The sequence below is a fragment of the Chenopodium quinoa genome, unplaced genomic scaffold (genome assembly GCF_001683475.1).
Source record: "Chenopodium quinoa cultivar QQ74 unplaced genomic scaffold, ASM168347v1, whole genome shotgun sequence".
Classification (NCBI taxonomy): domain Eukaryota; kingdom Viridiplantae; phylum Streptophyta; class Magnoliopsida; order Caryophyllales; family Amaranthaceae; genus Chenopodium; species Chenopodium quinoa.
In genome coordinates this window covers 3,394,998-3,448,469 of record NW_018745454.1, presented here as the reverse complement: position 1 = coordinate 3,448,469, position 53,472 = coordinate 3,394,998, and the positions used below count along the sequence as shown (strand labels likewise).

The following is a 53,472-nucleotide window of genomic DNA, read 5'->3' as shown; positions in this document are numbered from 1 at the left end:
TCATTCTTACGTAAGCCTTGTGTTGTAATTAGCATATGTCAAACCCAATTTGAGTTTGTATACATCCAATTATTATGAGATGAGAAACTTCACCTAAATTGCCAGACCGATATCAATGTACTTGGTAGGCCTTTACTCGTCTTTAGTGTGGAGGACGATGACTTATTAGATTGGAACCTCATGAAAATTATGATGATAAACTTTTAGATGATAAAGGTATGTGAGGAAAGAGGAAATTTCCACCCTAAAAAGACCCTAATAGTAAGATGAATTTAAACTTGAAACTCTCATCAAGGTTGATAAGATTGTTTCATGGTTGACCGGTTTATCTCAATCGAGGTATGCATGGTTGATATGTAATGTTATTAATAATTAAAAATAGGCTAGGATGTGATTGAGATATGAAGCAAGTAATTCAAATTAATGACTACGGGTCTGTTTTGATTTACTAATCTGAGTTGTGCTGAACTGGACTGAATTGAATCAAGCTGAATTGAACTGAATTGAGCTGATCTGAACTGAAGTGTTTACGAGAGAAGAAAATTAGGAACTGAAATGAAATGAACTAAACTGAACTGATATTAAGCTGAAAAGAACATGCCCTACCTATTCAATTCATATTTATAGTTTAGTTAGATAAGGGACACCCAATTTAATTCAATTTACTACGGTGTTCATTGGAATCATATTTTTTGATGTTGCAAATATATTGTTTTACCTTATTTTTTATTGACCAAGTTATAGCAAAAATAACCCAAATGAAAATAAATAATGTTATATAGAAATTTATTAAGATTATAAAATTGGACATTGTTTCTACTATACTCTCATACAAAGTATATATTCAAACTTTTATTTAGCATACTTTAATTTGCTTAGGGTCTGTTCTCATTGACTGAAATGAACTGAACTGAACTGAACTGAAATAAATATTTTATAAGAGAAGGAAATTAAGCTGAAATGAACTGAACTGAACTTATTAGAGCTGAACTAAACTGAACTTATAAGAGCTAAACTGAAGTGAAAATAATCGTAGGAGAATCGGCCCTAAGTGTTTCATATGAATTGTATGAAATTAAAATAGCTAAAGTATTAAGGGAACAATTATTTGATAGTCCATATGAGTTTTGGTTTCATCTTGGTATGTTGACAACAATAGACAAAAGTGAGTAGGTGACGTAATGATGATCCTTGAATGACGCAATACAACACTGATGTGAGGGATTCTAGAAGGTGTGGGGGAGTCTTTTGTAGTTTTGTGTACTTGACCGTATGTGTATGATGATCCTGGCTACCTGCATATATTCCATGTGTTGTTTTTCTCATATCATCCTCCTTTCCTCCCGCTAACTTCCCTCTTTACCATGCATAAAATTAAATATACTGGTACTACGTAAGTTAGGGTCTATTCTGATTCATTGAACTAAGGTGAACTAATTTTATTAGAGATGATGAATTAAACTGAATTGAGTTGAACTGAATTGAAATGAAATGAATTGTTTATGAGAGAAAGAAATTAGGAAATGAAATGAAATGATTGAAGCTGAAGAAAACATACCCTTATTTCTTACCAAGATAAATACCATCTTCGTTCATTTTTAGAAGTGGAGTATCAATTTTTAAATAGGGGGAGTTTTTTTTATTAAATGCATCAATTTTCATTTTAGTTAATAAATTATCTCCATCTCTTTCATCACACGACTCTCTTTTTTCTTTTTCTCTACTGCCCTCATTTGCAAAACTATATAGGAGTCTGTATTTTTACAAGTGTTTGATAATTGACTTTGCATTCAGCGAAAAAATGAAAACGCTGCTATGAGTAGTTTTATTTTTTGGCTTTTAGCTTGTTGGCCCACAAATTATCTAATGAACAGCTAACAACTAAATCAAACACTTTTATAAACAACCAATTTCAAAAGCCGTTATAAATAACCAAACATTTCAGCTGATCAAACAAGCCAAGTGAACCAGTCAACCGCCAACAACCATTTGCCGAACAAGGCCTTAATCATCACTCTCAAGAATGAGGTTTGTATAAAGACATAAGGAGTAATAATTTTGTAAAAACGTGATAAAGTCAATAGAAAAATTATATATTCTTACTTTGTAGGTTAGTGTGAGATCAAAATCTGTAAAGAAAAAAGTAGGATACAAAAACTTGTGAAAAAGTAATTAAAGCAAGTAATTTGAACCACAAAGTATACATTAGTAGCACTTGATCTCAAACTCTCCGACATATTAAGGTAATAAAATAAGTTTATATGTGAAGAATCGCATCACAAAAATAGATCTTACAGCATCAAATTCATATGTTGGAACATTCCTTGGCCTTTGCCAACATCCATTCAGAAGCAACATCGTTTAACGATTTTGTGGAATCTCCGGTTTCACTAATAGCTCTTTTAGCACAATCACTCAATTCTTTCATTAGATTACGAATCCTCCTCCCATTTGCACCTAACATCAACTCTTTGACAACTTTAGCAACACGATCCGCTTCAACTATACCATGCTTGTTGATCTCAGGCCTTAGTGCCACCTCTAGTCCTTCCTCGAGTATAGTTGCATTCATGTTTTGCTCCGCATAGAGGGGCCATGCAATTAAAGGCATAACATGAATTACACTCTCTAAAATCGAGTTCCACCCACAATGAGTCAAAAACCCACCCGTTGACTTGTGACTTAGCACCTCGATTTGTGGGGCCCATGACGAGATTAAAAGTCCACGGTCCTTGGTCCGATTGACAAACCCATTAGGCAAGAACCCAAAAGATTCATCTTGATCATGGCCATTGTAGTATGACCCAAAAGACGATTCTTCATTTGGGCCTTTAACAACCCACAAAAACCTCACCCCACTTTTCTCCAGCCCAATTGCTAATTCACTAAGTTGGTCATAAGACAAAGTCCCCCCACTCCCAAATGATACAAACAAAACTGACCTAGATGGTTGTTGATCCAACCATCTTAAACACTCCAACCCACCCACCTTACAACCCATATCCATACCCGATCTCACTATCGGTCCAATCGGATAAACCGGGGGTCTATTCGGATCCTCGGTTTGCAAACCCCGGATAGCCCCAGGCTCAAGATCCAAAAAAGTGTTGATCAAAATCCCCTCTACCAAACCATACCTCTTTAGATGGTAAAAAATCCAAGAATAAGCCTCACTCTTACGGTCTTGAAGCCCATCCTCAAAATCTTTACCATGGATCGGTACGCACCCGGGTAAAATAACCGGGTCAACCATATCACGAAACTCACACGACACCGTTTCATGCAACTTAGGTAAGTGAAAAAGAAATAGCAAATACATAGCATTAGTAAAAAAATACAAGTAAGGCGGAACTCCTAGCTCCCTAGCAACGTCATACACCGGGGTACCAAAAAGATCAGTAACAACCGCGACAAGGCGTGGGAGGGCGGACAAAGCATCCCGAATAAACGGAACTGAGTGGACGACAACGAGGGAGATAACGACATCGAGGTCGTCGGTCTCTACGTGGGAGAGGTCAATTGGAGGGAGGTAGACGTAGGAAATGGCATTTGGGAGGGAAGAAAGCAAGGAACTTTGTGCTTCACTAGGTTGATCATTGACCCTAGAAGGTAGTATAAGTGTAATGGTGAAGTTGAAACGTGAGATTAAGATTTTAGCTAACTCAACGAATGAAATCAGATGTCCTATCCCAGGACTTGAGATTATTGCAACATTTAGTTGTTTTTGTTCCATTGTTTTAAGTTAGTTTTGAACTAACAAAAAATGGAATGAGTATGTAATAATGTATAATGGGTTGAATAATGTTAGATTTTATGGTGATAATGTAGGCAACTATTTAGTGTTATTAAATTGTTCGGAAAAAAAAAAAAACACTAGTGTTAAATTGTCTTCTCATTTAATTATGCAATGCTATATGTATTCATAATACACGATTACACGATGTCTTCTTAGGGCAACTTGCAAATTTATTTTGTGTTAATAAGCTAAGTCAACTAAAATAAATTATTACTGATAGATTAATTAGTATTCTTAAATCAAGGATCATACATAGGACTATAGGAGTAAACAAAGAGGATTAATGACTTTGGGCTATTTTATTTTTATTTTGTGATATGTACAAAGTACCATCGTTCTATTGTTGTGTATAATTGATATAGTATTGAATATAGTTCTAAAATCTGTTATAAGTCCAGAATCATCAATAACTATATACTAAAAGTGAAACCAAGAATGACATTTCCTATTAACAATTTACCCGTCTATTTTATTTTTCGATTTTATGCAGATTCAGATTAACCAGACTCAACCCAAAATCAACCCGAATATTTACTAACCCAAAAGCGACCCGACTTGAAATGACCTGACCTGAACGACCCGTTGCCAGGCCTATGCCCTATTTCCAAAAAAAAAAAAAAAAAAAAAAAAGGAAAAATGTTTACGAAATAGATTTCTAAGTTTGGGTTTAAGCCAAGGCCTGGGTAAGTGGGTAATATCTAAACCAAAGCCCATAATTGTAAATTTGGAGTTGGAGTTGGAGTTTTCGTCAATGGGATTCGTTCCTAATCTCACTGTCTTCCATCATCAAATCTTCTCCAATTTTGAGTTTCCTTGAATTTCGATTAAAGTTTTCTATTTCCCCCAAATTTTTCGTTCATCTTCATATTCTGGTAATTTCTCTTCAATTTCTTTATTCCGTTCTATTTCCCCTACTAATTATTTTAGATTAAGCTATGTTCATTTGTATTGATTATATATTAGTGTAATTTAGGTTTTGGTTTACTTGATTTCAATTTCTGGCAATTTAGTTGAGCAATTTAGCGTTTGTTATCAAATTAATCAATTAATTTACCAAATTTAGATTTAAGTTGAATGTGCTGAGTTGAATAAGTATTTACTCCTATTTGAATCTTTTCTGGGAATTTCGGTAAGTATTTCCAGATTCTGGTGATCACATAATTAATGTTTTTTCTTCCTTTTTTTTGATGAATATAAAAGGAGAAAGAAGAAAGAGAATTTTCGGAAACAAGATGATATACAGAAAGTGGAGTCTGTTGACCAGCACTGCGGTGATCACCAGTGGCATTGTTGGCGCCGTTGTCATCGGCAATCTCCTCTTTGTTCGCGAGGTTCGACATTCTTCTACCTAATCCTTTTGCTTTCCCTTTCGGTTTTGATTTTGATTTTGATTATGGTTTGATTTTGATTCTGCTTGATGTTATATTATTTGTGGTTGGATGGTTAAGCTAGACATCATTTTAATTATAATAAACTGACTATGATGACTGATGAGTAGACTGAATAATTAAGGCGAATTCGAGATAAATACTTAAGCTGAGGGTTTTCGATGTCATCGTTTTTCCTATGTTGGCATTGGCCTCGGCATAAATCATTAATAAAGAGTTTCAAATTCACTTCAGTTTGCTCTCTATTGTTTGCCTTCTTTTCGTTCTTGCGAATCTTTTAAGCTAAAACTATCGCTTAACTGAGGCAAATAATGGTTTTGGGTAGTGTGGTATCCAATTCTGTAGGTTATGATGTTTCTAGGGTAGTTAAGTTTTACATTTTTCAATGGCAGCATTGTTTTAGGAATAGTCCTCCGGATGATTGGTTTCTAACATTGGTTTGACATCTTCTTAACTTTAAAGCCAGACGATTGTTTGGATATTTATCCATTCCCACGGCCTGGCCTAATCCGTCCCTCGCCAGGCCTTTTTTTTGTTTTAACGGATTCATAGGATCTAGACTAAAAAAAACTATTTTTCTAACATATGACACCTTATACTCTTGTGTCTCAAAAGAACTGGGGTTAAGTGTTTGTTGCTTCATGTGTAGGATTCTTTTGATTTTTATGGAAACCGCTAGGAAACAGATTCCTTTGTGAATACTCTAATCTAGTATGAGACAATGAGACATTACTCAAGAATAATGGTGACTTAATTTGTTAAGATCTTTAGATGACTAGAGATTCAGGTTCTCTTTGTGGGATCAGGGGAGAGTAGCTTGCTAGTTTTCTTGGATGCTTATTAAATATAGTGGATGAAATTCTTGGAATGTTTGAAGCATCCTTATTTCATAAACTGTTTATGATGATTGACCATTTCATGTTATTATTTTGCTTATCCATGGTTTTGTAAATTTAGGATCCTCTCATGAAGCCAGTGCCAAAGAAACAGAACGAGTCTTCATCACAGTAGATCTGTTTTGTAAGTTTTGTGCTAAGAATGTTCTGAGTTTTTTCCTCATGTTTTTCAGTTTATCTTGTGAGTTAGGACTGATGGTTAAATGCTTGGTCGTCTAAGAAGTGGTTTTATATTCGAATAAGATTTGCTTTGTGATTATTGAAATCATTTGACATGTCATCCCTTCAAAATTATAAATGAAAAGTGCCTTGTTGAATCATTTTGCCGTTTTACCCTTGCCTTTTCATCGCATCTCCTTTTTTTCGCTCATGTTTACGAAGTAATTATTTTTCACTGTGTGATTGTAAGATGTTTGCATGTTTATAGGCATAAAGTTTTGGGGTGCTTTGTTCTATTGTAGACACTTAGTCAAGCGTAGTTTCATTCTTATCTTGTGTGAGTTGTGTTGATATGTGAGTTTCTATTGAAACCTTTTTCTACTCCAAGCACTGGACCAAATAACATGAAATAAGAGGCCCTGGAAAATGGGAGGTTTTGAGGGCTGTCAATTAGTTATACACTATTTTAGATGTTCGAACAAACTTGTCATTGAATTTCTTAAGATGCTGTTACTTTGAATGATGCATAGAAACTGCTGATGATGAACTGATTATGAGGACTCCCTTTGGTGAAATCCTTGTTTAACTTAAAATAAGGGGTTAGAATAAGCTGTTTAGTACTATGAAATTTGTGAAAATTGGTAAATTTAATTCAAACTTCAAACAACTAATACATGTTGAGACATTGCCTGACAAGTCATTCTTTGTATCTCTCCTAAGCGGTAATACAATAAAAAAGAAAATAAATGGGCATGTTTGGATTAGGGTTGGAGGCAAATAAAGAGATGAGAGGCAGTGCGCTGTGGTAGTGGCCAATGGGGGAGGAAGTACGGAGTTGTGTAAAATGAGGGTACCACTATTACCTCATCTATTATCACCTCTTTTTTGGAATTTAGACTTTGTTACTATTTGATGAACTTTGCCTATCCAAAACACGCCAAGTGAGAGTGGTTTCACCAAGCAACTTCATGGAATCCCCATTTTCACTTGTAGCCTTTTTAGCTAAATCACTTATTTTCTTCATCCTGTTGTAAGCAATCTTTCCTTCTTCACCCTCCATTAAATCCTTAACAACTTTAACAATTTCTTCAGCCTCAACAAGACCATGTTTGTTTGTATTAGGCCTTAGAGCCACCTTAAGCCCTTCAGTCAACATAACCACATTCATCTTTTGCTCAGCATAGAGTGGCCATGCAATTAAGGGTACCCCATGAACTATGCTTTCAAGAATCGAGTTCCATCCACAATGAGTCAAGAATCCTCCTATTGCTTTATGGCTCAATATCTCAATTTGTGGCGCCCAAGATGGGACCAATAGACCGAGATCCTTAATTCTTTCAACAAATCCTTTGGGTAGGAACTCATATTGATTTTCTTGTTTTCTAGCGCTGATTGTTGACCCTAAAGAGCACTTCTTGTCGGGGTTTTTAACAACCCATAAGAACTTATGCCCACTTCCCTCAAGTCCAGTGGCCAGTTCATTAAATTGCTCACACGACAAAGTCCCCCCACTTCCAAACTACACAAATACAACTGATCGGGGTGGCTGCTGGTCCAACCACATCAAGCACTCTGCTCCATCCTCAACCAGACCTGAACTTGATTGAATTATTGGCCCGATCGGGTAAACTGGAGGCCAATCTGGGTCTTCAGTTTGGAAAGCATGTATAGCACCCGGCTCCAGATCTAGAAAAGAATTGACAAATATTCCCTCAGCCCTCATATATTGCTTCATATGATGAAGCACCACCCTGTAGCTATCATCTTTACGATTCTGAGTGGACTCCGCGAAGTCTTTTCCATGGAGTGGCACACACCCAGGCAAAATCAACGGTTCAGGCATATCCCTGTACTCACACTCTATCATTGTGTCTAACTTTGGCAAATGAAAGGCAAACAATAAAGTCATTGCCGATGAAGTGAAAAACAAATAGGGGGGAATATTAAGCTCCCTTGCAACATCAAAGAGATCAGTGCCAAATAAATCAGTTACAAGGGCAACAACCTGGGCTTGTTGGACCAGAGAACTTAATACAGACCGGATGGAGGAGAGAGAGTGGAAGTGGGTGAGGGAGATGGTGTAGTCTTGGGTCGCATCTTGAGGTATATGAGTTGGGTTTAGGGGAGGGAGGAAGGAGTAGGAGATGAGCTTAGGAAGGGAGTCAAGGAAGGAGAGTTTAGCTTCAGTGGGAGGAAGTAAGAGAGTGACAGAGAAGCTGAAATGGGAGACGAGGAGTTTGGCGAATTCAACAAGTGGGATAATATGGCCTATGCCTAAGCTTGGAAGTATAACTACTCTAGGTTGAGGGAGTTGCTGCTGTCCTTCCATTTCTATCTTTAATCTTTTTGTAAGTATTCTCTTCAGGAAGAGTTCTTATATACTTGATCAATTATTAAACTTAGCTATTCCATTTATTATAAAGTTAAAGAAGATAACTTAAAAATTTTCAGTTCTATTGTCAGATTTGTCACTAATTTTGTATTTAAAATATGTCAGATGTCACTAATTGTGTATTTAAAATTATGTCAGATGTCATCAATTTTGTATTTAAAATTCTTTAATCATTCCTGGTATGGTATTTTACAAATTCAATTTGCAAATCATGGGAGACAATTTGGATATGAGAATCCACTTAACTACTTCCTAGCAGTAGTAGCTAACTAATGTGCTCTTCAATATTTTGCAAGAGTTGAATTACGTGGCCTAACTGCGTGATGTTCCTTATAATTGTCTTGAATTCCGAAGGTGCATTCTCCCTCCCCGTGTAAGGTGTAACCCTCAGCGTCATGTATGTCTTTATCATGGTGGAGGTGGATCCTGGATTCATTGCAGGGTTGCCAAGGCTTTAGGTCTGGGCTAGGCTGGATGCAAAGATTCTTGCAGCAGCACCTTCCTTTAACACTACTACTGGTCTTTTAGTACTCTACCCTATGGCTGCCTTACAATGTCTATTATCCCCATTTTTTACTCTGGGTTTTTTGCTGAATTAATGGCTGTTGCCTTCTTGCCTATTGTGAGGGTGGTTTTGATTGGATGGTACGGAGTCTGTGCTTTCTGATATGGTAAGAGTCTAAGCTACTTCTTGTTCACAATTTATCGATAATTTGATATCTATAATTTCTTCTCATATATAAAAACAATTAAGATATGGATTATGTACTTTCCTAAGGGCTAATAATAAGCATTACTTATGATTTAAAAAAAATAAATTATATGTAGTATATTGATTTTATTATAGGAATTTATGATAAAATTATACGTTGATTGGTTGTTTTCAACTGTAACTTATTTGCCGAGTTCCGGCAAAAGTAGCAATCCTGTAGGGGTAGCTACGTTTCCCTTGAAAATTAGCATTTTTTTAGCCATTTTTATTGTTCCATGTGGGTGGGGTTGGTTCAATGTGAAATACGGAGTATATTCATTATTTCCAACTGTATCACTCGCCATATCACATGGCAAATATGAATAGGATGATTGTAATACAACAAACCAATATTTAATGCTTTTTTCAATTTCATCCAGACAAAGAAATCTCATTGCCCTAATAATAAAACTAGTTACAGATTACAGTACAAACCAACTTTATTCCTTATCAAATACAGTAAAAGGTAGTCGTCGCCCTCGAGTCGTCGGTAAACAACAAACAAAAGTTGCATATGTAAAATGTTCTCCAATAAGTTTTAGACTCTTACCTACTTTTGACTCCATTTCTGAGCTACTTGGCTAAGAATTCTTGTTGAATCACCATCTTCACTTCTAGTCTTTCTTGCTTATTCACTCAATTCCTTCATCTTCTCCCTTGCTTTCTTCCCTTCTCCACCTTCCATCAACTCCTTGACAACTCTAGCTATCTCGTCTGCTTCGACAACTCCACTTTCTTTTGCCTTAGGCCGTAATGCCACCTTGATCCCTTCATTAAGCAACACGGCGCTCATCCTTTGCTCTGCATAGAGTGGCCAAGCAATCATAGGCAGCCCATAGACGATACTCTCTAAAGTCGAGTTCCACCCACAATGACTCAGGAACCCACCCGTAGACTTGTGGCTCAAAACCTTTAGTTGGGGGGCCCAAGATGGGACTAAAAGGCCACGATTCTTGATCCTATCCAAGCATCCCTTTGGGAGGAAACCAAATGAATCATCTTTGTCACTACCTTGGGTAAAAAATGAATCTTGACTAGAGTTACTAGGAGCCCTAACCACCCACAAAAACCTTTGCCCACTATTTTCTAACCCAATAGCTAACTCATTAATCTGCTCATTAGATAAAGTCCCTCCACTCCCAAAACAAACAAACAAAACCGAACCTGGTGGTTGCTGGTCCAACCAACTCAAACACTCTAACCCCTCGTTGGCCTCCCCACCCAAATCAGACTTGATGATTGGTCCGACCGGGTAAATTTCAGGCCTGTTCGGATCCTCGGTTTTCAAGGCATGAATAGCACCCGGTTCAAGGTCTAAGAACGTGTTTTCAAAAATTCCCTCAGCTAAAACATACCTCTTGATCTGATAAAGAAACACTCGATATGCCTCATCTTGACGGTCTCGAGCAGGATCAACAAAATCCTTACCATAGAGCGGCACACACCCGGGTAAAACCAAGGGTTCGACCATATCCCTATACTCACACGACACCGTTTCATGCAACTTAGGCATGTGGAAAAACGACAGTAAGCAGAACGCATTAGTAGTGAAGTACATGTAAGGCGGGACGTTAAACTCTCGTGCAACATCAAAGTAGTCGGTACCAAAAAGATCAGTAACGAGAGCAACAACATTGGTGAGTGAAGAGAGGGCTGAACGAACGTGGGAAAGACAATGGAAATGAGTCAGATGAATGGTGACTTCATGGGCTACATTAGAAGGTATTAGAGAGGAGTCGACACGAGGGAGAAACGTAAGGGAGATGGCAGGAGGTAAGGCCGAGAGGAAGGTGGTTTGCGCGGTGGTGGGTGGAGATGAAGATGGGAGGAGAAGCGAGATTGAGAAGTGGTGGTGGTGGTGGAGGAGCTTGGCGAATTCGACGACGGGGATAAGGTGGCCCATCCCTGGACTTGGGATTACTACTACGTGGGGTTTTTGGTTTGTTTCTTGCATTTTTTGCTTCTTGTGAATAGGTTTGGATTATTGTGTATGTTGTGAGTTTGTAGAAGACAGTTGAGTGATGTGAGGATTTTGATTTTTATAGGTATCAATTTATAAAGGATGGGAATATCTTTACTCTTTAGTGATTAGGTTTGGCATAAGAGGGTCCCAATTGGCCAATTGACTCTCAGATTTGATTACTCTGTATCTCAGACCTTCCGAACAATTTCAATTGATAATATAATACAACAATAATTAATACAAGTATAATTATTGTAATTAATGTGTAAAAATAAATATTATTGTAATTAATAATAAGGAGTACAATAAAATAGTATTTTGTACTTATAATACAAAGTACTTGTAATTAGGGTAATGTTATATGTAGCCCTAAGGGCTATATATAAGCATTAAATATACTTTTGAAAAATGTATAAAATTAGGAATTCGTGACAAAAATACGCGTAAATAAGTGTTATTAGTGTTTATATTTTGATGATTTCTTAACTTTTTACGATTTTCAAGTGTAAATTTAATGCTTATATGTAGCCCTAAGGGGTATGTATAAACCTGGGCACCGTGCCGGGCCGGGCCGTCGCGGGTCACGGGCTGGTTCGTGTCGTGCCCGTCGTGCCGGCGGGCCCAAGATTTCGTGTCGTGCCGTGCCGACCATTTTCACAGGCCAGCCCACGGCACGGCACGACCCTCGTGCCTGGCGGGCTCGTGCCGTGCCGGCCACGTGCCGGACTGCGGGCTGGTGCAGTTTTCAAATAATTTTTTTTTTCTTTTTTTATTTTTTTATGACAACATTATAAATTAATAAGTTTATAATGTATATAAGTTATGAATTTTATAATTATAAGTTGAATATTTATGTTTTATAATTTGTATATTCAATATTTATATTTATATATTTACTTTATACTATTACTTTAAAATTTAATGTTTATGATTTATTAGTAATTGGTATAATTTTATTTTATTTTAATATGAATTTACAAATTGTAACAAAACGGGGAAAAAAGGCAAATTGGACTTTGGACGTGAATAATGCGTACTTTATATTATTATTATTTGAGTTGAGAAAATTGTACAATGATAACAATGATAAAAATCATACAATGATGGTATTAAACAAAAATTGGAAAATGATAAAATTGATATTTTTAAAATCGTACAATATACAATAATTGTCTATTCTTCTTCTCCTTCTTCTTGCTCGTCTTCGTCTTCGCCTTCGCCTTCAAGGTCATCGGCTAGTTGCATAGATTGGGAACTAGCCGAACCCGAACCGGAAGCGGAGGTTCCTTCTTCGTTGTCGTTGTGGTCGTAAGAACGGTCTTGTGAGCGATTTTCCGCATCCAACCAATCTTTGAAACACACGCACATTTCTAGTGTTTCGGGTTTTAGACTTGTTCTTCTATCGTCTAAAACCCTTCCGGATGCGCTGAAAGCTCGTTCGGAGGCGACGGAGGAAACTTGGATAGCAAGAATGTCTCGTGCCATTGCCGCCAAAGTTGGATGCTTCGAGCTTTGTTGTTTCCACCATGCAAGGAGGTCGAGGCTGTTTATCTCATCGTCGTCCATGCCTTTGGTGAAGTCGTAACTCAGGTACATCTGCAACTCCGAGACGTCGCTTTGCGTTCTCCTGATTGATGAATCACCTGAAAACCTTGAAATCAAGTTAGTAGCTTGTGAAAATAAATGTTTGGCCTTCTTACTTACGTTTTTGGATGGTTGGGAAGGCCCTGAGCGAGGAACGGTGCCATATTTGGCTTCATAGACTCTATATAAAGCAAAAAACTGATCCTTCACATTAGTCTTATAGTTTTCTACATCATCGTCAAGAAACATGCATTGAAAGTAAATGTCAACTAACATAAATGTGTTTTCATTATAATATTTACGCCACTTTTTTTCCATTGCTGGAAGATACTGATCATAATCACTTTGATGGCGATGATCAGCGAAAAGTTGGGCGAGTAAGCATGCATTAGAAAGAAAGTTTTGAGCACAAGGATTGTAAACAGTAGAAAAACAATACGTCATGTTATATAATAACTGTAAAAATTGCATATATCTTTCACAGTTATTCCAATCATCATCATACAAAGCATTTTGTGGAAATTTTTGGTTGTAAAATAATGTTAACGGGCCCTTGTACTCAATTGCCTTTGTTAACATGTCATAGGTGGAATTCCACCTAGTTGGGCAATCGGTTCTAATTTTTATTACCCTTATCTTTTGTTGTTTTAGAAAACTCTTCCATTCTTGGTATCTCATGTTAGAGCTATTAATAGACATAATAGCATCTCTGATTTTGCTGTAGTATGGGCCAATTGCCCGTACTCCATCCTGTACACATAAGTTAAGTACATGGCAAACACATCTAGTATGAAGAACTTCACCGTCTAATAGTACATCGGTTAAGTTTTGTTTGATAAGATTAGTTGTGTATGTCATAGAGGTTGCATTATCAAAAGTCATAGACATCATTTTATCTCGAAGGTTGTATTCGTCTATTGCTTGCATTAAATGGCGAGCAATGTTAATGCCGGTGTGTGGGTATTCCAGCATTTTGAAATGTATTATTCTTTTTTGTAACATCCATTGATCATCTACCCAATGGCAAGTAAATGGCTCATAGCCCGGGGGGAAGTAAATGGGGTCATTGGTTTGACTCGTAATTTGGGGGCTCGTTGTATTTGGTGGTTCCCTAGAACTACTACTACGGATAAGTCGGCCTTTCCCCCTAGACCTAGATGATGGGTTGTTCGATGCCATAATTAACAATTAATTTTTTAATAAAAAGTGGTTAACTATAATAATAATAATTAATAACAACAATTTTAACAATAAAAATATCAATAATATTAATAACAACAACTATAACAATAACAATAACAACAAAAATAAATAATAACAACAATTGTAACAATAATAATAATTAATAACAACAATTATAACAACAACAATAACAATTAACAACAATAGTAATTAAACAAGATTATTCTAATAATAACAATAAAACAATAATAAATTTAAGATTAGTTTAGATCTTACAACCGTGCTTCAACGCTCCACTAATTACGATTACGAACTTTTTAATTTTTTCCGATATTAGGAAAATAATTAGAGAATTTAAGAGAATAATTAGAGAATTTAAGAAAATAAGGATTATTAGAGATTTAGAGAATATAAGAGATAAGAAGAAGAGATTGTGATTTTGTGATTTGGGAATGAAATGGAGGTGAGTATTTATAGAATTTTTGGGGAGCAAATTGGCAAAAAACTAGCCGTTTTTAGCCGTTTTTTTGGCTTATTAAGGAGCTAGAATAAACGGTAACATTACCGTTGGCCCGCGGGCCGTGCCTGCGGGCCGGCACGACAGGCCAGCACGGCGGGCCATGCCCGTGCTCGTGCCGGGCCGTGCCTGGGAATTCTCAACCCTGTCCGTGGCACGGCCCGTGGCACGGGAGTTGAACTTCGTGTCGTGCCGTGCTTGAATTCGGGCTGTGCCGAACGGCGGGCCGTGCCGGGCGGCACGCGGGCCAACCCGGCCCGTGCCCAGGTTTAGGTATGTATAACATTTTCCAAAAATTTAAAAGGGATTATGTGATCATCAATTTCACTTTTTCCATATCATGATTGATTTTAAAGTGATAAGAGTTTTTTTTTTTTATAACATTCGTTTACGTCATCTGATTTTTATTAACGATTGCATTTGCTCCTACATTCATTTTGTATTAATTATTATGTGTTACTTCCTCCGTTTCTTTTTAGTTGACACGTTTCTTTAGTAACATTTGTCAATGCACTTATTCAATCATTAATATCTTAATTATCGATAAGCAAAAATTTTGAAAAGTTGATATTTTGAAAGTATATAACGTGACGAATCTAATAAGATCTCACATGACTATATTTTTCATTACATATGAAGCACAAAACACGGTCAAAGGGAGATGTGTGAATATTGCTAAAGTCAAAACGTGTAAACTAAATAAAAACAGAGGTAGTATTTACTATGGAGTACTCATAATTATTTACTACTCCGTCCGTAATTTCAATCCCTCCCGTCATCGCTCTATACTTTTCTCTCTCTCTCTCTCTCCTAGTTAATGGCCTCTGCATTTAGTGTGCCTTTTCCGTGTAGCAATTAACACGGTGGAAGTATATTTAATTTTGTGTACCCCCAATGTTATAATGTACTACCTTCAAATTTTTTTGTTGCAATTTTGGGTATTATTTGTGAAATATAAAATATTACAAAGTTGCGACAAAAAAAAAAAATCGGAGGCAGTATCATTTTAGGTGCCTTTATATGTTTGTCATATTTCACATCTTCATAATTATTAAGATATATAAAAAGGCTTTTATATCCTCTTTTTTTTTTTTTCTTTTTTTGTCCTTATTAAGTCATCTTCCTATTTTACTCTAACATCAATCAATAACTATATACTAAAAGACACACCAACAATGACACGTGTCATTTTCTGGTGTGTCCTTAGTTTTTTTTTTTATTAAAAAAATATTTTGGAAACAAATCTTATACAATACATAAATAAAAGATAACAAATTTATACACAATTAAAAGATTTGATGTATATTTCCATAATATATTATCAACTATATAAAAAAAATAGATTTTTTTTATAGAATTTGTGTCAAATATTACTAGAAGGATTCTATTTTTATTTTCATTTTAATTTAATTATATATTAAAAGCTCCAAGAAAGTAATTCGAATATCAAATATTAAAAAATTACTTAAAATAAAAGATTTGATTTATCCTTCCAAAAAAAAAATAACAACTTTAAATTTAAGCAAAAAAGAAAAGAAAAAAAAATTATTAACATAATTTTTAATGTCCTACGTTTTAATAAATTCATTTAGTGAAATCAAATATATACAAAAATATATGCATATTAACAAATGCATATTTTTAAAATCATGTCTTGCCAATGGGCAGTGGCTAATTATCACCTTTTACATACCCCCGGGAGCACATAGAGGTATGTGTAGGCAAAAGTAGTTTTAAAGAGAATATACTAGCTAATAGACTCTTTCATAAATTAAGCATAATATTTTAAACAAATTTTTATTTTATAACTAAATGTAGTATTAATATGAAACAATTATTAAAAATAACCGTGCATGGCACGTGACCTAACCTAGTTTGCCATAAAAATTGTGTCTAACTTTGGACTAATGTAATGTTTTACACTCTTAAATCTATCCATTAATTTTTCCCATATATTTTAATTATTTTATAATTGAAAATGTCTCTTTTCTATTCACTTTAGTAGTTTATTAATTGAAAATTTTACGTTTTCATATTCTTTCAATTACTTGACATTTTCATCCTTAATTCTCGTAATTTTCCTTTAAAAGTGACAAACTAAAAGGGAAGGAGGGAGTATAATATACTCGAGTATCTCATATGAACTTTTTTGTGTGTGTGTGTGTTTTTGAAAGAGGAGTTTTTCGTTTTTGACTTGAGGTAATGTTGAGAATTGAAAAGGAAATGACGGCAGAACATTCATTTTCCAAAATACAGTGTGCCAACTGCCTAAGACGTTTAAATAAGACGGCGTCGCTAATAAGATGAGGTTTAATACGTCAGTCTAGCTTCATCTTGCGTGTATATATGATACTCGCAATTTAATAAAACCAATCGAAGTTTAATTAGCAGCTTTCTTTAATTGTGTCTTGTACTGTTGTACAATTGATATATCACAAACTCTTAAAAAAATCGGGTGTACAATAATTATTGTACATCCATTATAAAAATAACCTAAAGTGATTAAAAGTTACCCCTAAAATGAATAAAAGTTACCCCAATATGCGTTAAAGTAGCTTAATTTAAATAAAAATTATCTACGCTTTATTAGTAAAGAATCACATTTTAAATGACTAAAAATCAATTATTAGTGATTGAATGTAATTAAATTACCTTTATAAAACTTTTCTTGTTGTTGATTTATATAAAAATTGTATTATGTTTAAAGTTACCCAAAAAAAAACAAAAAGTTACCCTAAAATTAGCTAAAAGTTACCCTTATACTACTCGATGTACACTAATATTAGTGTAAACCGGATATATACAAAAGTTTTTGTTGATATATACGTAAGCTCACGTTTCATTAGAAAAGATATTATAAATAGAATAGAAGTTTATGGTAAGCTAATCACTCAAACAAAATTTTAAATCCAAAATAGATCGATCCATTATTAGAATGGTGTCCCTCAAATATATGAAGCTATTTATATTTGGGTTACTACTTATATTCATGGCATCTAGTAATGATACTTAATCTCTTCCTTAATCAGTTACTCGTTATTGAATTGCTAACTAAAATTTAGTGCTCGTATTAATTAATTAATGTGTCAGTTAATTGTAAACTTTGCAGATTTGGCAATAGGGCAGGGGTGCACCTTCAAAGGTTATGGATGTGTAGTAACATAAGTTCATGTTGAAATTTGTATTGTAATTATTATTACTATATCTGTTAAATATTATGTGCAATTTTAAAATATTTAATATCTCATAAATAATACTTCAAAGTTACATATGCATTTAATGGAGGTTTTATTATTATTATTATTATTATTATTATTATTATTATTATTATATATGGGAGGATGGACGAATTAATAATTCTGAATTCTTGCTGGAGCAGTTAAACATTTCAGCAAAAATGTCAGAGATTTTTAGCAGAAAATTCAAGACTTGTAGAAAATTCAACGTTCAAATTAAAACATTAAATATAATCACAAATTTCAAACAGAGCAATCAACAATTTCAACAGAAAAATAAGAATTTTCAAGGAGGTGGTAAGCTTCTTTCGAAGAAAATTTAGAATTTTTGTAGTGCATCAGAATTTTCAGCGGGGCGATCAAAGCTTTCGGTCAGAAGAAGGAAGATTTTTCAGTAAGGCGATCGATATTTTCAGCCTGAAAAGTCAAGATTTTTTAAACTAGAACAACCAAGATATTTATCTTGGTAGCCAGATTTTTCATTCCGAAGCAATCTAACAAGAAGGAAAAGATGCATCATGCCAAAAATCAATGTCTCCTTAAAGTCTTAGAACCGCCATCTCTACAACGCTCCATCTCTTGGGGGTTAGTTATGTGGAATGACACCCTCCGAGTCATTTGACTAATAAACCTGGCTCTTAAAAAAATCGATCCCGCTTCACGGGGTTCCTCAAAACCACTCCCGGGGGCACTTTACATTCTCTCTCTTGCTGGTCCTCCAGTGGTGCAAACAGAGGCTCCAATTGTTCAGCCCGAGATCCCAGCATGCAGCCCGAGACTCCAACAGTGCATTTAGTGATTAGAATATTCTCATTGGAGTACACCCAAAACAATAACAATAATAACTACAATATCAATAACAACATCGGCATTCAACATCGGTATAATGTTGTTCGTGATGTCCTAAGTGATAGTTGTTTTCGGTTTGGGATTTTTGCAAGAAATGATATTAACGTTGGGTTGCCTGGGGGGAACGATAGGGCTCTTTGACCTGCAGATGTGTATTTTTATTCATGGAACACAATATACCGCTTTACAACTTGCACCGATTTCTTAACTCAAGCCTATTACGAACATTTATGACAACATATAATGATCATATATGGTTCCAAACGACATTATATGACCCCGAGATGTATCTCCTAAAATCTCAAGGCTTTTTGACACCGAACCCGGAAACCTTCAAACTATCTAAAAAAAAGTGGATATTAGCCTTAAATTTTGGAATTTTTAGATTTATTTTCGTCCGGAAAAAAAATCGCCGAAATGTTTACCATGGTCCGTAATACCCTCCGTGAATCCAATTGGGTGGGTTGAACTATCCAATTTGCCTTTAAACGACCAATTTACCGGTTTACAACTAGCATTAATTTCATTAACTCAAGCCTACCACGAACATTTATGACAACAAATAATGATCATATATGGTTCCAAATGACATTATATAAACTCGATAAGTATTCCCTAGACTTTCAAAACTTTTCGACACCAGGCCCGAAGACTACAAAAAATCTCAAAAAGCATGGATATAGCTAGCTTTCAATTTTTTAATTGATTTACTTTTTTCGTCTGGAAATTAAAATTGGAAAAATGTTGGTCTCTAATACCCATCGGGAGTCCAATTGGGTTGGTGGAACAATCCATTTTTCCTTTAAACGACCAATTTATCGGTTTACAACTAGCGTCGATTTCATTAACTCAAGCCTACCACGAACATTTATGACAACATATAATGATCATATATTGTTCCAAATGGCATTATATGACCCCGAAATCTATCCCTTAAAATCTAAAAGTTTTTTGACATCAGGCCCCGAAACCTCCAAAGTTTCTCAAAAAACGTGAATATTAGCCTTTAATTTTGCAATTTTTTTGCTTTAATTCGTTCGGAAATAAAAATTGTCGAAATTTTTACCATGGTCCCTAATACCCTTCAGAAGTCCAATTGGGTGGGTGGAACCATCCTTTTGCCTTTAACGGCCAATTTATCGTTTTACAACTTGCACCGATTTAATTAACTCAAGCCTACAACGAATATTTATGACAACATATAATTATCATATATGGTTCCAAACGACATTATATGACCCCAAAATGTATCCCCTAAAATCTCAAAACTTTTCGACACCGGGTCTCGAAACATCCCAAATTTCTCAAAAAACGTGGATTTTTGTGTGGGAAATCTTTATACTAAAATCAAAACCCAAAACAATTAAATTAACATTAAGCAAAATAATGAAACAAAGGAGGATGAAAATAAGACTAACCTTTTTGTGTGGGAAATTTTTGGAGATTCACGGGGTATTTATAGGAGAGAATTATTGTAGGGTAAAAAGAAAGATTGGGCCTCATAAAAATAATGGGTCGATTAAGTAAACAAATGGGTTAGGCTTGTGTGATTCGACATAAATTGTAGAATAAAGGTGCATTAAATAATTTGTTCAAATAATTTTCAACCCAGATTAATAATTTGAAACTTTTGAAATTAAATTATGAAAAATAACAAATAAATATTATAAATAAAATAAATTTTCATTTATAAAATATTTAAAAATACGGGGGATTACAATCTACCTCTCTTAAAAGAAGTTTCGCCCTCGAAACTTAACCCAAAAGCCATAAATTTTCCAAAACCATTCAAACTTTTGTGTTTTATATTGCTGTAAATTGATTGATTCTCAACATGCACACTCAACAAACTGAACTTTATGCTTAATAGACTCGTACTTGGCCAAAGTTTACATACTTTAATTGCATGTAAATACAACAATAGTGCATATTAATAAGCAAAATAATGCAAACTCAAGCAATAAATAGCATAATTGAGGTAAAAAGCGCGAAATTACATCGCATTCTACCCCTCTTAAAGAAAAGAGTTACACCCCCGTAACTCATCTCAATAACATCATTAGGCATTTCTTTTTCATTTCTTCTTTCTGCAATAATTTATCCATAACTTGTTATTCTATAATTTCCTCAAATTTGAATTGTTCAATTCATAGGCACTCAATAATCCCTTTAGTCTCCTTAGCTAACAACCGAAGGCTATATATTAAGATTTGTAAAAATCTTACAGGTGACACTGTATTTCGAATGAATCTCCAATGTAAACAATATATACGCAATCTCAAGATCATGGTAGGGTAATTGGTCTCATAAGATTTGTCTTGGCAAGAAGCATTATCATTTTTCCATTTTGTTGCAACACACATCCATTAAGTAAAAACTTCAAGTCCACCACTCCCATTAGGCAAGACTAAAACAAGTGCAACGATTAAATGTTCTTTAAGAGTTAAAAGGCTTGTTTACACTTCTCATCCCATTCTAACTAACTCTCTTTCATCAAGGTATATACAACAATCCTCAAAAGTCCTTCACAACCCTCTTTAAACATATAATCCCAATAAACTCCTTATATCGGTCACATTGTTAGGTGTAGACCACTTACTCACCACTTGAATTTTTTTTTGTCCCAAAATGAAACTTACTCTCATTAATAAAGATTCACACTTCGAAAACTGAGCATATTACAAGTCGTCCCTAAAATGTCACAGAATCCTCAAATGTCTATTATAATTCTCCTCACTCTTCAAGTATAGCAAGATATCATTAATAAAGCCATATATTTATCGAATTACTGTACTCATGGAAATACTCGATTCATTAAATCCATAATGATTGTTAATACATTAATTAACCCAAAATGCCTGATTTATATTTCCATGTTTATGAATCCATGGGCTCCTCAAAATTTTCTTCTCTCCAACTTGGTTTCCAAATTCTCCCAACGAAAATCGATTGTCTCACGAATCGTATCCCTATTCTCTGTCCACCAAAGTTATGCTCCTCAAATTCTCATGGCAATTCAAAACAACAAAAACTCATCTTTCACTACCTAGTTCTACAGAAAAGCAGGGTCTCTACTCTCCTTAAAGTATGCGGCTTGACCAAAGCAAAATTCATACACTCTTCTCGCGTAGTTTATCATCACCAAATACATATATATTTCATCAATTCTCCAAGTACATTCCTAATTTGATCATAAGGTTTCTCAAATAAACACTCATTGGTTGCAAAAATTGAAGGAGATATTAAATAATAAAAATATAGATCTTACCAATAACCTAAAGCACCAAATAAATAATAAATAACATCATTAAATAAGCATAACCAAATAATCACATAATTACATGCTTCATATAATAATCATCCATACATACACATTACATTGCACAAATCATCACAAATTAATCTATATTGTATTCTTTAATCCTTACACATGATTCTAGGTGATCACAACACCCAAATTTGCATGATTATATAAAACATATACAATTAAATATAACTTGCATAATAACTACATTCAAAATAAATGGCACCAAGAATTAAATTATAATGCACATAGAAAAAAATCATCTGTCCTATATGCCCTTCTTAAGACTACCCAAATCTCACACATAAAATAAAATAAATAATACTAAGGTTCAAAGAATAAAATAAGTACGCAGATTCAACTAATTTCAAAAATAATTAATAACATAGTAATTTATAAAAATACATATATTTTATTTAAACTGCCGAATTATTTTAATTAAAATAAAATAACTTTTTTGAAATTAAAGTTTAACCTTAAATCACGTCATAAAATCCAAAATCATATGATTTAAAACGTTAGGCGCCCAAAAACTTTTAAAGTAACTTTAGTGGTAATTAAATCGAACCTAAGCTCCCAGATACCACTTTGTAACACCCCAATAATTCTCTCTTTAAACTTGTGAGGACCCTGAACAATATTCAAGAGAATTACTGGCGTGCTACCGCCACGTGTTCAAATGTTAAGGCTTTATCAGAAAATAGCAGCGGAAAAACTAAATCAGTTATAAATAAGTTTCAAAACCAACGAATGAAACCAAATTAAGTCATACAACTTGGAACCATTAAGGCCCTTATTCAAAACCCAATAAAAGTAGTAAGTGATTAAATTCAGTGTTCAAATAAATTCAAACCCAAAAGAAATAGTGTCGAATAAAATCGAATTAAAATAAATTCAAACTTGCAAAAGAAATAAAATGCAAACAACCAACTCTCTACTCAAGATCCCACAACCCTGATGAATGCTGCATGTGTAAGAACTTGTGGTAATTCTACTCCCCAATTTTACAAGTGTAAAAATTGGATCGTCACAGGGTCATTGAAAGGCGAAAGCCATGACCAAAGAAAGACACACAAAGCACGCAATCAGCAAAGCTGAGTACATACAAGCTGCGAAATAAATTAAGAAATCCATAACATGCTACTAATAATCAATCATCATGCATCATTAAATTATAGACTCAACACACGACTCAACTATTTATATTACTAAGACTCCATTAATTAATAATAGGTAAATCATTATTTTTATTCATTGGATTACGCAACAGACAAGGTTGTCCAACCCATACTAATATCCTCCGGGAATCCAATTGAGTGGGTGGAACCATCCAATTTGCCTCAAAACGATCAATTTACCTATTCGCAACTCTCACCGATTTTGTGAACTCAAGCTTACCATGGACATTTAAGACATCATATAATGGTCATATATGGTTCCAAACGACATTATATGACCCTAAGATGTATTCCCTAGGGTCTTAACACTTTTGGCCACCGGGCCCTTAACCTCAAAAATTCCTCAAAAAGCGTGAATAATAGCCTTCAATTTTGGAATTTTATGACTTTTTTTCGTCCGAAAATAAAAATTGCAGAGATGTTTACCATGGTCCCTAATACCCTCCGGGAGTCCAATTAGGTGGGTGGAACCTTCCAATTTGCCTCAAAACGATCAATTTACCTATTCGCAACTCTCACCGATTTTGTGAACTCAAGCCTACCATGGACATTTAAGACATCATATAATGGTCATATATGGTTCCAAACGACATTATATGACCCTAAGATGTATTCCCTAGGGTCTTAACACTTTTGGCCACCGGGCCCTTAACCTCAAAAATTCCTCAAAAAGCGTGGATAATAGCCTTCAATTTTGGAATTTTTTGACTTTTTTTCGTCCGAAAATAAAAATTGCAGAGATGTTTACCATGGTCCCTAATATCCTCCGGGAGTCCAATTAGGTGGGTGGAACCATCCAATTTGCCTTAAAACAATCAATTTACCAATCCGCAACTTGCACCGATTTTGTGAACTCAAGCCTACCACAGACATTTATGACATCATTTAATGGTCATATATGGTTCCAAACGGCATTATATGACCCTAAGATATATCCTCTAGGGTCTCAACACTTTTCGCCACCGGGCCCCGTAACCTCAAAAATTCCTCAAAAAGCATGGTATTGCCTTCAATTTTGGAATTTTTTGACCTTTTTTTGTCCGGAAATAAAAATTGTCGAGTTGTTTACCATGGTCTCTATTATTCTCCGGGAGTCCAATTGAGTGGGTGGAACCATCAATTTGCCTTAAAACGGTCAATTTATTAAGTCGCAACTTGCACCGATTTTGTGAATTCAAGCCTACCATGGACATTTATGACATCATTTAATGGTCATATATGGTTCCAAATGACATTATATGACCCTAAGATGTATTCCCTAGAACCTCAATGTAACACCCTAGGAATTACTTTCCTTTAAATGCACACTTTACTCCTTTTAAAATTCGTTTTAGGAATATCTAAGACATTACCGCCATCGTGAAAAAGGCTAAGGCAACTATCAAAGATACACAGCGGAAGACTTGAAAACCAAAACTATTTAAATAACACAATTTAAAATACCAAACCAAAGAAAATAAAGTTGAAAATCAACAAAACCAAAGCCAATTAAAATCCACTACAACTTGGAACCATTTAGGACCCTTATTCAAAACCGAACAACCAATCTTATGTGTTAGTCCATAAAGTAATATAATAAAATATTCAATGCATAAAACACATCATATTATAATAGAAGCTAGCATGATTCTCTCTTCACTCATGCCCCGTCATGAACATGCTTCAATACCTGAAAAATGTATCTCTACTTGCCCCCACTACTCTCCATTAAAATGGATCATCGTAGGGCCAAGATAAAGACATGGCCAGACACAAACAACACACACAATCAGCAAAGCTGAGTACATAAGCGTAATTAAACACACTAACATGCATTCTCCTATCATCACACACACTTACCTCATTGCACCTGTTTACAAGCACACACAACAATCAACAAGACACTTTAACTAGACACTAAATAATTCATTTAGCGTTGATTACGCATCGAACGAGTTTCCAACTAATCCTATCCCAATAAATTGGGGTTAACTGACACGGGAGCTAACCGTGCCAACAACAAACCTGTGCCACACATAGGTGGCGGAATTCCAGCGCATAAAAAAAGGAATATACAGCGTCCTGTACTCCGTTAGAAGTTATGATCAAATATAAAGTCACATAACTCCCCCATATGTTCATACTCAAGGTATATACGTTCCAAGAGTTTTGGTGCGTAATCTCTTTCACTTTACGTTATTTACATATTATTAGACTTGGTGATGACTCTCAAGGCATAATAAGTCAATCAACAATAATTATTCAATCAAACAAATATACCAATTTAATTCTTGAATAATTAGTGACCACATAATATTTAATGTTGAACCCTTTTTAATTCTACCTCAGTGTCAAAGACACCTTAAACGCATAAATCGCCAACAATCCTATACCTCGGTGTTAAAACACCTTAAGTGCACAAAGGCACCAACATACAATTTATTCCTTGTGTACATAGACACTTATATAGCTCCTTTCTCATGCTTAAAGCGTCAATAAAAATTATATGAACCATAATAAAATTTCCTTTCAATATTCCAAACATAATTAAACAATTAGTTTAATTAAACATGATCTCTATCATGCCATAAATAAATATGTAGTCCATATAATCATGCCAAAATATAATTTTCCAATCCATAAACCATCACAAGTAATTCATGCTTCACAATTCAATCACCAACACCAATAATTCACGATTCAATACATAAACCTTAGCATGATACTACTTGTAATTGATTGAAATTAAACCTAGCATGATTCTACATCATCAAAATATGCTAAGTACGCGAACGTACCTTGAATACGATCTTAAAATCGTCACGACTAGTAAAAATTGCTCACTTCGAAGTCTCCTACACATTAAAATTATAATAGAGCATTAAAACTCACTCTAAACAAATTTTCAGCAATCTATACTATCCTAAAACCCCTCTTAAAATAATTTGAATAAGCTGAAATTATATTAAAAACACTCTAATTAAGTCCAACTTAAATGGGTAATTTAAATTTCCTTCAAAAACATAATATTAAGTGCTCTACATAAAATTCCAGCACTTTATTCTAATTAAAACTTGCTGTAATTTAGTCTTAAAACACTTAAATTGAAGATCTAAACATTAATTCCTCATATGCTTTCATATTTTTCATAAATCAAGGACCTGGGGTTTCAAAAATTGGGGCTTTTTAATTAAAACCAAATCTGAAAATTAATTCATACAATTACAATTATCAAACATCAAAATTAAACCCCCAAACTCATAATTTATATTTAGATCCAAGAATAGATTCAATTAAAACAAGAAAGCTATAATTTTTTTTATATAAGGTTCGAAAAAAGGGGAAAGGGGAGATAGGCGGCAGCCACCACCGGCTGCCGGCTGCTGGCGGCGGCGACTGCCTGCTGCCGGCGGCTTGCGCCTACTGGCAGCGGCGACCACCAGCCTGCCGGTGGCTGGCAGCGGTGGTGAGGGGGGGTGGCAGCCGATAGTTTAAGGGGAAGGGGGAAAAAGAAAAAAAGAAAAAAATAAGGAAGAGAGAGAGAGAAGTTTACCTTGGGTTTTCTCCACTCTGGGCAAAGTTTGATTTGCCTCATAAGTGGGATATTTATACCCCTTCTCTACTAACCCTCTTCTAGGTTTTTCCTAATTCCTTCCCTAATAAAACTTGTTAAAAATTAAACTTCCAAAAATAAAACCCCAACTTTTAAATAAAATAATTAAATAAACTTTCCTTTAATAATAATAATATTAATTAAAATACTTTAATTAAAATAATTACAACCATTTAAATACTTTATAAAATACATACTTTAAATAAAATGCGTATAAAAATACGGGATATTACAGTCTACCCCCCTTAAAAAAAAGTTTCGTCCCGAAACTTGGGGAACGAAATTCAAACCTTTTTCCTTAATATGTATAGTATTGCTGTACTTTTAGTCACTCCTTTACTGTTTTATGTCTCTTTGAGAGCATAAATACTCGAAATACTTGTTTAAATTCGTGCAAAGAGCACAAAAATAACTGAAATATAGGGAAAAAACGCGAAATTCTACCGCATTCTACCCCCCTTAAAGAAAACGAGTTACGCCCCCGTAACTCTACATACCTGAAACAACTCTGGGTATTTCTTTTTCATTTCATCATCTGCCTCCCAGGTGGCTTCCTCATATTCTTGGTTAGACCAAAGTACTTTTATAATCTTAACGTTCTTGTTGCGTGTACTATGCACTTTACTGTCAAGAATCTTGACAGGTCTTTCTTCATAAGTTAAACTTTGATCTAACTCGATGGTTTCGGGTCGTAGCACATGGGATTTATCGGGGATTTACCTTCTCAATTGGGACACATGAAATACGTCATGTACTTTACTAAGCTCCATAGGTAAGGCTAACCTATAAGCTACTTTGCCTACTCTTTGTAGTATTTCATATGGACCGATGTATTTTGGACTAAGATTTCCTTTCTTCCCAAATCTCATCACTCCTTTCATCGGTGAAACTTTTAGTAACACCTTATTGCCGATTTCAAATTCTTCTTCTCTTCGCTTTAAGTCTGCATAACTCTTTTGGCGATCTTGAGCTGCTTGGATTTTAGATTGGATTTCTCTTACTTGCTTGACTGTGTCCTCAATCAATTGAGGCCCAAAAATAATAGTTTCACTAATGTCGTTCCAACAAATTAGACTTCTACATTTTCTCCCATATAAAGCCTCGAATGGTGCCATTCCTATACTTGCGTGGTAACTATTATTATAGGAAAACTCAATTAAATCCAAACTGTCTTCCCAACTTCCCTGGAAGTCTATTATACAAGCTCTCAACATGTCCTCCAAGGTTTGGATGGTTCTTTCGGTTTGCCCATCTGTGGCAGGGTGAAATGCTGTACTCATCTTAAGTATGGTACCAAAATTTTCCTGAACACTTTTCCAGAATTTTGAGAGAAACCTGGAATCCCTATCAGAAACAATATCTTTTGGAACTCCATGTAACCTTACTACATGCTTGATGTAATCTCTTAGCAAGTTGCTCCATTTTCCAAGTTTCCTTCATTGGTATAAACACTGTCGATTTCGTAAGTCTGTCCACCACTACCCAAATGGTGTCATTTCAACACCTTGACTTAGGTAAGCCAGTCACGAAATCCATTGAAATGCAATCCCACTTCCATCCTGGGATTTTTAATGATTGTACAGTCCTTTGAGGCCTCTTGTGCTCTATTTTCACCTTTTGACATGTTAAACACTTTGCTACAAATTCAGCAACCTCCTTTTTCATCCTAGGCCACCAAAACATCTTCTTCAAATCCTTATATAACTTGTCTCCTCCCGGGTGTACTGAGTAAGGTGTGTTGTGTCCTTCTTCCATCAAATTTTTCTTCACTTCCTCACATTTTTGTGGTACACACCATCGACCTTTGTACCTCAAGCTCCATCTTCGTGAATTTTGAAGTTTATAGCTTTTCCTTGCTTAATTTTCTCACGAATCCTATCCAACTTTACATCCCCTTCTTGGTTCTGTCGAATCACGTCGAATATTGTTGGTTGGATACTCAGGTTCGCAAGAATACCTGCTGGTACTCCCCATTCCACGACTTCTAAATTCAATTTCGCCATTTCTCTACATAACTCATTAGCTACTACTAGCGAGTTTAATCCATGACTAGTTTTACGACTTAGAGCATCCGCAACCACATTTGCCTTCCCTTCGTGGTATTGTATGTCTAGATCGTAATCCGTCGTATACTCTAGCCACATCCTTTGACGAGAGTTTAAATCCTTTTGGGTGAAAATGTACTTTAAGCTCTTGTGGTCTGTGTAAATTCTACATTTCACTCCATACAAATAATGGCGCCAAATTTTCAGTGCAAAAATGATGGTGGCTAATTCCAAGTCATGAGTTGGATAGTTTACCTCGTGTGTTTTTAGCTGCCTTGATGCGTATGCAATCACCTTTCCATTTTGCATAAGCACACACCCCAAGCCATTCTTTGATGCATCACTATATACATCATACAGTCAACTATCAACTGGAAGTGTAAGCACTGGTGCTGTAACTAATTTGTGTTTTAAGAGTTGGAACGCCTCTTCACACTTTTCATCCCATTCAAAATTCTTGTCCTTCTTCATTAGAGTAGTCATAGGTTTAGCAATCTTGGAAAAACCCTTAACAAAACGCCTATAATACCCTGCTAAACCTAAGAAACTTCTCACATCAGATACTGTTTTGGGTGTCGGCCAGCTCTTAACAGCTTCTATTTTGGCTGGGTCTACCTCTACCCCGTCCTTGGACACAAAGTGTCCTAAGAATGCTACCTTCTCCAACCAAAACTCACACTTAGAAAATTTTGCATAAAGATGGTTTTCTCTCAATGTTTGCAGAATTGTCCTTAGATGTTCTGCATGCTCTTCTTTGTCCTTTGAGTATACCAAAATATCATCTATGAACACCACTACAAACTTATCCATAAATTGATGAAACACTCTACTCATCAAATCCTTAAAGATTGCTGGAGCATTCGTCAATCCGAAAGGCATAACTGTAAATTCGTAGTGTCCATATCTTGTCCTAAATGCAGTCTTAGGAATGTCCTCATCGGCAATTCTCAATTGGTGATATCCAGACCTCAAGTCAATTTTTGAAAACACTGTGGCACCCTTTAGTTGGTCAAACAGATCATCTATCCTTGGTAAGGGATACTTATTCTTTATGGTCACCTTATTTAATTCCCTGTAATCAATGCACAGTCTCATGCTTCCATCCTTTTTCTTCACAAATAGAACTGGTGCTCCCCAAGGGGAGGCACTTGGTCTAATGTACCCTTTGTCCAAAAAATCTTGTAACTGATCCTTTAGTTCACTCATTTCTGCAAGTGCCATTCTCTATGGTGCCTCACTGCCTTGGATATTGGGGCTGTTCCGGGTACCAAATCTATGGTAAAATCGATCGCCCTTTTAGGTGGCATCCCGGGGATCTCTTCCGGAAACACATCCAGAAATTCGTTGACCACTTTTATGTTTCCTGGATTTGCCACCTGTTCATGGTTCATATCCCTAACGCTGCAGAAGTATACTAGACGTCCCTTCTTCATGTACTTTGCTAATTTTAACACTGATATTATCCTTGGACACTTTGTTTTACCATCCATCCAGTAAGTCACTGATTCATTTCCATTTGTGATCATCTTCACTTTCTGTGATCTACAACTAATCTCAGCATTATACTTACTTAGCCAGTCCATCCCCAAGATAAGGTCAAAGTCGCTCAGCCCAAACTCGATAAGGTCAGATGGAAATATCTTTCCCTCTATTTCTAAAGGCACGTTTCTAAAAGTTTTGGTACAATTCACTACCCCACCGGTCGGGATGGTTTTAGGTAAATCTACTGCCTCTACTATTTTTAAGCAGTCCCTAAGTTTTGAAACAATACCCTTAGAAACAAAAGAGAAAGTTGCACCAGAATCAAACAATACTTTAACAGGAATAGAGTTAATAGAAAAAGTACCAGTGATAACATCTTTCGTGGCCTCTGCCTCGTGCCTACTCAAAACATTCAGTTTCCCTACAGTTCCTCCCTTTTGTTGGCTGTTACCGTTGTTGGTGTTACTGTTTCTCGCCCCATTCTGTTGTACTCCCTTATTCCCAGAAAAATTGTTGTTGTTCCCCTGGAAATTCTTCTGGTTTCCTCCTGAGTTATAGTTGTTCTGTTTATTCTCATTAGCATTCTTGGAGTAACACTCGTACTCCCTATGCCCCAGTTTGTTGCAAGCGCGACAAGCAACCAAATTGCCTTCACAATCCCTCCCAGGGTGATTGTTCCTACACCTCTTGCAGAAGTAAGACCTTCCATTCTTATTATTCCCCTGGTTATTGTTTCTAGCCCCTCCATTGTTGCTACGTCCCCCTTGGCGGTTATTATTCTGGAAATTATTATTATTGGGGAAATTATTGTTGTGGTGGTACTTCTGCTTCTTAAAACCATTCTGGTTTCCTTGTTGGTTTCCAGAAACTTGTCCCACTTCCTTCCTCTTCTCTTTCCCTTCTATCTCAGCTAGCTCCTTCTTCTTCTTTCCTTCCAGAGCATAAAGGTGTGCGGCCCTTCCATATACTTCATCCAGGGTCTCAAATACCTGCCCGCACAGCTTCAACTGCAGATCAGTAGTTAACCCACTCTCAAACTTCCTATCTTTTGCTTTCTTCGTGGAGACGGATCCTTCAGCAAAACGGGACAACTCAATAAACTTGGTGTAATATCCCGTAACTGTCATCTTATCCATTCTAAGGTTTGAAAATTCCTCAGCCTTCTGCTTCTGCAAAAAGCTAGGATAGAACTTGTCTCTCACTTTTTCTTGGAATTTGGTCCAGTTGAACCCAGGTAACGCTCTAATGGTAGCCTCATTTTGTTTCCATCAAAGGTCAGCTTCACCCCTCAGATAGTAGGTAGCGCAACCTACTTTGGAGTTTTCAGGGCACCCCACAGCTCCAAACAATTTCTCAAATTCCCTTAACCAGTTTTCCAACACCACAGGATCAGGCTCGCCCTCATAGGTTGGTGGCTTGCGTTGCGCCACCTTTTTGAAGAGCTCCCCTTGAGCATCCCCATTACTAGTTGAGTTCCTTGCCAATTGTTGGGAAACCGCTGCCAATTGTCTCACTACATCATTCAAATCATTTCCACCACTACCTGAACTTCGTCCCCCTGCCATTTGGTTTCTCCTGAATATAGGACAAGGATGACTATTAGAAATGGCTAGGTTTAGCTCTCAAGACGAACACCCTCATATATATTAACAAATCTTTTAAACATCTAAAGTAAAATGTGAAGCTAACAATTCGGGATAACGATTGCTAAAATTTCCCTTAATGTAGCTCTATCAATTAATATTGATTGCTAACCAACCATCAATTAATAAGGCATCACAATAAAATAAAAAATAATCCCCCTGGACGTTTGCGGTTTATAAATGGTTTTTGGAGATAAGTTGCTTGGAATGGTGATTAGCATTTCAATAATTGCCTGGAATCAAAAACTGCTCAAAAATCGTATTTAGAGGCTGAATTTGGCCACGAGAGGGTAGTACACACTACCAAAGGTAGTGATTCTTTCTTAAAACGTTGTTTCTACTTGAGAAACACTACTTTTTCATCAAAATCGAAGGAATTTAGAACCTGATCGGGATTAAAACGAGATTAATATTAACGAACGAAAATCTAATTATTTGCGTGTTCAAATAGTGGTGTGAAATGGAATATTTTTAAAACAAAAGAATTTATAAATAAAAAATTTATCAAAAGAATAATTAAGGTTTATTAATTAAAATAGACTGAAGATATTAAAATAAAATTGTGTTCCAAAAACGGATGTGGTCATGCCACTTATTTGCTAAAACTGAAATAACAAATAAAAATTTTAAAATAAAGAATATGAACTCTTTGCGAGGAAAGTCATAAGATTTAATCCTTTTAAACGTTGTCCCTTTTGTCGGTGGATTGCTTGTAGCTTGAAGGATCGAAGTTAGAATCATTCGACTCTTTCATTGGTTTAGGTGATTCAGGTTCAGGTTCTACAGGAATAAACTCCCCTTCTTCTTCCTCATCCGATGAGATATCTATAATTATTGGAGTTGGAGGTGGGTTTGGATCAGAAATGTCCATAAGTGAACTATTACCCTCTTGTTGGTCTCCATTCTCTGCTGGATTTCCCCCCGACGAAGAAGAAGAAGAAGCGGAATTTTCTGGTTTTTGATTTGGAGGAGGATTGTTCTCTGCTGGATTATCAAAGTAGTAGTCATGGTAGGGAAGGTTTAAGCGCTGACAATAAACTTTATGGACATTGCTCATTTGGTTAAAAAAATATAGTCTGGATACCACTGGCCATAATAGTCTCTATACTTATGTAATTTGGGATGTCTCCAAGGAGATAAAAATCAGAAAATCTTTGTTTGACAGCAAAGTAAGGGGGCTCCTCTAGAAGACAATGGACAATCATTGCCGAAATACGATCAGGGGTGTCATAAACTTTCTCCCGTAGGACATTGCTCATGTAGGAACAAAAGTATCTGATCTTTTCTACAAAGTCATAGGGGTGTTCATTATTTTTCTTTACGAGAGATCCCATTTGGGTAAACTTGCTAGGAAAGATTGGCATCCTGTAGAGAAAAGGTTTAGAAAAGATTTCCCTTCCCTAAAGAAATAAAATAAAATGAAATAAATGATACAAAGTTCAGTGGTCAATCATACAATCTGAAGAATCACATAAAATAATACATATATTGCATTCTTTCATCACAAACATTTAGTCATACAATACTCTTGAACACCCTAAAATAAAATTTAGGCACACTGAGAAGAAATTAAATTCTAGCCTATATGCCCTTTCGTTTCCTACCCAAGCTCACCAACATGTTAATAAAAGCTTTTAACACATAATTCTTACCTCAATCCTTTGCTCCCTGCAAAATTAACAAACTAAAAATATTTTATTTTGCTAAATTTTTTTTTTTTGAAATTATAGGGAAGGGCCAACTTTCGGCCTTCACAAAAACTAGAAAAAAAAAAAGAATTTTGGACACTAAAAAAAATTTCGAGTGTCCCTAAAAAAATTTCGGACTAAAATAAAAAAAAAATGAAATAAATAAAATAAAAAAAAAATTCGGCCCTCTTAATAAAATAATTTAAAATAAAATAAAATAAAATCGGAATAAAATTGACATTGTAAAATTAAATTAGCACTTGGCCAAGTTTAAATCATAATAAAAAAAACGTTTTCGTGTTAGTGGTAATTTAAAATCTCAACCTAAGCTCCCAGATACCACTTTGTAACACCCTAGAAATTCCTTTCCTTTAAATGCACACTTTGCTCCTTTTAAAATACGTTTTAGGAATATCTAAGACATTACCGCCACCGTGAAAACGGCTAAGGCAACTATCAAAGATACACAGCGGAAGACTTGAAAACCAAAACTATTTAAATAACACAATTTAAAATACCAAACCAACGAAAATAAAGTTGAAAATCAACAAAACCAAAGCCAATTAAAATCCACTACAACTTGGAACTATTTAAGGCCCTTATTCAAAACCGAACAACCAATCTTTTGTGTTAGTCCATAAAGTAATATAATAAAATATTCAATGCATAAAACACATCATATTCTAATAGAAGCTAGCATGATTCTCTCTTCACTCATGCCCCGTCATGAACATGCTTCAATACCTGAAAAATGTATCTCTACTTGCCCCCACTACTCTCCATTAAAATGGATCATCGTAGGGCCAAGATAAAGACATGGCCAGACACAAACAACACACACAATCAGCAAAGCTGAGTACATAAGCATAATTAAACACACTAACATGCATTCTCCTATCATCACACACACTTACCTCATTGCACCTGTTTACAAGCACACACAACAATCAACAAGACACTTTAACTAGACACTAAATAATTCATTTAGCGTTGATTACGCATCGAACGAGTTTCCAACTAATCCTATCCCAATAAATTGGGGTTAACTGACACGGGAGCTAACCGTGCCAGCAACAAACCTGTGCCACACATAGGTGGCGGAATTCCAGCGCATAAAAAAAGGAATATACAGCGTCCTGTACTCCGTTAGAAGTTATGATCAAATATAAAGTCACATAGCTCCCCCATATGTTCATACTCAAGGTATATACGTTCCAAGAGTTTTGGTGCGTAATCTCTTTCACTTTACGTTATTTACATATTATTAGACTTGGTGATGACTCTCAAGGCATAATAAGTCAATCAACAATAATTATTCAATCAAACAAATATACCAATTTAATTCTTGAATAATTAGTGACCACATAATATTTAATGTTGAACCCTTTTTAATTCTACCTCAGTGTCAAAGACACCTTAAACGCATAAATCGCCAACAATCCTATACCTCGGTGTTAAAACACCTTAAGTGCACAAAGGCACCAACATACAATTTATTCCTTGTGTACATAGACACTTATATAGCTCCTTTCTCATGCTTAAAGCGTCAATAAAAATTATATGAACCATAATAAAATTTCCTTTCAATATTCCAAACATAATTAAACAATTAGTTTAATTAAACATGATCTCTATCATGCCATAAATAAATATGTAGTCCATATAATCATGCCAAAATATAATTTTCCAATCCATAAACCATCACAAGTAATTCATGCTTCACAATTCAATCACCAACACCAATAATTCACGATTCAATACATAAACCTTAGCATGATACTACTTGTAATTGATTGAAATTAAACCTAGCATGATTCTACATTATCAAAATATGCTAAGTACGCGAACGTACCTTGAATACGATCTTAAAATCGTCACGACTAGTAAAAATTGCTCACTTCGAAGTCTCCTACACATTAAAATTATAATAGAGCATTAAAACTCACTCTAAACAAATTTTCAGCAATCTATACTATCCTAAAACCCCTCTTAAAATAATTTGAATAAGCTGAAATTATATAAAAAACACTCTAATTAAGTCCAACTTAAATGGGTAATTTAAATTTCCTTCAAAAACATAATATTAAGTGCTCTACTTAAAATTCTAGCACTTTATTCTAATTAAAACTTGCTGTAATTTAGTCTTAAAACACTTAAATTGAAGATCTAAACATTAATTCCCCATATGCTTTCATATTTTTCATAAATCAAGGACCTGGGGTTTCAAAAATTGGGGCTTTTTAATTAAAACCAAATCTGAAAATTAATTCATACAATTACAATTATCAAACATCAAAATTAAACCCCCAAACTCATAATTTATATTTAGATCCAAGAATAGATTCAATTAAAACAAGAAAGCTTCAATTTTTTATTTTTTTTATATATAAGGTTTGAAAAAAAGGGGAAAGGGGAGAAAGGCGGCGGCTGCTTGCTGGCAGCGGCGGCCACCAGCCTGCCGGTGGCTGGCAGCGGTGGTGAGGGGGGGTGGAAGCCGAAAGTTTAAGGGGAAGGGGGAGAAAGAAAAAAAGAAAAAAAATAAGGAAGAGAGAGAGAGAAGTTTACCTTGGGTTTTCTCCACTCTGGGCAAAATTTGATTTGCCTCATAAGTAGGATATTTATACCCCTTCTCTACTAACCCTCTTCTAGGTTTTTCCTAATTCCTTCCCTAATAAAACTTGTTAAAAATTAAACTTCCAAAAATAAAACCCCAACTTTTAAATAAAATAATTAAATAAACTTTCCTTTAATAATAAAATTAATTAAAATACTTTAATTAAAATAATTACAACCATTTAAATACTTTATAAAATACATACTTTAAATAAAATGCGTATAAAAATACGAGGTATTACACTCAACACTTTTCGCCACAGGGCCCCGTAACCTAAAAAATTCCTCAAAAAGCGTGGATAATAGCCTTCAATTTTGGAATTTTTTGACCTTTTTTTGCCCGAAAAAAAAAAATTGCCGAGTTGTTTACCATGGTCTCTAATATTCTCCGGGAGTCCAATTGAGTGGGTGGAACCATCCAATTTGTCTTAAAACGGTCAATTTATTAAGTCGCAGCTTGCACCGATTTTGTGAATTCAAGCCTACCATGGACATTTATGACATCATTTAATGGTCATATATGTTCCAAACGACATTATATGACCCTAATATGTATTCCCTAGAGTCTCAACACTTTTCGCCCCCGGGCACCGTAACCTCAAAAATTCCTCAAAAAGCATGGATAATAGCCTTCAATTTTGGAATTTTTTGACTTTTTTTCGCCTGGAAATAAAAATTGTAGAGATGTTTACCATGGTCCCTAATACCCTCCGGGATTCCAATTAGGTGGGTGGAACCATCCGATTTGCCTTAAAACAATCAATTTACCAATCCGCAACTTGCACCGATTTTGTGAACTCAAGCCTACCACAGACATTTATGACATCATTTAATGGTCATATATGGTTCCAAACGGCATTATATGACCCTAAGATGTATCCCCTAGGGTCTCAACACTTTTCGCCACCGGGTCCCGTAACCTCAAAAATTCCTCAAAAAGCATGGATAATAGCCTTCAATTTTGGAATTTTTTGACCTTTTTTTTGCCCGGAAATACAAATTGCCGAGTTGTTTAACATGGTCTCTAATATTCTCTGGGAGTCCCATTGAGTGGGTGGAACCATCCAATTTGCCTTAAAACGGTTAATTTATTAAGTCCTAACTTACACCGATTTTGTGAATTGAAGCCTACCATGGACATTAATGACATCATTTAATGTTCATATTTGATTCCAAACGACATTATATGACCCTAATATGTATTCCCTAGAGTCTCAACACTTTTCGCCACTGGGCCGCGTAACTTCAAAAATTCCTCAAAAAGCGTGGATAATAGCCTTCAATTTTGGAATTTTGTTAACTTTTTTATCCCGGAAATAAAAATTGTGTAGATGTTTACTATGGTCCCTAATATCCTACGGGAATCCAATTGAGTGGGTGGAACCATCAAATTTGCCTCAAAACGATCAATTCACCTATTCGCAACTCTCACTGATTTTGTGAACTCAAGTCTACCATGGACATTTAAGACATCATATAATGGTCATATATGGTTCCAAACGACATTATATGACCCTAAGATGTATTCCCTAGGGTCTTAACAATTTTGGCCACCGGGCCCTTAACCTCAAAAATTCCTCAAAAAGCGTGGATAAAAATTGCAGAGATGTTTACCATGGTCCCTAATACCCTTCGGAAGTCCAATTAGGTGGGTGGAACCATCCAATTTGCCTTAAAACAATCAATTTACCAATCCGCAACTTGCACCGGTTTTGTGAACTTAAGCCTACCACAGACATTTATGACATCATTTAATGGTCATATATGGTTCCAAACGGCATTATATGACCATAAGATATATCCTTTAGGGTCTCAACACTTTTCGCCACCGGGCCCCGTAACCTTAAAAATTCCTCAAAAACCATGGATAATAGCCTTCAATTTCGGAATTTTTTGACCTTTTTTTGCCCGGAAATAAAAATTGCCGAGTTGTTTACCATGGTCTCTAATACCCTCCGGGAGTCCAATTAGGTGGGTGGAACCATCCAATTTTCCTTAAAACAATCAATTTACCAATCCCCAACTTGCACCGATTTTGTGAACTCAAGCCTACTACAGACATTTATGACATCATTTAATGGTCATATATGGTTCCAAACGACATTATATGACCCTAAGATATATCCTCTAGGGTCTCAACTCTTTTCGCCACCGGGCCCCTTAACCTCAAAAATTCCTTAAAAAGCATGGATAATAGCCTTCAATTTTGGAATTTTTTGACCTTTTTTTGCCCGGAAATAAAAATTGCTGAGTTGTTTACCATGGTCTCTAATACCCTCCGAGAGTCCAATCAGGTGGGTGGAACCATCCAATTTTCCTTAAAACAATCAATTTACCAATCCCCAACTTGCACCGATTTTGTGAACTCAAGCCTGCCACAGACATTTATGACATCATTTAATGGTCATATATGGTTCCAAACGGCATTATATGACCCTAAGATATATCCTCTAGGGTCTCAACTCTTTTCGCCACCGGGCCCTTTAACCTCAAAAATTCATCAAAAAGCGTGGATAATAGCCTTCAATTTTGGAATTTTTGACCTTTTTTTGCCCGGAAATAAAAATTACTGAGTTGTTTACCATAGTCTCTAATATTCTCCGGGAGTCCAATTGAGTGGGTGGAACCATCCAATTTTCCTTAAAACGGTCAATTTATTAAGTCGCAACTTGCACCGATTTTGTGAATTCAAGCCTACCATGGACATTTATGACATCATTTAATGGTCATATATGGTTCCAAACGGTATTATGTGACCCTAAGATATATCCTCTAGGGTCTCAACACTTTTCGCCACCAGACCCCGTAACTTCAAAAATTCCTCAAAAAGCGTGGATAATAGCCTTCAATTTTGGAATTTTTTGACCTATTTTAGCCCGGAAATAAAAATTGCCTAGATGTTTACTATGGTCCCTAATATCCTCCGAGAGTCTAATTGTGTCGATGCATGGTTCGTGCAGGCGGATGCACGATCCACATGGTGCATCTCTTAAAAAAAAAGCGGAAAAAACATTGCATAGAAATATAAAGAACATTTAGTTTAAGTGAAAAGAACATATTATAGAATTGTAAAGACATTGTATAGAAATGTAAAGAACATTCCGTTAAACTGCAAAGAACATGTTATAAAATTGTAAAGAACATAACGTGTAGTTAAATAATGTTCTTTATCTTCATGTTCTTTGATTGTCAGAATAATGTACTTTTATTTGTGACATATGTAATTGTTTATTTTTGAAATGTTCTTTGAATTTTGTATTTAGATTAGGGTAGTTGAATAAAAATAATGTTCATTACATTATATTATCATTAAAGGTGATTAAAAAATTCGGGTCGGGTTGGGCCATAACATAATATCTGGTGTCCAAAAAACTCGGAAAATGTAGTCGGCTTTTCAGCTTTTTTTCGGGCCGAGATTGGATTTTTTTTAACTAAAAATGCATTTTTAGGCTTGTCTAAACCCGTCCTATTTTCAGGTTGGATCAGGTTAAGCCGGATCGGGTTGGGCCGAAGTTGATCACCTCTAATTATCATGTTTTTAATTAATATTACGAATGTTCTTTAGATATATATAAAGAACGTGAAGTGGATGTTTTTTTTAAAAAAATAGGTATATGTTCTTTATAAAACAATTATATGTTCATTACAATACAACTCTAATTTGGATTTTCGGCTTTTTTCGGGCCGAGTTTTGATTTTTTAACTAAAAATGCATTTCTAGGCTTGTCTAAACCCGCCCTATTTTTGGGCTGGATCAGGCTGTACCGGGTCGAAGTTGATCACCTCTAATTATCATGTTTTTAATTAATATTACGGATGTTCTTTAGATTTATATAAAGAACATGAAGTTGGATGTTTTTTTTACAAAATAGGTATATGTTCTTTATAAAACAACTATATGTTCATTATAACACAGCTATATGTGATGTTCTTTATGAAAAAGCTATATGTTCTTTACAAAACAAATGTATGTTCTTTACTGAACAACGGAATTTTCATTCCGTGTTTTTAAATAAAAAACGGATGCACGGAGCATCGTGCATCCGCCTCCATAGAAAAAATTTCACAATTGTGTGAGCGGAACCATCCAATTTGCCTTAAAACGATCAATTTACCAATTCGCAACTCTCACCGATTTTGTGAACTCAAGCCTACCATGGACATTTAAGACATCATATAATGGTCATATATGGTTTCAAACGGCATTATATGACCCTAAGATATATCCCCTAGGGTCTTAACACTTTTGGCCACCAAGCTCCTTAACCTCAAAAATTTCTCAAAAAGCGTGGATAAAGCCTTCAGTTTTGGAATTTTTTGACTTTTTCTCGCCCGGAAATAAAAATTGCAGTGATGTTTACCATGGTCCCTAATACCCTTCGGAAGTCCAATTAGGTGGGTGGAACCATCCAATTTGCCTTAAAACGATCAATTTACTAATCCGCAACTTGCACCGATTTTGTGAACTCAAGCCTACCACAGACATTTATGACATCATTTAATGGTCATATATAGTTCTAAAGGGAATTATATGACCCTAAGATATATCCTCTAGGGTCTCAACACTTTTTTCCACCGGGCCCCGTAACCTCAAAAATTCCTCAAAAAGCATGGATATTAGCCTTCAATTTTGGAATTTTTTGACCTTTTTTTGCCCGGAAATAAAATTGTCGAGTTGTTTACCATGGTCTCTAATATTCTCCGGGAGTCCAATTGAGTGGGTGGAACCATCAATTTGCCTTAAAACGGTCAATTTATTAAGTCGCAACTTGCACCGATTTTGTAAACTCAAGCCTACCATGGACATTTATGACATCATTTAATGGTCATATATGGTTCCAAACGGCATTATATGACCCTAAGATATATCTACAAGGGTCTTAACACTTTTGGCCACCAGGCTCCTTAACCTCAAAAATTCCTCAAAAAGCATGGATAATAGCCTTCAATTTTGGAATTTTTTGACTTTTTTTCGCCCGCTAATAAAAATTGCAAAGATGTTTACCATGGTCCCTAATATCCTCCGGGAGTCCAATTAGGTGGGTGGAACCATCTAATTTGCCTTAAAACGATCAATTTACCAATCCGCAACTTGCACCGATTTTGTGAACTCAAGCCTACCACAGACATTTATGACATCATTTAATGGTCATATATGGTTCCAAACGGTATTATGTGACCCTAAGATATATCCTCTAGGGTCTCAACACTTTTCGCCAACGGTCCCCGTAACCTCAAAAATTCCTCAAAAAGCATGGATAAGCCTTCAATTTTGGAATTTTTGACCTTTTTTTGCCCGAAAATAAAAATTGCCGAGTTGTTAACCATATTCTCTAATATTCTCCGGGAGTCCAATTGAGTGGGTGGAACCATCAATTTGCCTTAAAACGGTCAATTTATTCAGTCGCAACTTGCACCGATTTTGTGAATTCAAGCCTACCATGGACATTTATGACATCATTTAATGGTCATATATGGTTCCAAACGACATTATATGACCCTAAGATGTATATCCTAGAGTCTCAACACTTTTCGCCAACGGGCCCCTTAACCTTAAAAATTTCTCAAAAAGCGTGGATAATAGCCTGCAATTTTGGAATTTTTGGACCTTTTTTAGCCCGGAAATAAAAGTTGCCGAGATGTTTACTATGGTCCCTAATATCCTCTGGGAGTCCAATTGTGTGAGCGGAACCATCCAATTTGCCTTAAAACGATCAATTTACACGTTTTCGTACACTCCTCCTATATTGGCTATAAGCTTTCACGGGGCTTGTACGTAGTCGAATAATGGTCATATATGGGTCCAAACAATATTATATGTCCCCGGGATATGTCTCGTAATGTTTCGTGAAATTGCCACACCAGGTCCCGACACATCCTAAATTGTTCCGATTTCGTGTTTTATAGCCTTCATATTTGGCTTCCGTACATCATTTTTCTACCCAGCGAGATTATGCATCTAAGTACTTCCTTGGGTTGCCAAAGGCCCTTGGGAGTCATAAACAGTGTCCAGAACCATCTAATTCATCCATAAACTTCATGTCTTAATGGCCTTGGGTGTCGTAAATAGTGCTCGGAACCCGGTATGCTTTGTCCTTGGGTGCACATGTCTTATACACATGCCACACGGCCCCTTGCCCACTTGTACCATCCAACATACCAACACTTAGGCTTTGTGACACCTCTTAATCCCTTACTTAGCCTTTTTTAGCATATGAGATGCATCGCTAACCTCGTTTTCTAAAATATAGGTGTTTTTAGGAAATAGGGTGGGGGGAGGGACGAATCAAAGTGACATAGGGTTAAATCTCAGTATCCACCGCGCGATCTTAGCCCACGACACGTGCCGAAACCCCTACTATAGGACGACATCGGGCGGTGGGCGCATGCGTCGCTTTTGGCCCGGATTTTGACTTAGAGGCGTTCAGTCATAATCCAGCACACGGTAGTTTCGCACCACTGGCTTTTCAACCAAGCGACGCATGCGCCACACGACCCCTTGCCCACGCCCAAAGAAGAAACCCCACGCCGAAGCTCAAACCCCATGCCCAAGGAAGAAACCCACGCTCATCATGAAACCCATTAGCCTTTAATTTTGGAATTTTCAGATATTTTTTCGTCCGGAAATAATAATTGTCGAAATGTTTATCATGTTCTCTAATAATCTTCAGGATGCCAATTGGGTGGGAGAAACCATCCAATTTGCTGTTAAACGACCTATTTACCGGTTTATAACTTGCAGCGATTTTATTAAATCAAGCCTACCACGAACATTTATGACATCAAATAATGATAATATACATGGTTCCAAACGACATAATATGACTACGAGATGTATTCCCTTAAATCTCAAGGTTTTCGATACCGGGCCCTAAAACCTCCAAAATTTCTCAAAAAGCGTGAATATTAGCCTTCTATTTTGGAATTTTTTACTTCTTTTTGTCAGGAAATAAAAATTGTCGAAATGTTTACCATGGTCCCTAATACTTTCCGTGAGTCCAATCGGGGATGGTGGAACTATCCAATTTGCTTTTAAATGACCAATTTACCGATTTAAAACTTGCACCGAGTTCATTAACTCAATCTTACCACGATCAATTATAACAACCAATATTGATTACATATGGTTCCAAACGACTTTATATGACACCAAAATGTATCCCCTAAAATTTCAAGGCTTTTCGACACTTAGCCTTGAAAGCTGCAAAATTTCTTAAAAAACGTGGATTTTAGCCTTTAATTTTGGAATATTTAGACTTTTTTTGCCCAAAAATAATAATTGCCAAAATTTTTACCATGTTCCCTTATATCCTCCGGGATTCCAATTGAGTGGGTGGAACCATCCAATTTGCCTTTAAACGGCAATTTACCGGTTTACAACTTCCACCAATTTCATTAACCATAGCCTACCACGAACATCTATGAAAATATATAATGATCATATATGGTTCCACACGGAATTATATGACCCCCAGATGTATTCCCTAAATTCTCAAGTCTCTTCGATACCGGTTTTCCAAATCTTCAAAATTTCTCAAAAAGCGTGGATATTAGCCTTTAATTTTGGAATTTTTTTGACTTTTTTTTCCCTGTAAATAAAAATTGTCGAAATGTTTACCATGTTTCTGAATACCATCCGTGAGTCCAATTGTGTGGGTGGAACCGTCCAATTTGCCTTAAAACGACCAATTTACCGGTTCACAACTTGCACCGATTTCATTAATTTAAGCCTACAGTGAACATTTATGACAACATTAAATGATTATATATGGTTCCAAACGACAATATATGACCCCGAGATGTATGTTCTAAAATATAAAGACTTTTCTACACCGGTCCCCGAAACTTCCAAAATTTCTTAAAAAGCGTGGATATAAGCCTTTAATTTTGAAAATTTTTGACTTTTTTTCCCCGAAAATAAAATTTGCCGAAATGTTTACCATGGTCCCTAATATCCTCCGGGATTCCAATTATTGGGTGATGGAACAATCCAATTGGCCTTTAAATGGCCAATTTACCGGTTTACAACTTGCACGGATTTCAACAACTCAAGCTTATTACGAACATTTATGACAACATAAAATGATTATATATGATTCCAACCGACATTATATGACCACGAGATGTATTTCCTAAAATATCAAGACTTTTCTACACCGGGCCCTGAAACCTCAAAAATTTCTCAAAAAGCGTGGATATTAGCCTTAATTTCGAAATTCTTTGACTTTTTTCGCCCAGAATAAAAAATTGTCAAAATTTTTACCATGTCCCTATACGCTTCGTGAGTCCAATTGGGTGGGTGGAACCATCCAATTTGCCTTCAAACGACCAATTTACCGGTTTACAACTTGCACGGATTTCAATAACTCAAGCCTACTACGAACATTTATGACAACATATAATGATTATATATGGTTCCAAATGACATTATATGACCCTGAGATGTATTTCCTAAAATATCAAGACTTTTCTACACCGGCCCTAACACCTCCAAAATTTCTCAAAAAACGTGGATATTAGCCTTTAATTTTAAATTATTTTTTACTTTTCTCGTCCGGAAATAAAAAATGACGAAATGTTTACCATGGTCCCTAATTCTCTCCGGGAGTCCAATTGGGTGGGTGGAACCATCCAATTTGCCTTTAAACAGCCAATTTACCGGTTTACAACTAGCATCAATTTAATTAACTCAAGCCTAAGCTATCTCGAACATTTATGACAACAAATAATGATCATATATGGTTCCAAACGACATTATATGACCACGAGATGTATTCCCTAGAATTTCAAGGCTTTTCGATACCGAGCCCTGATACCTCCATAATTTCTCAAAAAGCGTGAATATTAGCCTTTAATTTTGGAATTTTTAGACATTTTTTGGCCTGAAAATAATAATTGCCGAAATGTTTACCATGTTCCCTAATACTCTTTGGGATGCCAATTAGGTGGGTGGAACCATCCAATTTGCTTTTAAACGACCTATTTTACATGTTTATAACTTGCAGCGATTTCATTATATCAAGCCTACCACGAACATTTATGACAACAAATAATGATCATATATGGTTTTAAACGACATAATATGACTACGAGATGTATTCTCTAGAATCTCAAGGTTTTCGATACCGGGCTCCGAAACCTCCAATATATCTCAAAAAGCGTGAATAGTCTTCAATTTTGGAATGTTTTTACTTTTTTTTCGCCAGGATATAAAAATTGATGAAATGTTTACCATGGTACCTAATAATTTACGTGAGTCCTGTTTCGGGGTTTTCTGATGTCCTGCGGGAGAGTTACAATTCCGAGACTGGAACTGGACGCCTGTACCTGCAAAACAACGGAGACTCCTGGTGGTGGGAGCTCCGCCTCCAACGGTCAAGTTAGTACTTGATTAAGGAGTAATTAATGCGGAAATTAAAGTGATTGGGTCTCTCTAGGTGAGAGTGTTTAATGTAGGTAATCTGCTTTGTTAGCGTGATCAACCTGTTATCTCTGTAATCCCCCCTTAATGAGGATTAAGGGAGGTATTTATAACCTTGGGAAACGTGCCAATCCTAGGTTTAGGTTAACCTAGGGCTGATTGGGCTTCCCTCCGAAGTTGGGCCTGGGTGGCCGGTTTCTCCATTAGGCATGGAGTATGCCACGTGTCATGACATAATAGGTTCAAGGTGGACGAATAAGCGCGTGCCACGTGGCAAGCCTGACAGTTCCAACTGGGGGACACTTGGCAGGACCTGATTGGCCCACGTGGCGCATTCCGATTGGTGGGAGCAAAATCCCCTAATCATTTTCCCCTCACAGGTGGCACGTGACTGGTCACGTGTTACATGTGACAGGTGACGCACTGTAACAGGCGACGGCCTGCTACAGGTGTCACTCGGCGAAAGGCCGAGAGATTCTCCCGCCCAAATTTTGAATTCTGGAAGTGACCCTTCGCCTTCCCACTTCGCCTATATATAAGGGAGTGTTGACTTCAGTCATTCACACTTGAGAACTTTGTGAGAGAACATTCGGACCCCTGAACTTGCTCTGACATTTTGGACTCTTTCTGCCTACCGCCTGCTCTGACAAGCCGACTGCAAAGGATTTTCAGAACTTCATCAACCGTCACTCGTTCAGGTAACCGTCGGTTCTCTTACTCTTAATTTTCTCTTTATTTTATTCTTTTTTGAAATGGCACCATGGAAGCACACGACACGACCTAGGTTAGTGATCAGCCGGTCACCGGGGACGGCTGAATCTAGGACTAGGAGTGCCGCCTGCCCTTTTCCGGACCCATCTTTGCCCTTTATACAAAGTCCGACTGTATCTGTGTCTATGCAGAGCATGATGGCCAGAACAAAAAAGACTGCCAGGATCTCAAATTCAGACGGCTCCTCCCACAGGGTGCCGATTAGTGAAACATCTGACCAGGCGCCAGATGTGGAAGTGAAACAAAGCGGCTTGAAAGCCGGCTGTTCTGAGGGAGGAATCAAAGTGACCCCTTCCCATTTCATAGTTGACAATTCTTCATTCTCTCCTGCTCCTTTTAAAGGAGAGGAGGCGGGCCCCTCCGGGAGAGGGGAGGAGTCGTCCTCTTCGGACTCGTCAGAGGACGATTCCGAGTCTAGCTCTTCTGGCCATGCTTCTCTGGACACAGAAGAGAAAAACAGTCGCCTGCAAGAGGCGAGGCTTTCTCACGCAGTTGAGAAGGGGGACAATTGGGCGGAGCCATCCGCCTCTTACCGAGAGCAAAATACCCCCTACTACTGCACGGTACCTCGGGGCCGGATCACGGCCATGCAAGAGAAAGTGGAGAGCTTTATCGCAAACCACACAATGGGCCCCGACTTTTTAGTGTTTGTGCCGGATCAAGAAGACACAGTCGTTTGGCCGGCTGGTACCAGTTATGATAGCGCCTGCTTTGGCAGCTACGAGGCGGCCATCAAGGCTGGGCTGCGCTTCCCATTACATCCGGCTGTTCAGCGGATCTTGAATGGGTATGAGTTGGGGTTATGGCAGTTAGCCCCGAACTCCTGGGTCAACGTACTCGGCTCTGTGGCCTGGTGCGAACTGCACGGGGTGGAGCCGAGCTTCGAGGCTTTCGCCCACATGAACTACCTCAGCCGGGCCCCTAAGGCAGGCGGTACCGGCTGGTATCAATTGACGAGCCACAGGGGCTACCTCATGACGAGAGGTAAAGCAAAAAAATGGAAGGACTGGCGGTGCACCTTCTTCATCATTGAGAGTTCAGACACAGAGCTGAACAAGCGCCTCAACAGGTGGAACAGGAATCCGCCCCTTCTTGCAGGCGGCCGCAGCATGCCGCCTGTTCCCCCCAAAGCTAAGAAAGAGATCCTGGATAAAGGACTCTTTAAAGTAGAGTCGACCCTCGACTCTACTTCAGGGGTACGAGAGCAAGTACCCCTGCACTGTGTCCCGAGCTTCAAATGGCTCTACGACGAGTACTTTTTGGCCGCCTGTGGCCTCAGCAGTCGGTCCTCAAGAGGTAGTCGGCCTGTCGAATACTCTGCTTTTCCGTGCATTTCTTGTTATGACTTTTATTAACTTTGCTATTTGTTTTTGCAGCGGACGCCATGAGCAAAATTACCGCCTCCAAGACTGCGGCGGCCATGTTGCGGGCCTCCATCATGCAACAGTCTTCAACCGACTCCCCCAACAAGGGGGCACCCTTGGTGGGCTTCGAACCTTTCACCCTCTTTTTGGAGTTGTGTTTATGTATATACTGACTCTTTTCTTCTTTTTTAGACGGGCGCTCCAAGAGCTTCTTCTTCCCAACAGCCGGACCCCAAGGCCCGGAGGACGACTGTTGCGAGCTCTCCTGGTTCTGCCAGGAAACATGCGGCGGCTGAGAAACAGCCGGCCACTTCTTCTAAAACTCCAGCTGGGCCGCCTAGAAGTATGAAGTTGTCCTTGTAAATTTTTAGACTTGCTCCCTTTTTTACTAGGTCTAATCCGTTTGTTTATGCTTGATGCAGCCGGCCCTCAGGAACCTGACTTGGTAGAGGTGGCCAAGTCTATGATCAAGGCCGTCCCTTCAGCTGAAAGGGAGGCGGTCAGGGGTGTCGGCACCCTTGACCTAGACGGGATTGCAGGGGTCCTTGCTGAGGTATACTTAGCCTATTTTTGAGTATTTGAATTCCAGGACGCCTGTTTTCTTTTTTGTTTGGAAACTGACGCCTGTTCCCGTTTTTACTTAGGCCTTGCTCCGAGTGAACGGCCTTCGCAAGCCGCTTGACCGGAAGAACAAAGAGGTAAAGGCTGCAAAAGCTATGGCCGCCTCTGACTGTGATAAGGCAATGTTTCAAATTGCCCAAAATGAAGTTCTGACCATTGATATTCTTTATTATCAGGCGCAGGCTACCGCCGCTATTCGGGCTTAGTTAGAGGCGGCCCAAAAGAGGAATGGCGAGCTGGAGGCGACCATCAACAACCTCAAGGCCGAGCTGAGACCTCTTCGCCACAAGATGTCCTCATACGAAGCCTTGGAGAAATCCTTGGCCAACGTAAAGGAACGCCTGGTGACCCAGGAGAAGAGTCTTACTCAGGAGCTCTCGGAAAAGGCCGAGCAAGAAAAGAAAGAGCTGGTCCGGGAGATGATGGAAGACTCTGCTCAAATCCAGCGCATGACTTGGGGCCGCCTCTTCCCCAATGCCGACTTTGCCTCATGGGAAAAAACGTACCGCCAGTGTTCTAACACATATAATCAAGAGATCCTGGCGGCTGCTGAGGAAGAGGCGTTGGAGGAAGCGTTGGAGGAGGAGCCGGTAGTGGCGCTTGTGCCGCTTGGGGGTAATGCATCAAAGAAGGATGCAGCTGAAGCCGAGTCCAGCAAGAAGAGTGCTGACCAGGCGGCAGCTACTAATATTGAAGATCTGCCCCCTTCTTAAGCTTTATGTCTTCTTTCCACGGCCTGCGTGTCGTTTGTTTTGTATTTACCCGGCCAGGGGGCCGGGGTTCTGAATATTTTGCCGGTCTTTAATGACCGGCTTCTTTTAAATGAATTTTTTGTTTTGCTTCAAATTTGTTCAAGTATTGAATATTCTGATATCCAATTGTACACTATACCGACTGTTTTACATGGCCGATAGTTGCAGACAGGTACGGATAGTTAGTCACGCCGCCTATGCCCCTGGACGACTGGTTGTCTGTTTCCAGGATAGACGATCAGTCGGCCATTTATCCAATCGGTATTCGAACCATTTTAAACTGGATCCCCTTTAGGCAGGCGGTCCTGTCATTTGTAAAATTAACCAAGTAGGAAAGTGGTCTGACCAAGTAAACATGATTGTTGCCTAGTTGCCAAGTAACTGAGTAGTAGAGGTATCAAGCGGTGGGTACCAGTTGTTCCCCTTTATTCGCCAATGTTTGTTGGCTTTTAACTCATAAGTTGTTAACCTAGCAGGAGTAGTGGTTGAGAGCCCATGTTTGCTAAAAACAAGCGGACGACTCATACCTTTTAGGCTCCATACTAAGTTTGAGAGAGTGACTATGAGTTAACTTTGGAGTTACTCAGTCGCCGTCACTCCTGCTTGAGTAGTAAAGGTACCAGGCTGCGGAGGCCGGCTGAACCTTTTGATTCGCCAATGTTTGTTGGCTATTAACTCAAGAGGTTACCTAGTAGGAATAGGGGTTTGAGTGCCCCTGTTTGCCAAAAAACAGGCGGTCTACTCAAACCTTTTAGGTTCCATACCAAGTTTGAGGGAGTGACTATGAGTTAACATTGGTGTTACTCAGTCGCCGTCACTCTAGCTTGAGAAGTAGAGGTACCAGGCGGCGGAGGCCGGCTAGACCCCTTGATTCGCCAATGTTTGTTGGCTATTAACTCAAGAGGTACCCCCTGCATTTATCCCAAGAAATACAAGCGGTCATCTGACTCAGATGTCAACTGCTACCACTGGTTTGGTTAGTGATACAGTTATCCTTGTCTCAAAAACGGCTACGTGGTTGCCCTTGGGGACAGTCGTATAGGTGCCGTGTAATTAGTTTATAGAGCAATGTTCCACCCAAAAGGGAGCTGCTCTCTGCGACGAATTTCATCCGAAGGGATGCCGCCGGACGCCTGCTATGATGTTGGGACAGGTCGTATTAGTTTTGAAGATTTGATCAGTTGGCTTGGCGCCTGGTCTGATCATTCGGCCTGTGGCCTTGGTTAGTTCTTGGTGAACGTAGGTGCTAAGTAAAAGGAGGGTAGCCGCCTATTAGGCACAGGGTCGGCCAGGCCCTAATCTTTTTTAGCTAAGTATAAGGGGGGTGGCTATGTGTTTGGAACCAGTCGGCCCTCTTCTATGGAGAGTAGCCGACTTTATGTCCAGACGGCATGCCCCTATGGTGAGTAAAATATTCAATGGAGAGTAGCCGACTGTAAAGGTACAGGCGGCATGCCCCTCTGAAAATAGAGTAAAACTCAATGGAGAGTAGCCAACTGAAAGGTACAGCGCCATGCCCCTCTGAAGATAGAGTAAAGTACCCAATGGAGAGTAGCCGACTGTAAAGGTACAGACGGCATGCCCCTCTGAAGAGAGTAAAATGCTCAATGGAGAGTAGCCGACTGTAAAGGTACAGACGGCATGCCCCTCTTAAGTAAGAATTTAAACATGGAGAGTAGCCGACTATTTGTTAGTAGGCGTGCCCCTCTTAGTACAAAATTGAATATTAAGTGCAAACTTTTATTAAGTAGCCCTTGATTATTTACATCATTCAAAAGAAATATTTCTTAAGATTATCTACATTCCAAGTTCGAGGCAACGGTTGTCCGTCTGGTGTTTCCAGCCGGTAGGTACCGTCCCTAACCTCTTCACAGATTCGGTAGGGTCCTTCCTAGTTGGGAGTTAGTTTGCCAGACTCATTAGCCCTACCAACTGCTTCCATTTTTCTAAGTACAAAGTCCCCCACTTTGAGTGGACGCCTGTGTACTTTTTTGTTGTATGATCTAGTCATTCTCAGGCGGTAAATTTCATGGCGCAAGACAGCATTGCCCCTCCTTTCAGGAAGTGAGTCTAATGCCAGGCGCATGGCTTCCCAGTTTGCCTCTTCGTCATATAGCATTACTCGAAGAGTCGGCTCGTAGTGTTCTATTGGAAGAACAGCTTCCGCACCATAAGTTAGGAGGAATGGAGTTTCTCCAGTCGCCCCTTTTTCAGTCGTCCTAATGGCCCAGAGAACATGTGGTAATTCATCCGCCCATAGGCCGCCTGCTCGTTCAATCTTTTTCTTGAGACCGTCTGAGATGATTTTATTAAAGGCTTCTACCTGGCCGTTTGCTTGTGGACGGCCGACAGATGTAAAGTAGTGTGCAATTCCTTGGTCACCCAACCAGCTTTTGAGAACAGGCGTCTCAAATTGGGGACCATTATCAAAAACCATAGACATGGGAACCCCGAACCGAGTGATGACATTTTTCCAAATGAATGAAATTACATCCTTCATCTTGATTCCCTTTACAGCCTCCGCCTCTACCCATTTAGTGAAGTAGTCGACGGCAACAAGTATGTACCTCCTTCCGCCTGTAGCAGGTGTATATGGACCCAGAATGTCCATGCCCCACTTAGCAAACGGTAGTGGGCTATGAATGGTAGTGAGGTCAGTAGCCGGACGGTGAATTAGCTTTGCCAAACCTTTGGCACTTGTCACATTTTTTCACCATCTCCATTGCATCTGCTTCTAAAGTAGGCCAAAAGTAGCCCTGCCGCCTTGCCCGTTGAGCAAGCGTCCTACCGCCTATATGAGAAGCACAGTAACCAGAGTGAAGATCGTCTAGTATCTCTCGTCCCTTCTCTGGAGTAACACACTTTAAGAAGGGTTGAAGGTACCCCCTTTTGTGAAGTTCTCCCTTTATTATTTCAAAACAGGTTGCTCGTTTTTTCAGTGCTGCCGCCTGTTGATGATCATCCGGCAGGGTACCGTTTGTCAGATATGCCCTGATTGGATCCATCCAGGTTGAGCTTCTGTCTAGGATTCCAATAGGGTCTTCCTTGATGCTTCTCTTCTCCATTACTTCCCAAAAAACAGTTCGAGGAGTATCAGAGGAGGCGGATGATGCTAATTTTGACAGTGCATCCGCCTGGTTGTTTTCTGATCTCGGCACTTGGATCAGATGGAAATCCTCAAGGGAGCCGACTGCTTGTCAGACCGCCTGTAAATACTTGATCATGGCGGATGGGTTGCTTCGTATTCGCCATTGTACTGACTCACTATCAATTGTGAATCGGAACAGGCGTCTATTTTTCTTGCCCCTGCCGCCTTGCACATGCGGATTCCGGCTAGTAAAGCTTCATATTCTGCCTCATTGTTTGAGGCCTGAAAACTGAAGCGTAGAGCATACTCGTACCTGTCGCCCTCCGGCGACTGACATATGACGCCTGCTCCACAACCATTTGAAGTAGAGCTTCCGTCCACATATACCTTCCAGACTTGGTCTGGAACTTGAGAGTCAGGGGGACGAGTCATCTCAACAATAAAGTCAGCAAAGGCTTGCCCCTTCACTGCTTTTCTAGGCTCGAAAGTAACTTCGAGGCTCTGAATTTCTATGGCCCATTTGATCATTCGGCCTGACGACTCCATGATGGTCAGTGGCCGCTTGATAGGTTGGTCTGTATACACGACGACTACATGTGCCAAAAAAGTAGGGCTTCAATTTTTTAACAGCCATGAAGAGTGCAAGACCAAATTTCTCCACTAAGGGATACCTCAACTCGGCATTTTTCAGTACGTGACTGACAAAGTAGACCGGGAGCTGACAGCCGTCTCTTTCAGCAAGGAGAACAACACTTAACGCATGATCAGAGACGGCCAGGTACATGTAGAGTACTTCTTTGGGCAAAGGGCTGACCAGCCTCGGCAAGGAATGCAAGTGAACTTTCAATTTCTAGAAGGCGGCCTCAGCATCCGGCCCCCATTCAAACCTTGCCTTCTTCTTAATTGCCTGGAAAAAGTATAGGCATTTGTCGCCTGATCGGCTTAGAAATCTTCCCAAGGCCGCCAGACAACCTGTTAACTTCTGAACCTCTCGAATGGTACGAGGCGACTGCATGTCAATGACCGCCTGCACCTTCTCAGGGTTCGCCTCTATTCCTCTTTGATTGATAAGGAATCCGAGAAATTTCCCAGACTCAACTCCAAAGACACATTTCTTGGGATTGAGCATGACATGGTGCCGCCTGAGTGTGGCGAAAGTTTCTCGGAGGTCCGACAGATGATCTTTCTGAAGTTTAG

General features: G+C 37.7%; 3 protein-coding genes and 1 long non-coding RNA gene across 5 annotated transcripts; 1 reads left to right on the top strand and 3 right to left on the bottom strand.

Moving 5' to 3' along the window:
* Positions 1–2,119: 2,119 nt before the first annotated feature.
* Positions 2,120–3,936, bottom strand: LOC110714266 (hydroquinone glucosyltransferase-like). The gene has a single exon (XM_021892765.1). It carries the CDS (start codon positions 3,731–3,733, stop codon positions 2,306–2,308), a length of 1,428 nt encoding a protein of 475 aa, XP_021748457.1. The 5' UTR covers positions 3,734–3,936; the 3' UTR covers positions 2,120–2,305.
* Positions 3,937–4,482: 546 nt separating this feature from the next.
* On the top strand, positions 4,483–17,949 carry LOC110714045. Of its 2 annotated transcripts, none has more exons than XR_002510100.1 (4): positions 4,483–4,668; positions 4,997–5,127; positions 6,142–6,204; positions 8,986–9,004. It is a non-coding gene; the product is annotated as an uncharacterized LOC110714045 (long non-coding RNA). The 2 variants fall into 2 exon arrangements; XR_002510099.1 differs by lacking the exon at positions 8,986–9,004 and adding an exon at positions 17,738–17,949 and having other exon boundaries at positions 4,484–4,668.
* LOC110714044 (hydroquinone glucosyltransferase-like) lies at positions 6,248–8,957 on the bottom strand. The gene has a single exon (XM_021892506.1). The coding sequence runs from the start codon at positions 8,566–8,568 to the stop codon at positions 7,759–7,761; it is 810 nt and encodes a 269-aa protein (XP_021748198.1). The 5' UTR covers positions 8,569–8,957; the 3' UTR covers positions 6,248–7,758.
* On the bottom strand, positions 9,736–11,632 carry LOC110714043 (hydroquinone glucosyltransferase-like). Its single transcript, XM_021892505.1, has one exon. The coding sequence runs from the start codon at positions 11,334–11,336 to the stop codon at positions 10,011–10,013; it is 1,326 nt and encodes a 441-aa protein (XP_021748197.1). The 5' UTR covers positions 11,337–11,632; the 3' UTR covers positions 9,736–10,010.
* Positions 17,950–53,472: the final 35,523 nt, after the last annotated feature.

Excerpts from the sequence above, each read along its gene's own strand:
- LOC110714266 (XM_021892765.1), bottom strand. The coding sequence starts at position 3,733 with ATGGAACAAAAACAACTAAATGTTGCAATAATCTCAAGTCCTGGGATA.
- LOC110714044 (XM_021892506.1), bottom strand. The coding sequence starts at position 8,568 with ATGGAAGGACAGCAGCAACTCCCTCAACCTAGAGTAGTTATACTTCCA.
- LOC110714043 (XM_021892505.1), bottom strand. The coding sequence starts at position 11,336 with ATGCAAGAAACAAACCAAAAACCCCACGTAGTAGTAATCCCAAGTCCA.